The 55,000-nt window shown below is 33.6% G+C and overlaps 3 protein-coding genes across 5 annotated transcripts; all 3 read right to left on the reverse strand.

The window, feature by feature from the left end:
* Window positions 1-12,856: 12,856 nt before the first annotated feature.
* On the reverse strand, window positions 12,857-14,573 carry LOC130801111 (uncharacterized). The gene is made up of 3 exons (XM_057664871.1): window positions 13,988-14,573; window positions 13,145-13,900; window positions 12,857-13,077 (listed from the first exon to the last, which is right to left on the reverse strand). The coding sequence occupies exons 1-3, from the start codon at window positions 14,571-14,573 to the stop codon at window positions 12,857-12,859; spliced, it is 1,563 nt and encodes a 520-aa protein (XP_057520854.1).
* Window positions 14,574-14,962: 389 nt separating this feature from the next.
* Window positions 14,963-17,729, reverse strand: LOC130801159 (23 kDa jasmonate-induced protein-like). Of its 2 annotated transcripts, none has more exons than XM_057664940.1 (3): window positions 17,660-17,729; window positions 16,272-16,717; window positions 14,963-15,459 (listed from the first exon to the last, which is right to left on the reverse strand). In XM_057664940.1, exons 2-3 carry the CDS (start codon window positions 16,695-16,697, stop codon window positions 15,235-15,237), a joined length of 651 nt encoding a protein of 216 aa, XP_057520923.1. In that variant the 5' UTR covers window positions 16,698-16,717; window positions 17,660-17,729; the 3' UTR covers window positions 14,963-15,234. The 2 variants fall into 2 exon arrangements, with proteins under 2 accessions (XP_057520923.1, XP_057520922.1); XM_057664939.1 differs by having other exon boundaries at window positions 16,272-16,714; window positions 17,660-17,709.
* Window positions 17,730-35,415: 17,686 nt separating this feature from the next.
* On the reverse strand, window positions 35,416-42,261 carry LOC130801160 (uncharacterized). Of its 2 annotated transcripts, none has more exons than XR_009039517.1 (2): window positions 42,079-42,173; window positions 35,416-35,845 (listed from the first exon to the last, which is right to left on the reverse strand). XR_009039517.1 is itself a non-coding variant. In XM_057664941.1 (2 exons), the coding sequence occupies exon 2, from the start codon at window positions 40,199-40,201 to the stop codon at window positions 39,749-39,751; it is 453 nt and encodes a 150-aa protein (XP_057520924.1). In that variant the 5' UTR covers window positions 40,202-41,155; window positions 42,079-42,261; the 3' UTR covers window positions 38,991-39,748. The 2 variants fall into 2 exon arrangements, 1 of the variants encoding a protein (XP_057520924.1); XM_057664941.1 differs by lacking the exon at window positions 35,416-35,845 and adding an exon at window positions 38,991-41,155 and having other exon boundaries at window positions 42,079-42,261.
* Between the last annotated feature and the right edge of the window lie 12,739 nt (window positions 42,262-55,000).

Here is a 55,000-nt window from a genome sequence, read left to right on the forward strand (position 1 = left end):
GTAAAAAAAATGTGTGTGTGTTTTTTTTATATTTGGTGGAAAAGTTATTTATTTTATTGGCTAATATGAGAAATTTATAATTTTGCTAGAGAAAAAAAATATATATATACAAATATGTATAAAGAAATTATTGTTGAATAATGAATTTAATCTCAAAGATGGTTCATAAGAATTATATAAATTTGGTCATTAATATTTGATAGGCAATGTACCATTTGGAATTCATTTGTTGATGAATTTTGGTGAATCCCGTAGGGTTAGGAAAATGGTAAAAAAATATGTTTTTGGAACACTTTTTGGCTTGAAAATAGGTTAAAAACATTATGAATTATGAAAATTAGTTCCCGGGGGTTTTGACGCCTTCCGGACGCAACGGTGAAGTCGGAATTTCAGTTTGGCAGTGTTAACATACTGTTCTGGACAGAATACTAAATCTGAATTTTATTTGATGTTATGTTGTGATGTAGTATGTTGTGTGATCATGAATTGTTTGCAAGTGTGGCTTGATGTTAGATGTGTGTGTGTGTGTGTGTGTGCCTTGGTTGTGGTTTAAGAAAGTGTTAATATATGCTTATTCCCTTATGTACGATTGAATCGTGTAGGAAGCCGATTCGTGACGGGAAGTTGATAGGTTCATTTAAGATTTGCTTTTGCTTTCTTAAGGTACGTACACGCAGTAAAATTTTATACAATCGTGGATTGGTTGTTATAAAGGAATAATAATAATAATAATATATTGAATAAAGTGTGAAGGTGATGTTATGCTTTCTTATTCAAGAGATATAATTTCAATAACTTGATGAGTAGAGGTAGTATGACCTCACTAACTTTAAAGTAGACGTAGTATGACGTCAATTGGTGGAAAGATTTTTACTCGCGGTTTGTGGGGGCATTATGAGCCACCGCGAGGGTATGCATACTTAACCATAGGCACCAAAGTAAGGCGTGTTGCCTATGGTTGAGACTTGCTTAGGGGTTAGCTCCCCCTAATGTATTGTCTTACTCCGGAAGTTTGGGGTTTGGTTCGGCAGTATGGCCGGAAAAGTACAGCAGTATGGCTGACTGACTCAATGAATCATTTGAAATTTATTAAAAAGTAAATATTGAACTGTAGCCGACGTATGGTAAGTTGCCATTGTGCTTTATGCTATAATGTTAATGTTATAAGAGATGTTTTTGCTGACGTGTACCTTTGATCTTAACGATCCTGCGATGATGTTTTTTTTTCCTTTCGGAGTTAATAACTAGCAGTGAGTTAAGTTGCATGCTGGGGAGTGAGGATTACATCTGAAGAATAAAAGAGATAGAGTACGGAAGGATTTTAATTTCGAACTTTATTAACTTTTTAGAAATGGATTTATTCAAGAGGCGACTTCGCTCTCGAGATGTACTCCTTGGACTTTTGGTTTCATATCTTTTAGCACAAGAACATCCAATTTTTATTGGAGTTTCGCAACAATTCAGCTCACTAAAAGCCACACTAAACTCACGGATAAGATATTTTTTCAGTCGTTCGGTTATTAAAACAATTAAACAATAAAGCTCAAAACGTAAGATAATAAACATCACCTCATGTATTGCTCCTTTTGCAGGTGTAATATGAATTGGTCTTTTTGCAGGTGTGGTATGATTGGGTTCTCCTTAGATGTACGTGATGCACATGTGTGCAGCCATTTGCAATCCGGAGAAAGATCCTTTAGCTCTTGATAAGTCAAAAGTGGATTCGTTCCTATCGAATTTAAGCTTTTTGAATCACATCCAAATATATGGCCATGTGACGAAAGTACCTTGGGCGTCTGAAAGTTTCTCAAGGCTTCATTCTAGCATTGGAACCAGGAGTGAGAAATCTTTAAACCCGTTGATAATAGTTTCTGAGGTCACACTTATATGACCACCTTTAATAGGCATGGAATGCACTGTTTGGCCTTCTTTGGTTAGCTGTGTCACCCCAATTGCAACCTCAATTACGTCGCCACCACTGGCAACACCTAACTGAGGCAGCAAAAGAGAAAAAGGAGTTGCCTCCTGAAAATTGTGTCGTCTAGTATAATTAGAATCACAATAATATTAAAATACGTTGGAATTCAAATTGATAGGTGCTTATATATTAAAAACTATGTACCTTTACCAAAAGGTTGGGGTGTTGGCTTAGGATTTTGTGTAACAGAGTTCATGGTCTCAAGTGTAGGATTTTGAGCTTCGGGGGTAATGGGCTGGGTTGCTTGATTTTGAGCTACGAGGGTAATGGGCTCGGGTGTTCGCTCGACCGAAATCTTAGGATCCCCATGTTGACTTTGCTGATCCTCGATAATGATATTTTCCAAGTCTACATGGGGTCCTCCCATTTTCTGCAAAAAGGCTACAACTTTGTCGAGTACATCCTTTGTAATTTCTCTTTTGAGGGTCGCTACTTCTTCAGGTGGTGTCTGCTTAATTAAGTAGCGACACACTCTTTGCCGAAGGCCTTCTTTAACCCCACGCAAACCCCTCCTTTTCCGACAACCCACCATTTATGGTCTTTCCCTAAGACCATATGCAATGCATCAACATTGCCTCTAGGGGTGAACTTCCCCGTTGCTTCTTTTTCCTTCTAGCCCATTTGTTCAAATAAAAAAGTGACATAACAATTAGTTTATAGTAAATCAAAGCCAAAAAATACAAAACAAATCAAGCATATAATTAGTAATTTCAAAACTTACCACAACATCAGCAACATTCTTCATTCCCGGATCAGTAATGCTAAATTTACCACATGAATCTCGGGAATGAAGTCCGCAGTACCAATCTCGCACCCGATCTCTAGCAGGAGTATTCACAGATGCAAATGTAGCCGTAGTTGAGGCCGTGGGACTCAGATTGGGGTATAAACCCGCATCCACCCATTCTTTTCGGGCCTCATCGTACGTTTTGGGGCCCAAGCGATGGTAAAACTTTCTTCTGCTTGCTGATGCTGAAGCTTTACCACGCTTTTCTAATCAATAGAAATCAAATGTCATATATTAGTTTAATGATTGAATCAAAAGAAATAAAACTAAATCAAAAGCTAATATAATGGAATACTTACAACTTCGGTGGGAGTAGTTTTTTTTGGCAACAAACGCTTCTCATTTATTCTTTGATATATAACCCCATATTTCATAGGGCATCTTTGCAGGTGCGTGGGAAACACTTGATGAGTATCCACCATCGTTTTCCGTTTTGATCTTCTTGGTCTTACGGGCACGTTTCTTAGTGATCCAACCAGTTACAAGCTTGGATGTGGTATCTTTGAATCTTTCAGCAACAGCTGAAAAAAAAACATTCTTTTTCTCTTCATCATTTTCAATGTGAAAAAGATTCTACAAAAAAATATATATATATTTTTTTGTCTTCTAAGTTCTCATATTCATTCCGATACAATACACAATCATTGGGACACACATGAATCTTCTGCTACTCTAAGTCAAAAGGACATATGAGCTTTTTGGCATAATATGTCGACTTTAGAAGTTCATTTCTATCAGGAAGCATCACACCCAACGCTTCTAATAACATTGTGAAACTAGTGTCACTCCAATTGAACTTTGACGGCTATTTTGAAGGCGTAACTTATACAATTGAAGAACTATAAAACAAACCAATTTGAATTTGAGCTTTCTAATTACTTTGAGTCTTAAGATAAAAAATGGTTGTAAACTTAGTTCTTCATAGTTCATCTAACTCTCTTTTGGTTTTAAAGTAAAAAAAACTTAGAATTTTATTTACGCCTTAAAGTTTGGAATACTTTTAAAAGTATTCATTTGTTTTCTCTTTTGTAAGATTGGGATTAGAACTTTTATTAGGGGAACACGTAAAATGATCTTCTTAGTCATCTAGGGTTCTTTAATAAAAGACGTTGAATCCTACGAGTTAGAAAAGAACCCCAAAGGCGAGGAGTGCTATTGATAGCTGAACCTCATTAACAAATTCCTTGTTCTTGTTTAAGGTCATTTTTGTATCTAGTTTTTAGATTTGTCATTCGATCTAAAACAGTTTCCGAAACCTGTTTTGAAAAGTCTCATAAGCTTTTATGCATACTTATTGTAAATTTAACTACAATACAAAAAAATGCAAATTTGCAAGAGAAAAAGATTAGATAAATTACCTACTTAGAAATTATCTGAAGGGTCAATTCTTCTCTGAAAATCTTCAAATAATATGCAAAATTCTTCAATCCTAGCTCAAAATCTTGGTGGATTTTTTTTACTGTTATGATTGTTGAATCTCAAGTAATCATGTGAATAGGAAAGAAAGAGAGAAGAAAAGAAACTTAGAAGACGAGAAGAATATTATTTTATTTTATTTTATTTTATTTTATATTATAAATTCTAATACACCCTTTTGTCCCCTTTTATACTAGAAAGACTAACACAAATACCCACTTATAACTACTAACAATCTTTCTACTAAATGTACCTATAACATACTTTTCCCCTTCAAAACACTTGTCCTCAAGTTTATGTTAAGAAATCTAAACAAATATACAAGAAAATTTTTAACTATAACTAAACACTACAAAAAAAGCCCAAAATAGTGAGAAATGAAATAAGATCAATATTTTGTATCTCTTTACCATATGACCATGTCAATATAAAACCCACATATGTTGGAACATTCTGATTCCATGACAAATGAGTTTGAGCACCTGAGTTGAAACTCATTATTAGTTGAATCTTTTTTGCCAATAAATGAGCATGCAACATCATTTGCGTTGAAAATCGTGCTATAGTACTTCCATTTTCCCCAACACTTGCTTGAATTTTAAGTGTAATATTGTGATTTTGAGAGTGGATTGTTGATAATAAGCAAATAACAAGACATCTTTATGGTATTTGTTCACCACTTCATGAATAAAACTAAAATCATACATGTAAATATTTCGCTTCTTGATTTTTAACAACTAAGGTGGATCAAACACTTCTTTTGTATATTTTGCCCAAAGGTTTCTCTGTTTCTTGTACATACCATATCTTCTTTAACATTATTGGAGCGACTGCACTCTTGATAAAGTACCAATTTTCACTACGCTCTCACATTTTATAAGTACCCATTATTGAGTTTCTCTTAGCAGATTCTTAGTTTACAGAATAGAACTTTTAATTGAATGAACTTTAAGAAGTTCTCCATATTTTGAAAACAAATTTTTAGGTTCAATTGCGACTAAACATTCATGATTTTTAATAAATCATGTTCACTCATGTCCTCAATCATGCAATTAAAAAAATCACCGTCAATATCAACAAAGCTTTTAGAACCCAACTTATTTTTGCAAACGAATTCATATGATCAATATTTAAAGATTCTTGAGTATCAATTTTTAAATCACACGTAGCTAATTTTTGATTGGTATTTACTTAAACATGCTATTGAGTATCTCTAATGTAATCACATAATCATTTCTTTCATCATTTACTACAATAAATCCCCAATTATCACTATTATGTTGGCAATTATGATCAAGAATTTGTTCATTAAACCATTCACACTATCCTTGATCCCAACTATCAAAACATTCATCTTTCAAAAGTTTTTTAAAAGATTTGATAACCTTCTTTTGTTTTCCTTTTTCAAGTTAGGGATAATTAGTTCTTCGAAGTGTATGGTTATGTAAAATTCATCATGCCTCATCTTTTTAATCACTAAAAGAAGTCTCTAGTTTGAGGAAAAACTCTAAGAACTTAAAGGAACATGGCATTGCATTTTAACAAATGAGTTGTATGCATGATTTGACGATGGCAGAATTTTTGGTATTTTTAATTAGAAGAGAAAGAGAAGAGAAAGAATATTGCTATTATTGCTAAGAAAAGAATGGCTTCGATACCAATATTATGGTTGTTGAATCTCATGCAACCATGTGAATAGGAAAGAGAGGGAGAAGAGAAGAAATTTAAAAGAGGAGAAGAATATTGTTCTATTCCATTTTTTTCATAAATTCTAATATACCCTTATGTCCCTTTTTATACTACTAAGACTAACACAAACCCACTTATAACTAATTACAATCTTACTAACAAATGTACCTATAATAGGGATGTGCTCGAAATTAAGGGGTATTCTTCTACGTATGTTGCTTAAGTGTCTAAAAACAAGTTTCTAAAAGCTTCATATTTTGTTGTTGTGGTACCGACTCAAAATACCTTTTTGGTCATCTAAACTTAATTACTTTAATTTATAGTTAATTTTAATTTATGTTTCAAATGTCATTTTTAATGGGGTGTTACACATTCAGATCAAATCTTTGAAAGTTCCTATAAGGGTAACAGTGACGCTTAATTTTTTTTAAAAAAAGTCTTTACAATGAGTAAATTGATGTAAATTATCATATTGATTTGCTTGCTGAGAAATTAAAAAATTAGTACTCTTTTCTTCCTTTTTTTTTTAAATATATGTGTCCGTTAAGGGTAATCACGTTCACTTTTTTTGAAATAAATTCCTTATAATGGTTAAAAACAATGTGAATTATATTCTCAAATTGCATTCTATGAAAAAGGCGAATAAGTACTTATTTCAATTGGATTTCGAAGAATATGTATAAAAATGTTCTCGACGCCTTTTTTTTAATAAAAACAAGAGGGGTAAAACCGTCATTAATTGATCTTTAAGATATTTTATATTTTAATTAAAGTTTTTTAGATTTATTAATATGAAAAATAGTTTTATTAACTTTAATTAGGATTAATCAACGTCAAATTAATTTAGATAAGGTCAAACTATGCCGTAACACCCAACGTAACTAACCAAGGTTCAAAATCCTTGGAGTCACTTTTTTGTTATGAAGAGAATTGTTTCATAATATTAAGAAGATTGAAATGAGTTGGGCTATCGATTTTATAGGCCTTTTTTCCTAAACTAGATTCTAAATAGATCGTTTTGCAATTGGATTAATTAGAAAAAAAATAAAGTCCATAAGCCATGACATAGATCGGCCAAGGGAAAAGGAAAGGAAGAGTCATGTAAGGTCTCCAGGAAAATTAGTAACTTTCTTTAAAAAAATGGAAACATTACTTAGAATAATCTAATTTTTAATGATTTTCCTACAATAATCCCACATATTGATTAACTATGAATAATCCCAACTTTAGGGGGTATTTGCCTAGAGTTAACTTGGATTATAGTAGGAAAATCATGACAAGGTTGGATTATTTATGTTTTTGTTTCTAATGCATTAATGCAGTCATAACTCTTGAATCATTCTAACCACTCAAGCCCCCCATCCCCCTTACATTACATCATCATCATCATCATCCTACCCAGTGTATCCCGCTCATAGAAAAACTAAGGACAGGGTCTGGGGAGGGAAGGACGGGGCCAACTCATACCCATAAAGGAGTCCCCCGGCTCGAGGAAGATAAAGAGACGTAACTACACGGGAAAGATAACTTAAATGCCTATAAAAAATATAAATAAGTAGACCAACTACAGAATATAGAAAACAAAAAGACTAATAAAAGAAAACGGGAAAAGCAAGAGGGCAAGAACACTAAAAGGTAATCTAAAGAATATCAGTAATTTAAAATATGGATATGGCGCCTCCAACTACCCCTATCCCTAGTCAGGTCCACAGAGAGGTTTATCTCATGCAAGTCAACTTTTATTTGCTCATCCCAAGTTCTCCTCGGTCTTCCTCGACTCCTCTTACCCTCTACTATAATTCTTTCTACCCTCCTCACTAGGGCGTCGAAAGTATTTCTCTGCACATGTTCAAACCACCTCAATCTATTTTCGCGCATTTTTTCAGAAAAAGGGGCTACCCCTAGTTTGTCCCTAAACTCTTGGTTCCTAATTCGATCCATCAATGTGTGCGCACACATCCATCTTAACATACGCAATTTTGTAATTCCATCTTATGTTCAAAAATCTTCTTTACAGGCCAACATTCGGTCCCATATAGTAGAACAGGTCTGATTGCCGCCCGGTTTCTTTGCCGCCCGCTTTGCTTCTTTATAGCTCACTATCTTTTCAATCGTATCCTCCTCTTCCGTGCATGCCATAAGTTCCTTAAATCTCTTGTTTTTATCTTTTATCTTTTTTTCTACCTCATCGTTCCACCATCATGAGTCTTGAACACTTTTGGTTTACCCGACGACACCCGCAAGGTCTCTTTTGTCGCTTTTCTAATGGTTTTTGTCATGTTCACCCACATTTCATTTGCATCCTCTGACTGACTTGGGAAGCCCAATAAACTTATCTTGCTTGACAGGGTTGTGACCATATCCCCTTTGAGTCTCTCCCACATGATCCTTCCCCTGGACTCGACCTTTTACTCAGCGATTTTCTTTCTCATCCTAAAACCAGTACTAAAAGCCTGTGTTGGGTGGGAATCTTTGTACCCAACACCACCTTACATTACATATAGTTAAATTCTCACTTTTCCAAGAGGAAATCTTCCACTGTTGTTCATGAAGGGTAAATTCTTAATCCTAATTAGTTTAGTTTAATTCTTGATTATCAATTTATGAATTTAATGAAGAGAATATTTTAGAAACTTTAAACTCTCAAAATTTATAAATTCATGAAATAGTTGTTTTATGAAGAGAATTTGATTATTTTTAAGTCTAGAACACATGATTAAGAATTAGCATATATAAGGGTATGTTTATGCATGTTGTAATGTTAGTTTCTTGTGTTTACAAGTCATCTAAGAAATTTGTCCCATGTGCTCAAGATTTTTAAGGTTGAGGGTTAGAAGACCAAGCTGCGTGTTAATAATCCGGGGATAGAGTGAACCGAATATAATCTCTAATGTAGAACAGTTGAACACCTACTCCGAAAATTTTTTTGGCGAAATCTTAAAGGGTGTTTGTCTCAGCTCTGAGGGTGTTCGATAGATAAAGACAATCAATCTCAAGCTTTGAAAACACGACCATGTCCACCATTTTGGGCAATGGAGGATAGGTCACCGACAACTTCTCCAGATAAAGAAGTAAAGTTCTCTTCTCGCGTTCTTCACTTATGATCTTGGAACATTCCTGTTTCGCCTTCTTATCCCATGCTGGGTCATTAAAAACTATTGAGTCACAATCAAGAATGTCCAAAAGATTGCTAAGGGGTTATTCCTTATTTTCCTGGGCCAATTCATTGAGCTTGTTAAAGTCGATCCCCAATTGAGCTGCGACTAATCATAATTTCTACACTTCGATTTGGGTACCGGCGATTACTATTTCACTTGACCAGTCATTGACAAAAGTGGACGTGTCCTCTTATGCCAACCAATCTCGGCATAAGGTTGGATTTACACCTAATAGTTTACATAAAGTCAAGAAGGATACAAGACAACCCCAAGCATTGGATACAATTCAGCAACGGTTACGTTCAAAGAGTCCAAACCTTCTCGGATGAATGGATGGAAAAGGAAATCTATGTCCTAGGTAAAACGCCGAGGTATATATATCTATACAATGAGGTGGGAACCTAACCGTGTCATAAATCCCCTGTTTCATAATGTCATAACCATCAATAAGACCTCACTTGGATATGAAAGACTCCCCTCTATGTCTAATAGGTGCATTAAAGGTATATCTACGAATTAATTCAATAGCCCCCTGTGCGGTATGTAGAAAGGATGTGGTTCCTTAGCCGTACTTTGTATTCCAAACGAACTTGAACTGGTGGTTATCTTATTAGTATCTACATACAAATATCCTAATAATTCACGGTTTATTTTTTTTAAATAATTCGAGAAGAAAGCATGGCTCATACTTTCTAAGGAAAAGGTTTTTGAATATCCGAAAAATAGATAGGGAAGGTAAAAAACTCATCCTCGTTCTTAATAGATTCATTATGTGGAGTCACATGATTTTCAAGACTATCCTCATTCAACTCATTTATTATTTATGTCCAATTTTTAGAGATACCTTATCCTTCACCCATGTCTTTTGTTATTTTGACAATTTAATAAGACAAGTCCAATTTTATGTCCTCCAATATTCCGAGCATGCCAACGGTGTTGTTATTATCATTCATAGTTCGAGAAATATAAGAATACTACACAAATTTTATGTGCGAAAATAAATAACAATTTCATTAACCGAGACAAGACCCAAACCATACCTGGTTAAAGATCCGAATTTTTAAGCCTTGTAAGAAAACTTGACTGTTACAACGCCTCTCTCTAAATTATTTCACTAAAAAAAATTAAAAAACAAAAGCTTTGAATATTAAATGAAATGAAGCCACCAAAATCCCTATTTATAGCAAAATATAAATTCTCACCTACCCATAATCTTTACAAAAGAAGTTATATCTACCCACATTTATTTACCCACGTTTAATTAAGTGTGGGTATAATATTTACGCTTATTATGCGTAGGGAAAATATCCTCACTTATAAGTGTGGGGAAAGCAAAATTATAGATAAAAACACAATTATGAAAAATTATCCACACTTATATGTGTGAACTAACCACACTTTTAAGCATGGCTATATGCCTAACTAAATATTGTTATTCAAATTACTTTATTCATACTTAGAGAAATCAGCCCCACGCTCATCCTTAGGCCTAAAAGAGGGTCCGGCTTTTGGTGATCAACATGAATAGTGATTAATTACTATTCGTGTTAGAGATCACCAAAAGCCGAACCCTCTTTTAGCCCCTAGGATGAATGTGGGGATGAATTTCTCTAAGTAAGGAATAAAGACAGAAAAAACACCAGATTGAGATATGCAAAAGTCGAACCCTATTTTTAACCTCAATAAGGAAAAAGTTTAATCACCTAAGGAAAAAAAAATCATCCCAGCACACTAGAAAAAATGTTGCCCCTACCTACGCTTAAAAAAGCATTTCAACGTGCTTATATGTAAGGCTGATTCATTTAGCCACACTTAATTAAGTGCTTCCAGCTTGTGTGGGTAAATTTTACGCAAGCTTAATAATGTGGCTAAATTTACTTTTTTTTCCATGCATATAAGCATGGCTAATAGTACCTTTTGTGGCCAAATTTACTTAATAAGTGTGGCCAAATGGTGTCATCATAGCCGATTCCTTTTCCTCTTGATTTCCCACACAAAAAACGTGGATAATGAGCATATATAACATTTTAACTAATTTTCATGGTATGTAATAATAATAATAATAATAATAATAATAATAATAATAATAATAATAATAATAATAATAATAATAATAATAATAGTAATAATAATAATAATAATAATTCATAATAATAATAATAATAATAATAATAATAATAACCAACTCACGTGATTCTTCTTTCTCCCTCTAGGCTTCGCTTTCCAATTTTGGTGGCTGTACAGCCCCCTTGCCAGCCATGGGCATGCGAGGAAGGTCAAGGAATGTCAAAGAAGCTCTGCTGAAGTAGTCTCTAGGTCCATCCACTCGTGATTCTTCCCCAGCTCTCTCGGAAGAGGATTTGTCATTTCCAATTGTTCAATCGATAAATACCCAGGTGAATTTTGAAGCAAACCACGCCTCCTCACCTCAATTGAAACTTGCTACTGGTCAGACATGGGCCACAATGGTTAAAGGCAACCTAGCAATAACTGAAATGGAAGCATCTTCAAAGGATTCAATCTATAGTCCTTTGAACACAACCTCAACAGCAACAATTACTCCCTCCCTAACTAGAAAAATTGGTAATGTTCTAAAATATATGACATTGTAGAGGAAATACATTTTAGGAAAACTCAGTAGTTTTTTATGTTCTAGTGCAAATCCCCCTTTCAAATCATTGAGGAATTTGCTAAGAGAATTTGGAAAGATCTTGTGATAGATCAAAATTGGTATGGTGCATAAAGGAGTATTCCTTATTAGGTTTAATTCCAAATCAGACCAGGAAATTGCTTGCAACATGAATGGAATTCTCTTCGATAAGAAGTCGTTCATTCTGAAACCTTGGTACCCTAAGATATCCTATGAGAAATCCAGCTTAACGACCTACCGGTTTGGGTCATGGATTTGTTGTATTGGACAGAGGAGGCACTCAAGAACATTGTAGGATACCAAGGTAAGGTTTTGAAAATTGATAATGCCACACTCAACAAAACATGAATGATGTATTATACAGTCTTGGTATATATGAATGTGGTAGAGGGTTTCCTGGAGGAACTTCTTGTATTCGAATGAGAATGATGAACTTACTAGTCAATTGGTTCAATACAACTAGGTCGCTGTATGGTGTTCCAAATGCTCTCAATTTGGCCACTTACACAATGACTATCGAATGGGAAAACGAAGATAACACAAACCCCAACTTGAGGTACATCAAAATGGATTTCAAACATTCAAGAAATCTTACTTGGGAAGGAATGGAAAGGCACAACAGAACATAGGAACGATACGAGGCAAATCACTGAAAGAGCTTATGAAATTGCTGCCCTAACAGAACAACAAATTGCTGCACCGGTAGATCACCTTTCTACTTCCGGAGCAGCCAAACATCATCAGCCTAGTCCATTAATGAACCAACACAATACCTCAACAGTGGCAAGAGCTACTGTTCGAAACTCTTTCAGTACTCTTAAACAGCATTTTGAAATTTTAAAAGCTGACCATGAAGAATTACCATTGGGAGACACAACATAGCGCTGGGGGTTGACCCCATCCAAAGTAATGATTAATCTTTTGTGCATGAAAAGTAAGAGGACTTAATGACATATTATGCCAGTGGCATTAAAAAAATCTCACAAACAATTAAATTATTTCCCGTTATCACTTTGAACAATTTTAATTGTTTGTGAAAATTGTCTATCCACCATTGCAACAAATGACATAAACATATGAAACACTTCAGTCTTATCAATGAGCAAATAAATCCAAATGGCTCACGAAAAATCATCCATTATTGCCAAAAAAAATAATGTGAACCACAAGAGGAAGCATCAGTGTATGGTACCCACAAAATCACAATAGATTTTCTCAAAAATTCGAGAGGCCTTATTGGTACTTAAAGAAATTTTGTCTCTAGAACGTTTAGCACGACAACAAACTTCACAAGCTTTATTTAAATTACCCTTAGAATTATGAGTAGAAGGAAGAAGCTTCACTACTTGTTCCGAAGAATGACCTATCCGCTTGTGCCATAACTCCAATGTAGAAGAAGCTGTAGGTGTAGACACATGATGAATTGATGAAGGCCCTTCAAAGTAGAACAATCCCTCCCGCCTAACACTCGTTCCAATCAGCCTCCGCGACAGGTGCTGGAGAACACGCTTCTAAGTTAAATTGGACAGTATAATTGCTATCGTCAATAAGACGAGATACCGAAATTAAATTACAGTTGAATTCAGGGACATAAAGCACATGAGAAAGAACGAGATAAGGGGATAAGCGAATGGAACCCTCCTCGGTGGCCATTACAGTGATACCGTTCGGCAAAACAACAGGACAATGAGATACTAGATGGATATCAAACAACCATTTATCATTACAAGTAAGATGACGATTTGCACCAGAGTTAATAATCCATAAATGGTTAGCAAACTCATCAGTTAAACGATCTTCAGAAATTATAGTGTTACCAATTATACAAGTAAGAGCATTCCATTGGTCAACGGTGAAAACAAAGGAAGAGGATTCAATAAGACTAGGAGTGGAACCACCTTGGCGATTGCTTATGGCTGTTGCGTTGACACGGTTTGAGCCACGCCCCTTTCCACTTGATTGAGTGTACTTACCTCGACTGTTACCACCAGTCTTAGACTTATTTTGCCACCATTCAGGATACCCAATTAATTCAAAACAATACTTGGTCATATGACCCATTTTCTTATAGTTAGTACAATAGAAGGTAGACTTATCAACCTTATCAACTTTATCATCCAATGCTTCTGAAGGACTCTTAGTACGTACTACAAAACCCAAAGCATTATGTCGCTGCTCGACAGAAATTGATTTGGCAAGCCGAACACGCTCCTCTTGAATCACTAACTAATAAGCTCTATCAAGAGTAGGTAAAGGATTATGAGATAAAATGTTGCTCCGAGTGTGAGCATAATATTCAGTGAATAAACCCATAAGAAAATCATGAAGCCTTTTAGTTTCACGACAATATTCATGTGCATCACCTGCTGTACAGTGAGTACAATAAAAGCAATTAATCAAAGGTTCATGATGGTTTAATTCTTCCCACAAAGTCGTTAACTTTCGGAAGTATGTGCTGACAGACATAGTGGGGGTTTGCTCACACTTGACAATAGAAGTCTTAATCTGCTGAATATGAGGTCCGTTGACTGTAGCAAACCGAGTTTGTAAAGTATCCCAGAGATGTTTGGCATCCTTGTATTTTGAAAGTGTACTTTTTACTTCTGGATCAATGGTGTTCATAATCCATGAGATTAACATAGCATGAATAGTATTCCAATTTGTCAAAGTACAAGGAGAAGAATAAGATGTTAGTGTTCCATCAAGAAAAACGAATTTTCGGCGGGCCTCTAATGTTGTTTGAATATCTCCTACCCATTCATCATAATTGTCTCCCTTCAGACGAGTAGGCGTAATGAAATCATCGGGACGATCATGAGGACCAAGGTAATAGTGAGATGTAATGTCAATTTTGGTTGGTGTAGAAGGTGGTGGCATTGAATCTTTGCCAGCCATTGTTCTAATGGTACTATGCTCTAATACCATACGAAGTTTTAGAGTTAGGGCTTAAAAGCTTGCCCTAGAAGATGATATTCAACCTCAATAAATAGAGTATACAAAGATCTCAGCAACTATGTTCAAGAATAATCAATGATATCATATCCTAGAATAAAAGAAACTACAAAAAAAAAATATATAATATTCTTAACATATTTGTAAGTATGGTTAAAGCTGTGATTAAGTACAACATTATCATTTATTAAATTGGAAACATTTTTTCCAAGAGAATTTCGGTCAGAATTTTAGTCGGAAAAAAGCAGAAAAATTTCCTGTATTTTCTAATATTAAATATTTTGTACACAAATATTCATTTAGAAATATAGAGACAAAAGGCGTAATTCTTGTCTTAAAAAAAAACTTATGTTTCAATTGTTTCATAATATTCATGAAAATACTTTGATACAAGACATAATTCCTTATATTGATACATGCATCATTAAGATTGATCAACTTAACATGAAGGGGTAAACCAAACAAATAAGAACTTTTATTGAATACAACGAAATAAAAAGGAAAGCGAATTTGCATTTTTGCATTCACGGTACAGTTGAGTTCCACAATCACATTTTTCATTGCGTTTGTATGCAATGTAACAGCCTACAGGTAATTGATGAATTCAAATGTCCTGTGAGATGATAGACAGCATTACATCCAACACCGGCCTTTTTGTGCCGCCTATACCACCGCGAGTGACAAGATAACCCGTCTTACCCTTGCTCACCTTGTTAAATAATACAAGGTTTTTTGTAAGACCTTCTTCTATTTGGTTCCAAACCTTTTCTTTCTCTTCAAAAGATTTTGCTTTTGAAAATGTAAGTGACTCACTAAAATCCGCAAAACACTGTCAATATGACAAAATATGAATATTTCATTACGAATAGTCCTGTTTGTAATGATATTTGTTGTTTTCAATTTGTGTATACAATTAAGAAAGAATAAGTGAAATAAGTAATTGAAATTGTGAGTTGATCAGTGAATTTAAATTAAGTAGAATGTGGTATTTTCATGGAACAGGCCACGACAGGACAAAAATATTGAAATAAATGAATTTAAAATTCTCAACTTTGCCTTATATAACTATAACAATTCTTATACTCTCTCTGTTTTTATTTGTTCTTCCCATTTATTTTTTTGTGAAGATTATAATATAAACTTAAAAGTCAAATAATTTTAATTATAAATAGTTAAAATTCTAAGAAAATATATATATTAAGACAAATCTAATAAGATCTCACATAAATATGTTTTTAACTATAGATCGATGAGCAATCATATTTAAAGTTTAAAATCTAAAACTCATAAATTCTATTTAAAAATAACATATGAAAAAATCCTAATTTCAAAGGTTGTACGAGTTTATAGAACCAAATAAATAAATGTTATTTTAAAAAAGGATGGACATATTTTCTAAAAAATTTTGATACAGTTTATGATAAAAAAAAATATATATAGAAGTATTGTTTACATTTGTTTGCATTTTTATTCAGTGATGTGATGGGTGTATTTTAATATGGTGATATAATAATCATAGTGATTTGATAAAAAAAAATAATTAAAACTTGATTCAGCTCTAAAAGTAAGTGTGTAATGTGAATTAAAAGGTAGGGAAGTTATAAGTAATGTTGTTGGTTAGAATGGAATTAAGAGGTTTACCGAATTTGAATCGTTTGTAATTCGCCATCCGAGTAGCCATTCGGCTTTTTCACCACTTTCATAACGGGCATCCAATACTAATGCACCCTTGGCTGTAGCTTTTGAATGCAAGAACACACCCCATTGACCATTTTCGATGGTTTCTAGGGGTATAGATATGACACCTCCTTCCCAGATTTTGTAATCAATTGATTTCATTGGAGCACCAGTGGCATTGTAAATCATACAATCTACCCCTTCAGAACCATACTTTTCATGAAGCTTCTTCAGATACTCCCTCGCATTATCATTTTCGAGATTTTCATTCATCATGTCAAGCGCATATTGAGCTAGCTCCTTCACACTGAAATCTTTAGTCCTGCCTTCATAATCTGGATGATTCTTCAGGTATTCATTCGTGATAGCCGTTCCGAATACGTTCTCCATGCTCGTCAACACCGTACCTGCTGCAAGTTACCATCTAGATCTCGTTAATTCACTGTATTTCCTTTTTTTTTTTTATTTTATTTTATTATAAAACCAACATATTTCCAATACATTTTATTGACTACAAAAGATAATATATGGTTTTTCAAACTTATGAATCTAGCACACATGTTTACATACTACCTCTATTTTTATTAAAAATGTTAAAAATTTATTTTTTTCACGCTATTCAATACACTTATTTAATACATAAAATCTTTTATTATACATAACATAATATTATAAAAAGCGGATATTAATAATATTTGTATTGAAATTAATTAAACTAGATCTTACTTGATTATGTTTTAATTTATAAATTAAGAATAAAATATAAATTAAGAGTTTTAAAAAGTAAATAGACATTTTCAGGGAGTATTTCTTTTTATCCACTTTAGATCAAAGTAGCAAAAATTAATACTCCTTTCTATTCACCTTAAGAGTTTCATTTGACTTTTCACGGATTTTAAGGAGAGGCAAAAGTGAGACCCTAAGGATAGGAAAGAGAGTGGATAATGGAGTGTATAATTGAAAATATGATAAAGCTACTAAGGGCATAAAAGTCAAAAACCCATACCAAAAATAAAAATGGGACAATTAAAGTGACTTGATCATAAAAGAAAATGGGACATATAAGCTGAATAGGAGGGAGTATGTTAATTTTATTAGAAAAACCTAAATCTATATTGGAAGTTTTTGTAACAAGATTTTTCCGGCAAAGCAAAAATATTCTCCTTTAACTTGTAGCTCCGCCGCACTAGTTACTTTCTTTGTTTTGTTAGAATTTTTGTACATAAAGTTTATCCAATTTAAAAAATAATATATAAAAAAAAAGAATTTAATTGTCTGTAGTAGTTTTTGCGAAAGTATAGAAAATAAAAAAAAATATGTTTAAATGAAGAGGGAGAAAGGGAAGAGATGACCTTTTGTAAAAAAGAAAAAGGATGAGATGAAACTAATAAAAGAGGACTTTGTTGCTTTCAATATTGAAGCAAGCTTTGAGGTGAAGCCTATTTATACTAGATGCCCAACACAAGACAACTCATTTTTTATCAATCATAAGCGGATCTCCCATGAGCTGTATTAGATTTTGCCAAATTTGTGACCAGCCCATCAATTAGGCCCATACAGTGTTTCAGTATAATAGCCTATGGGGGTTCGTCCCTTTACTCATGAGAATTAAAAATAAAAATAACTACAACTATTAATAAACTAAAAATAAGTAAAAGAAACTTAAAAAACTAATGGCTATCTAAAACTAGTTTTCATTATGATAAAAAACGATTCCTCTCAAGATGACGGAGTTCAGATTTTAAATGTCCTATTCATTTTTGCAATGTCTTTTAAAATGTGGCATTTAATATTTACCCACTACAATAAAAAAAGTTTTAGACAAAATGTATTGTAACATTATATTCTAAAATTACTTCAAACATATGATAAGTTTTCAAACAAATTAATTATAAAGTGTTGCTCAAAATCAGGTATGAATAGCACCATTTAATATTTACCCGAGAAGGGCTCAAAACCGACACTGCCTCTCAAAAAAAAAAAAAAACTGATTTACGTATTAAAACTGTCGAATTTATAGCGGCACAAAAAGTATTAAATACATGGGCATACTCAAGATTTGAATGATGGGGTTGCCTAAGTTCATCTTCTATAGTCCCGTGCAGTTGAATTTTTTCATAATTATCATTCCGTTCCATTTTTTTAGTGACCTTTTTGACCAAATTTGCGAGCATTTTTGTATTAAAAAGTCACAAACCAAAAACAGAAAACAAAGAGAGTACAATATAAACTTTCAAACAGGATTTTAAAAATTCAATAGCATTAAATTAGAAAATACCGTCTTTGTTTCTTTTTGTTTGTCACCATTTGATTTTAGCATTTAAGATATGGAGGATGTATATGCTTATCGCATTGTATTATTACAAATTCAAAAGGAGTTTTTTCAACAAAAAATGACTCCCACAAATTTAATAATAAAATAGACTACAAGGAAAAAAATAAAAATTATAAATTTAGGGAAATTAGTAAATGCTGAGGTTAGACATTTAATCATAGCAAAAGTTTAGTCAATAAGAACATTTGCATAATTAATTAGTGGAAATACACATAGTAATTAACTTATTGTGGTATTCGACTGCTTTAAATACAACATTTGTAATTAATAATAAATGGTATCAAGTGTAGATATTATCAAAGAGTTGCACATAGCTCAGTGGCCAAGCGTTTAGCAGACAGGGGACCCATCTTTGATTCTTAGAGCAAGCAAAACTTTCAAAAATTTTTACACCAGTATGTGGTTGCACATGCAACCCCATGCTCCCTTATAGTTCCGCCCCTGATTAAATACCTTAATGAATTGAAGGTGGACATTAATACAATCGTCTGAAAATGATCACCTGCAACAACAAAGACTAAATTGATAGCTGATTTTCCGGAAAGCCTCTTTAATGTTTAAGTTAGGCCGGGTATGATGATAATAAAAACGAATAGAGTATTTTTTGTAGAGAAGAATTGCTTAACTTTATTTTCTATCGTGGAGAGGAGCTATATTTATATTGATCTGCTATAGTCTGTAGGGTTTTTGAAAGTTAATTTTGGAAAATGAGAGTAAGTAAGTAATTTATTAGATAAGTAGGTGGTTTTCTAAGTAGTGGTTGAAAGGAGTGGGAATAGTTGAGGGAAGCGGATAGTTAGGATTTTGACTATTCTTAAGGATTTAAAACCTGATGGACAGTGGGAGGTTGATAACTCATGTATATGACTTAAAGAAGGGTCTACAGATTTTGTTTGACCTTAATCTTGACTTTTGAGCATGGTAGATTTGTCATTTTATATTTTAAGATATTTTATTCTCTTTGTCTAAATGCGAGATGAAACTTGACTCTTATCTTCCCCTAGTTGACTGTTATGGATCAAGCTATTATGTTGATTGCAAGGTTCAACAAAAAGAAAATAAGCGCAAGCTAGATTTTTGCAATGATGTGGATGTTGATAGAGATTGAAGACAATATTCCAAATTACCCTTTTTTGCCCATATCACATATCCGTGGATATAAATCTGGGTCCTCATGCCTATTGCCCACTGTATACAGGGTGAGATTTGTTCCCCTTTTAAAAAATGAATATGAATACAAATAGAAGTATACCTGTCATATCTGGTCCATTGTCATACTTAATCTCAATTTTATTTCCACAACCCGCATCATCAAATACAATTTAGTGTTTGTTATTTTTTGTCATTTGTTTGTTTACGTGGAATTGTCTAAGGTCATTTTTAGCCTTTATTTATATTCTATTTTTAGCTTCGTTAATTAATTTTCTTTTGTATAGTTGCAACATATGAAAAAACATTCTATTAGTTTACATCTCTTTTTTCTAGTATACTCTTCTATTATGGTTCATTGAAGGTTCTTTGTTACTGAAATGGAGAGCACTCAAATAGAATGCTTCACTATGCAACATATCAACATCGAGGAGATCAATATTATGATCATAATGAACATCGATAAAGGACTATCAACATTAGGTACATAATCACAAAGTACACTCTTAAGCAGATCATTTGAGGGTGGAGGAGGACAGTCAGTGTTTGAATTTGTAATAACCTGGTCATACGAGTCTTTGGCCAACCATTCTAATTTAGAAGTCCAAAGCTTCCTCCATTGGTTTAGACCACAACTTATAATTGTGTTTGGACTTAACGAAATCCGTAGTCTCGACATTAAGACTTCTATAAACAAAATTACACAATTCCCATGAGTCAAGACTGTAACAACCCAAAACTAACCAGTTGATTATACAAGTTTAATTTAAACTAATGCGAAAGCTTAACACTTGTATCGAGTAATAACGTTGATAATATAATCAATTACTCAACTGACTATATTATCGACTAAACATTTATCAAAGAATTTAAATAGCAGAGTTTACAACCTTTGAAAGATATAAAGAAATTACATCATAAGAATCATTTAAAACAATTTAAAATATATAAATTTTTACAAAAAAAGCCGGCAGAATTTCATTTGTAAATCGAATAACCAACAAAAATTTCTTTTGACTAAAAGTCACCATGCAAGTTAAAACCAAAATTTCAAAATAACAACCTGCAAATGGCGCAGGCACCAAACATTCCCCAAAATCACATCACCTCATAAAGTTGAATCTTTTCTCCAATAACCCAAAATAAGCATTAAAATAATTTTGAATTAAAGATTTGCTTTACTTACATTCTTTTATATGATTAGTTGAGACTATTTTATTTATTAATGATCTTTACACTGCTCGCTACCGTTGACTTCATTGTTCTCAAATTTATCCCCGACTAGGACATGTTCAAAGAACAAAACCACACAATCAACTCATGCTGAGTAAACATTTATCATAGTCTTACTCCGGTCACAACCCAATTTAAATACTAATTATACATAAAACTATAGCGGAAACACTAGTGGAAAATAATGTATCTGCTGCGTATCATTTGCTGCGGTTTTATTTGGACGTAGCATTAAATAGCAAAAAAAAAAACGAAAAAAATAATATCAAATGCTGCGATTTCACTAATGCCCGCAACAAATAAGTTGGTATATGCTGCGGTTTTTCCATTGCCCGCAGCAATTAGTTGAAGATTCATTGTATATGATGCGGTTCTTCTTAGCCCGCAGCAAATAAGCATTAAAAAATCCCGCCTTTTAACGTTATACCCTTAAACCCACACGAAGAATTTTCATAAAACACTTGAAAACGGCTGCTATTGTTTCATAAAACATCTTCTTCTTCACGCTGCTACGTACTGTGTTCTTCTTCAAGTTCCATTGTCTTCTTCAAGTGCCATTGTCTTCTTCAATTTTGCATACTGTCTTCTTGTTCAACCCACGAACACACTGCTATTGTCTTGTTCTTCAAGTTCGTTCTTCTTCTTCAAGTTCGTTCTTCTTGTTCAAGTTCTTTAAACCCACACGAAAAACCCACGAACATTTCAAAATAAACCCACCATTTTCATTCCTTCCTTCAAAAACCCACCATTGTTGCTTCCTTCAAAAACCCACGAAATAAGGGCTTATTCTTGTTCTTCGTCAAGGTATTATTTTTTCAAACTTAAATTTAAGTTCTTCAAATTTCATTATGTTTTGGGGAATTAGTTTATTTTATACTAATTTTTATTTTTTTTTTCATTGTAGGTTGCCTAATCAAATTTAAAAACAACATTATCATATCTATTTACCAAGGTATGTATTGTATATTTGAATGTGAATAATTTACTTGTGTATGTACTTGTATATTTGAATGTGAATAATTTTGATTAATTAGGATTTTTAGGGTAGATTGAATATGAATAATTTACTAATGTATGTAGTTGTATATTTGAATGTGAATAATTTACTTATGTATGTAGTTGTATATTATTAGTTTCTTAATTATTTTGATTTATGTGTATTTGGTTAAAGAAAACTGTTTTTTTTTTTTGTTATGTATGTTTTGTAATTAAAATATACATAATTTGAACACTTTAAATAATATAAATGTTATATAGGGTTAAATAGGGTTAATTTTGGTTAATTAATTTTGTTTCATGCCAAGTTTCATTAATTTTGTTTCATGGGATAAGTATATATGTTAAAAGTTGTGTATTAATATTGTTTTGAATTAATTAATCACAATAATTAGGATGACAAAAGATCGTTCTTGGATGTATGGAAGCATTGAATCATCAGAATTTATTGATAGCGTATTAGAATTTTGTAGTATTGCGGTTGAACGTCAAGTTAGGACGGGGGAAGTTGGTTTTTATTGCCCATGTGTCACTTGTGGCAATGTATCAAAGGAAGATAGTGTTGATATCCTTAGAGAGCACATACTTCGACGTGGGTTTAGGCCTCAATATCATGTTTGGGTTTGGCATGGTGAGGAGGGAGTTAACAAAGAGAAAAGTGTTGTTGAGGACGTCAATAATGTGGCTGATGTCAATGAGGATGTAGTAGATCATGTTGATGGGTATGAGACAAAAGAAGAGAATGTCGATGGGGATATAGATCGTGTTGATGAGATGATGGAGGGAGTCGAGGATAAGTTAGGAAAACGTCCTCGTGGTTTTGACTTGTTGACAGAGGCTTCTCAAAAGCCTTTGTACCCTGGATGTACAAAGTTCACCATACTAACAGAAGTGTTGACAAATTTCAACATTAAGTCAAAGTTTAATTGGAGTGACGCTAGTTTCACAATGTTATTAGAAGCGTTAGGTGAGATGCTTCCTGATAGAAATGAACTTCCAAAGTCGACATATTATGCCAAAAAGCTAATGTGTCCTTTTGGCTTAGAGAACCAGAAGATTCATGTGTGTACGAATGATTGTGTATTGTGTCGGAATGAAAATGAGAACTTAGAAGAGTGTCCTAGGTGTGGCTTATCGCGCTACAAGCGTAAAGGGGCTCGGTATGCTAAAGGGACCCCGACTAAGGTATTGTGGTATCTTCCAATAATACCTAGATTCAAGCGCTTGTTTTCCATAAAGAAAGATGCATTAAATTTGAGGTGGCATGCAGATAGGGTGAAGAAAGGTCACTTGCTCACACATCTATCTGATTCTCCGGAGTGGAAGAGTATTGATAAGTTGAATAAGACTTTTGGGGATGAGGTTCGTAATTTAAGGCTCGGACTATTTACGGATGGAATGAACCCATTCGGCAATCAAAGTTCTCAACATAGTACTTGGCCGGTACTGTTAGTGATCTATAATTTGCCACCTTGGTTGTGTATGAAGCGTAAGCACATTATGCTTTCGCTTCTTATCTCGGGTCCTAAACAACCTGGCAATGGCATAGATGTATATCTTGCACCTCTCGTTGAGGATTTGAGAAAGATGTGGGATGAAGGCGTTTCCGTGTTTGATGCATATGCTAATGAGAGATTCACCTTGCGTGCAATGCTTTTATGCACCGTTAATGATTCTCCGGCATATGGCAACTTATCGGGGTATAAGAACAAAGAGAAGAAAGCCTGCCCAATATGTATCGATGACATGGAATCCACGTGGATTCCTAAGTGCAAACACGTATTCGTGCACCATCGAAAGTTCCTCCCACGAGATCACCAATATCGTAAGAAGAATAAGATGTTCAACGGGGAGGTTGAGGACCGTGTAGCTCGTCGATCGTTGACCGGTTATGAGGTTTATGAACAGGTTAAGGGAGTTGAGACTGTATTTGGTAAAATAGGGCAGGTGCAAGGGGGTGAAGAACGATTATGGAAAAAAGAATCAATCTTTTGAAAGCGTCCATATTGGAGAGATCTACAGGTTAGGCATTGTCTTGACGTTATGCACATAGAGAAAAATGTATGCGATGCCATACTCGGCACATACCACTATTTGGTTTGTTTTGTACGAAACTTGGCACACAACACTATTTGGTATATATTATTGTGTTAAAGTGGTTAGAATTGAAAATAATAGTCATATGCTAGATATTACGTGTTAAGTTGCGATTTTATGGGTTTTTAAGCTTTTTTGGAACTTTCGCGCATAAAGTAGCTCAAACTTGGTTTGTTTTGCACGAATATTGGCACACAACACTATTTTGTATATATTATTGTGTTGAAGTGGTTAGAATTTAAAATCATAGTCATATGTTAGAAATTACGTGCTAAGTTCCGATTTTATGGGTTTTTAAGCTTTTTTGGCACTTTCGCGCATAAAGTAGCTCAAACTTGGTTTGTTTTGCATGAAACTTGGCACACAACACTATTTGGTATATATTATTGTGTTAAAGTGGTTTGAATTGAAAATGATAGTCATATGCTAAAAATTACGTGTTAAGTTGCGATTTTATGGGTTTTAAACTTTTTTAGCACTTTCGCGCATAAAGTAGCTCAAACTTGGTTTGTTTTGCACGAAACTTGGCACACAACAGTACATGGTATATATTATTGTGTTGAAGTGGTTTGAATTGAAAATCATAGTCATATGCTAGAAATTACGTGCTAAGTTGCGATTTTATGGGTTTTTAAGCTTTTTTGGCACTTTCGCGCATAAAGTAGCTCAAACTTGGTTTGTTTTGCCCAAAACTTGGCACACAACACTATTTGGTATATATTATTGTGTGGAAGTTGGTAGAATTGAAATAATAGTCATATGCTAGTAATTATGTGTTAAGTTGCGATTTTATGGGTTTTTAAGCTTTTTTGGCACTTTCGCGCATAAAGTAAAACTTGGTTTGTTTTGCACAAAAATTGGCACACAACACTATTTGGTATATATTATTGTGTTGAAGTGGTTAGAATTGAATATAATAGTCATATTCTAGAAATTACGTGTTAAGATGCGATTTTATGGGTTTTTAAGCTTTTTTGGAACTTTCGCGCATAAAGTAGCTCAAACTTAGTTTGTTTTGCACGAATCTTGGCACACAACACTATTTGGTATATATTATTGTGTTGAAGTGGTTAGAATTGAAAATCATAGTCATATGTTAGAAATTACGTGCTAAGTTGCGATTTTATGGGTTTTTAAGCTTTTTTGGAACTTTCGCGCATAAAGTAGCTCAAACTTGGTTTGTTTTGAATGAAACTTAGCACACAACACTATTTGGTATATATTATTGTGTTAAAGTGATTAGAATTGAAAATCATAGTCATATGCTAAAATTTACGTGTTAAGTTGCGATTTTTTGGGTTTTAAGCTTTTTTGGCACTTTCGCGCATAAAGTAGCTCAAACTTGGTTTGTTTTGCACGAAACTTGGCAAACAACAGTATTTGGTATATAATATTGTGTTGAAGTGGTTTGAATTGAAAATCATTGTCATATGCTAGAAATTACGTGCTAAGTTGCGATTTTATGGGGTTTTAAGATTTTTTGGCACTTTCGCGCATAAAGTAGCTCAAAATTGGTTTGTTTTGCACGAAACTTGGCACACAACAGTATATGGTATATATTATTGTGTTGAAGTGGTTTGAATTGAAAATCATAGTCATATGCTAAAATTTACGTGTTAAGTTGCGACTTTATGGGTTTTTAAGCTTTTTTGACACTTTCGCGCATAAAGTAGCTCAAACTTGGTTTGTTTTGCCCGAAACTTGGCACACAACACTATTTGGTATATATTATTGTGTTGAAGTGGTTAGAATTGAAAATAATAGTCATATGCTAGTAATTACGTGTTAAGTTGCGATTTTATGGGTTTTAAGCTTTTTTGGCACTTTCGCGCATAAAGTAAAACTTGGTTTGTTTTGCACGAAAATTGGCACACAACACTATTTGGTATATATTATTGTGTTGAAGTGGTTAGAATTGAATATAATAGTCATATGCTAGAAATTACGTGTTAAGCTGCGATTTTATGGGGTTTTAAGCTTTCTTGGCACTTTCGCGCATAAAGTAGCTCAAACTTGGTTTGTTTTACATGAAACTTGGCACACAACACTATTTGGTATACATTATTGTGTTGAAGTGGTTAGAATTGAAAATCATAGTCATATGCTAGAAATTACGTGCTAAGTTGCGATTATGGGTTTTTAAGCTTATTTGGCACTAACATATATTTTTTCTTAGTGCTTTCGACAAGCTGATAATACCGTTAATTGCGGCTACTACACTCTCAAATACATGGACGATATCTTACAATCCGTGAAAGAGGCTGGAGTCGAAAACATTGACGTCATAAGTATTTGTTACGTTCTTAAATTATAATATTATATATTTACTATTGGTTAAATCTAATGTTTATGTATCATTTAATTTAATATTATATTATAGGTTTTATACGACACTCCAAGGGAAACACGCCCTTTGAGAGATGGAGAAATGCACCAATTGAAACACAAGATTGCCGCGTATCTTGCTAATTTTTGTTCTTGGTAAATAATGTAATTAGTTTAAATTTAGGTCATTAATTTGTATATGTACATATTATTATATATACGATCGAGAGTTTACAAAGAGATTATTGGTGATAATTGGTGATTATCATTGGATTATTGGATTAATCATTGTTTACATTGTACATTATTGGATTATTTATTAGTATTAAACGAATAAAGCAAAAAAAAATATATATATATATGTGCTGCGGGCCTCCATAAAACCGCAACAGATAGTGCAAAACTATATGCTGCGGTTTTGGGGAGGCCTGCAACATATAGTCTTGCACTATATGCTGCGGTTTTAGGGAGGCCCGCAGCATATGGTTGACTTTTCTGCTGTCATTTTAAACCGCAACATTTACAATAGGCCATCTGCTACTATCACTAAGGCTTGGGGCTAAAACCGCAGCATATTATGGCCAAAAAACCGCAGCAAATGAGGTTTTTTCCACTAGTGAAAGAAAACATTTTAACTATATTTATACAAAATGAGTGGATGTTCCTCAAATGTAACAACCTCAGTCTTAATCACCTTTAATAAAATAATTTTTTTGAAAAAACGTAAGACAAAACTCTTTAATGGGTCTTCATGATTTATTTATATATTAACATAATTATAACTATGTATGTATAGGTCCATAAGTCAATTCCATTTTAATACTAAGGTTTACACAACCCTTACAACTATAACAGCTTATTTAATAAGTTTACGCCATTTTTAGCAAAACCATTTTGTACATTTGGGAACTTATGGACACATAAATAAAATTCTACATAAGATTTTGAAGAAATTCCAAATAATTTTATTCTAGACGTCGGCGAGGTCGTAACGACTGATCAAATGTCTCATTCTGAGCCCGAAAAAGGAAGAAATTGCCAAAAAGAAAGTTGGTCTTTTAAGTTGAGGCAAGAGCTCTCACAGTAGGCATAGGGTTTCACACAGTAATTGGGGTTTATATACGATAAGAACAAAGTGCTGTAAAATCCCTTAAATAGCCTTAGTTATAAGCTTGCGAAGAAACAAAAATCGCACCGAATCAGGTCCATTCAACCGAATTAGCACTTCATTTGACCGAATTGAGGGTCATTCGACCGAATGTACAAAAATTCGCTAATTCCAAAAGGTTTGAGCCCAGCAAGTGAGCAAGTGTGTTCTATTCGACCGAATGAGAAGGGGATTGAATGAGCCGTAATTTGCCCGAATGTTTAGTGATTCGCCCATTCCAAAGCCTTTGATGCAAGGTTTGTGTGTTTCTCTTCCCATTCGAACGAATGGGGCTTTGATTCGATCGAATCTGGCCCTAAATCTTGCTTTGCATCTTCGTTGAAGCATCTAATGATCTGTGAACTTGGCGGGGTTCATGGGAATGACTCAGAATGTGAGTCAAAGCTCCGATACGCGTGACTAATTTTCGGTGATAGTATCTAAGCCTCAAACTCATGCCATTTGACCTTGAAATCTTCGAAAACACCTGAAATGACCACAAAACACCTCACAAAGTAAGATCAAGTGTAATGTGCAAAAATCGACATAAAACCGCAACACTTGACAAATGGGGTTGTAAATGTGCTCTAACATGAGCACATCAGTGCCAGTCAGCTCTCTTATTGATATTACACCATTCATACTAAGAAGAAGATTAATTCTATCATCTCAATATCCTCTAGAAAACATCATTAGTGATCCCACAAAAGGTACTCAAACTCGATCTTCTCTTAAAACTTTATGTGCATTTTTTGCTTTTGTTTCAATTCTAGAACCAAAAGATGTTAAAGACTCCATAAAAGAACCGGAGTGGTTCAATGCTATGCAAAGTGCACTCTATGTGTTCAAAAGAACAAAGTATGGGATCTAGCTGAAAGACGACAACATCATACCATCATTGGAACAAGATGGTTCTTTTGAATTAAGCTAAATGAGGATGGAGAAATCATATCAATACAAAAACACATATGGTTTTTAGACAGAATAAGGCGGTGTGTTTAAAAGCTTTTTTGCATCTAAAAAATTTTTTAGATGCTTTAAAAATCGTCTAAAAATCATGTGTCACAAACCATTTAGACACTTTCTTTTAGATGCTTTTCATTGTAAAAAATAGGTTTCTTTTAGACGCTTTTTTTCATTACAAGACTTTTGCCACCTTACTTTTTTTCTTTACAACACTTTAATGCATCTAAAATAGTTGTGTTTTTTAGACAACGTAAAGCGTCTAAACAAGTTTGTGTTTTAAACATATTAAAGCGTCAAAAGCACTAAAAATCCCAACCATAATAGTTTAGATTTGTGACATCCAAAAGTTTCTAAAAGCCCTTTACCTAGTTGCTTAGTGTTTGCTTGGGTACTTTTCCATCAAAAGGCAATGTACAATTTTTTCACATCAAGCTCATGGCATATAATTTACTCATCAACCAAAAAATATATACTTAAAATAAAAGGTGATTCACAATTAATTCCATATGTATATATATAGCGCAAATTAACATGGACAATATGTTCAAATATCAAAAAATTTATATCCATTGTAACAAATTTAAAAGTGTATACCACATAGTTTGAATTGAGGTTATCTTGACAATATAAGAAGCTCGATAATAATCTGAGAGAGTAATTCAAAAGTTTGATTCTGCATTTCAAGTCTGCTAGATTAAAAGTTAAAACCTGCAAAAAAAATAGGGTTGATAATTACTTTAGTTATAAAAACAAAAGCGACATAAAGAAACAATTTAATATTGATGATCATTAATATACTAAACCCTTTATCATTAAAATTTTACTTTTTTAGAAAAATTGAGAAAAATTTGTAGAAATTTTGGCAGAGTTTCATTTGTAAAATAAACATTCCAAAATTTTCAAAATCACCTGAAAACAATAAAATAGCAAATCCGAACCCAGCCATCAACAAATTCCAACAATTAAAGCATACGACAAACACATCAAACCTCAAAAGGTGGAAATATTCACAAGGTCAAAAATAAACTATTACAACTAAATTACATATAAGCTAAATAAATCCTTTATCTTCTAAATTCACAATGGGTCGGAAATTCTTCTATTTGAGATTAACAAACAATAATAACATTCGATAAATCTTTGTCCTATCAGGTAAGACAAATTTGTCCTACATTAAACATACAAAAACAAGCATTTGATGAAAACACATAAAACACATTATGCTTCAAGTTAAAAAAAAATGTTATACATACATGAACAGTTTTAATGATCCTTTCATTGTAATGATCATCGACATGCTTCCATGTATGTGCTCCAAGTGGACAAAACAATGCATCCTTCGACAAGTCAGAAAGAAAATGAACAAGAACCAACGCTCTTTTTCTCATCGGTTGATCATACTCATTAAAATGAACAATGATCTTTCGTCTAGGTGGTAAGCACCAAACATGCTTAGCAACTAATGTCCTCTCCAGTACCCTCAATTTTGAGGTTTGTTCTCTTTTATCTCTATTTAGTAAACGAAAAATCATCAATAATTAAAACAGATTTCATAGAATGTGTAGATATGACTATTTAAGCATGCTTACCTTCTACTTCAATAACCTCGTCTAAATCCACATCTATGCTCTCAGTCCATTGAACTTTATCCCCTAGCTTCCACACTTTTTCGTTTTAGTAGGAACTTTTATCTCACTTTGCTTTGCACTGGGATCTTCTTTACCTCACACGACTTTTCAACAACATCATCAATTTGTACACCTTCATTTAATACTTGAGTATCAACATGCATTTGTGAACATGTATTTGTGAACGTGGAAGACTTTTTGGAAGGATTAATGGAAGACTTCGCGTTGGTAGATGGATCATTACTCAAATAAAGGTCTTAAAAATACCATTTGAAGACTTTGTGGATGGATTGATGGGAGTTGAAAACTTAAAAAGTTGTTGGATCATTTGTGAGAGCAGAAGACTTGAAAGGAATGGATCTTTTACCAATACCATTTGAGGACTTTTGCAATACCATTTAAGGATGTTTGGTAAAACCATGTGAGGAAATTCTAGAAGGATTAATTATTAGCTTGAGGATTGTACTCGTCTTAGAGGTATTTGATAGATAATTTGTGGGCGTTTTGAAGACTTGAAATTTGAAGACATGGAGCGATTAGGTGGATCATTTGTAGGTGTTGAAGAAACTTTTTTTCTTGGGTTCAAAAAATCCAAACTGAAGACTATGTGAATTGGGTTTGGTTGTCTTTGAAGTTCTACATAGTGGTAAGTTTGCACATGCCTCTTGTTTGATCCGAACATAATTTTCAGCATTAATTTGTAAAGCTTTACTTCGGAAGCTCATAATTTCACAATTACTATAAACCTGCACCAAAGCAACACCAATTAATGCCAAGTAAATGTACTTAGCAACACCAATTAATTCATAAAAATTCATGTATTCTTATTTTACCTCTAAGGATGGAATAAAACGCCAAGTAACGCTGAAATAGAGGCCACTAAAGAAACTTCGGTAGACCTTTCAGAACCCACCAGTTGATTCACCTGCACAAAAGAAGAAAGAATCGTAGTGCAAATGTGAAACTCATAAAGCATCCAATAAATAATTGCAACTGATGTTAAGATATGAAAAATAACTAATATCATAAAAAAATAAAAAAAAATAAAAAAATAAAGAAACCCACATCCACTATTAACAAAAAAGCTCAAAAAAACTACATCACTCCATTCAGATTAGTCACTATCATATCCAAGGTCAAACAAGTCCCTAGGCCTAATTTCATCTACATAACTCCAACCCTTTTTTGATTTATCATTTACATAAAAAACTTGTTTTCCTTCACTTGAAATAATAAATGGCTAATTTGTTAACAAACGACCCTTGTGAATTAACTTTGAAAAGTTCAATCTAGGCTAGTACCACTATTTTCTACCCGGTTCACCAAATCTACCTAATCACAACGATAAACCATAGCTTTAAATGATCCATGGTAAGAAATTTCAAGTATATCTGTTAATCTTCCATTATAGGTATTTACATCGGCTTCCATAATCACTCTACTATTTTATGTTTTGTGATTTCTTTCACTAGAGAATGTATTGAACTTGAAACCACTGATCACATGACCCTTCATTCTATTAGTATATGAGCTTGGAACACAAGCCAATGCAATCAACATTCTTCCTTCGGGACTAGATTCATCAATGTTTGGTACCTATGTGTTAAACAATTGGTTGACAAGATTAGAGTTCATATAACAATAATCATATATATTTAATTGATAAAACATGTAAAATGGTAACCTGCAATTTGAACCAATTTGGAAATTCTTCAAAATTCAATTTATTCACCAAGTCATTAGTAATACTAATTATGGGGTTTTTTCTCTGCTTTTGATATAAGAATTTTCTGTAATAAAACTATAATCATCTATATGCTATAAATTTCAAGAAATTGTAAACATATTCAATAACATTATTCATAGGTTAAGTATTTACTCTTCGAATGGATGAAGGAATTCTTGAAATTGAGTTAGCGCATAAAGATGTATTTGCATCTTACTTTTGTGAGTTAAATCAATAGCTTTCACCTCCCCAATTGGACGACCACATGAATTGAATAAATAACTTGACAAATTTAAACCATCATCATCATTGCGGCGTTGTCGATTGCAAAAGGTAATAGTTTCCTCAAGAATATAGCCTTCGGCAATAGAACCCTCTGGTTAAGCTTTATTTCTCACATATGTTTTAAGATGGGATAGGTACCTATTGAAAATTAACTTAACAAGTAAATATATAAATTGAATAATTAATAAGTGAAAAATAAGGGTGCAAAATTTAAGAATGCAAACCTATCAATTGGATACATCCATCTGTAGTGAACTGGTGCTCCTAACTTTACCTCCTTCACGAGATGAATTAACAAATGAACGCTAATAGTAAAAAGAGTGGAAGAAAGTCAATCTCCATTTGCCACAAAACTTGAACTATCTTGGATTGTAAAGCATCAAGGTGATCTGGATTGATATCTTAGGCACATAAAGACTTAAAAATGAAGAGAGACCATCGATATGATCAACCACTGTTAAAGCTTGTGATGCTTTCAACGCTATTGGGAGAATATCTTGCATCAAAATGTGGTTGTCATGGCTCTTCAGATTAATCAGTCTTTTATTTTTCATGCTCACACATCAGGAAATATTCGACCCATATCCATCTGGAAATTTGAGTTCTACCAATACATGTAAAAATGCAACGTTATCCTCTACTGACATGCAATATAGGACTATAGACATGTCGATGACTTCACCTTCATCATTACGTTCAAGCCAAAAGTGTGGTTTCACATTCTTATTCTCAACATATAAGCAGCAAATTCATCATCTATAGATTTTCCATTTCATTCATCAAAGTTCCAAGTACATTATCACACACATTTTTTTTCTATATGCATAACATCTAAATTATGACGAAGAGTATTATGCTCCCATTAAGGAAGATCGAAAAATATGCTCAACTTAGTCCAAAGAATATCAACATCATTGACATCAATATCACCCATGGATCGTCGATTCCGTTTTATTGTTGAATTTTTTATTTTTCCATGTTTATGCTTTAAATTTAGTTGCTCTCTTAAGACATCTGAACCATTTAAAAGTGAAAGGCATTTCCATGTTCCTCACTCTCATCAAACAAATTCGCTTGAAATCTCAATGGATGATCTCCAGGTAACCATTTATGATGTCCCATATAACATATCCTATTCCCTATCTGTATTGATGAAGTTGATAATTACAATCTGAGCAAGCTTTATAACCCTTTGTACTCCATGCTGATAATATGGCATATGCTGAAAAGTCATTAATTGTCCACATTAAAGCTGCTTGAAGTTTAAATTTTTCAACAGTGTGAGAATCAAATGGCTTATCAGCTTTTCATAACAATTCAACTCATGTATCAAAGGAGACATTTAAATATCAATGTCATTCCCTAGTCCTATCTTCCTCGAAATGATAATTGAAAGAATAAAAAAAGATGGCTTCATACAATACCATGGAGGCAAATTATAAGGAATCAAAATTATAGGCCATGTACTATATGTCATGTTCATGAAATGATAAGGATTGAACCCATCACTAGCAAGACCAAGCCTAACACTACAAGCATCATTGGAAAAATCCGAGTATAAGGCATAAAAATTCTTCCGTGCTAGCGCATATGCTGGATGTCTAAGATTTCCATCATTAATTCAACATTCATCGTGCCACCTTCTGTTTTTTGAAATCTTAGATGACATATACATCCTTTTACTGAAACTTTTACCCTTCTCATTTTAACTCTTACATCTTGAAGTGGAACATCTAGGGCAACAATCTTTCTCCACTATCTCACCCTAATATAATATGCAATTTTTGGGACAAACATGGATCTTTTCATACCCTAAATCCAAATCCATGATCAACTTCTTTACTTGATACTACGAGGAAGAAAATTTTTTTATTTGAGGAAATGCATCAAGTAAAAAGATTGATCAACATTGAGAAGGATTTATCGGGCCATTTAAACATGCACTTAATATGAAAAAGATGCAATATAAATGATAACTTTGAAAAGGAAGTGCAACCTTCAAAAGAAGAGTCAACATTGGGCTCTTGAGAAAGATCTTCATCAAAATCAAATTGAACATAAGACTCATCAGTTGTTTCACTGGCTCTACTATCATCGTCAATTCGCTAACCAACTCAGGAACACTTGAAATATTTACCCCTAAAGCATCTCAAAGTAACCCCGATATATCATCCTAACCTATGACTTCTGAATCATTAGAAAGTTTAAAAGGAATCCCTATTTGATTGCAAACATTTTCAGCAACACTTAGAGGTCCATGAAAAATCCACTCCTTGTATTCCTTATAAAAGCCTTTAAACAAAATGTGTCTTTCAACATCTTCTAATGGAAGGAGTTTCTTTTTATCAACTTGACACTTATTACATGAGCATATAATCTTTCCATATTGTAACCCTTTCTTTGCAAATTCTATAACGTCATAAATTTCTTTAATATAAGCTTCAGTGTTTCTTGCTTTACCTATCCAACTCTTATCTATTTGTTGAGACATCCTTGTAGAAATACAAAGAGATGGTCGAATGCAACAAGAGGGGGGGGGGGGGGGGGGGGGGGGGGGGGGGGTTGAATTGTTGTGTATCAAGTTTAAGATTTTTAACCCTAATTTTTGCGAAATTATAATAAGAAAATAAAACTTAAACATAAAATGAAAAAGATAAAAGGAGACAACGGTTTTACGTGGAAACCTTCTTGGCCTAATAAGAGGGAAAAACCACGACCCCCCGGGATTTCAAAAATCCTCTTAGTATGTTTTAGGCAATCAATTACAATTACATAAAACAATTTGCTTCACTCGAAGCTTCTCTACTCTAGGCCTACTTCTCTTTTTCTTCTTTTTCTCCTTCTCTTTCTCTTCTATTTCTCACGCTTCACTTGAAGCTTCTCTATTCCCCTAGACTTCCCTTAAGTCTAGTTACAACAAAACACTCAAATACCCTTACAAGGCCTTATTCTTAGAAAGGATAAAAATTAAATAGTTGCATAAGAAAAATATAATAAGTTAATTTGCTTTTGAATATATAAGATATTTTTCTTATTTTGATCTCACCTTTTTAGGACACTCTTGGATATATTTTGGTTCAATCAAGGAGTACTTCTGTTTATAAAGCAAGATACCGTAGCATAATGAGTAAGATAACCTCCAATTATTCCTTGTTCCTAAAATAAAGGAGAGGTTACTTAGAATACTTGAATATGCTGCCACGGTTACTATACTCTAAAAATAGAGTTGCGGTTCCATCATACTAATATTAGTATAGGAGCCAATATTGAGATCCTTATTAAGTGGAGAGTTTTTCTAAACAAAGAATAAGTCTTAGGTTATTTTTAGAAGACTAAACATAGTTTTGCCAACCAACTTATTAAAACAAATAAGCAACTAATTTAACTTTCAGCCGTTACATCAACTTTAAAACTGAAAGTAAATTATTTGCAGTTTCCAGCCGATGTCTTCTCCAGACTTGCAACATAGGAACAGTGTACTGTCTCCATCTACAACTTCCGTCATATTGTCAACTTTGGGAATAGTAGACCCCCTGTCTAGTTTTGACTTCCTAAGCAATCATCTAACTTCTTGGATATTTATGATACGTACAACTTCCACGAACCAAGTCATAGGCTTCATCAACGATTTTAACAAAATCGGATATTTACCTACAAGACAATCTCTAAAAATGTTTGTTTATTTAAAAGTGAAGTCATCATCAAAACCTAAGAGGCCAAAAAATTCCCCCTTTTTGATGAAGACAAACTTGTAAACAAACTTAAGTAAAATAGAGTAAAACAAAATTCTTAGAGCATACTAGAGATTAAAGCAACTCTAAATAACTTAGTAAATCAACTCGTTACAATATAATTTACCAAGCATTCATAGTAAGACAGTTTACTCCATATAGTATATAAAAACATAATATCAAATATATATGTTTTTAAATAATTTCCAAAAATAGTTAAGTTAACACAAATCATCAAGTATTTAAAATGTAACAACTTTGAATACGAATTCAGAACAATTGATCAAGGTATTCATAAACTCAAACACAAACAACACAGAGTTTAAACCTAGCATAAACATGATTAGTACATGATTAGAATAACAATCATTATAATCAGAGTTTTATAGCTTAAGCTCACATTAACTTCCATTATTAGAGCAATATAAATCAATCAAGATATGGAGACTGTGTATTCACAGCTTCTCTTAAGTTTGTGCATATCTTCCCCCTTTTGTCATCAATCAAAAAGAATTGGGATAGTCAAACCATAGCGCAAACCATATAGATTTTGCCTTTGAAGAAAATCAGAAACAGTAAATGAAAGCAAGCACCATGAAAAGCAAACCAAATATGCACATAGTTAACATCACAGACCAATATAAAATAAAGAAATTGTGGCAGCTGTTTTAACAAAAGAAATACAACTTTGTACCCCAGATGGTACAAAAAGAAAAATTGTTTTATAATTTTGACTGATAGATAGTAGGGCCAACAAATCATTAAATAGTGTAGGAAGAGGAATCAGGGAGCAGTCTCATCTTCATCTATGAACTCAGTCTGCACTTCAACTGTGTCCAGCTTGGCACCAAGACGGTTCTCCATCTGGATGAGCTGATCAGCAATTGAGGCAAGTGAGACACAAGTTTCGTCTTGAAAAGCAAGAAATTGAGACTGGAGGTCATTGAGCTTAGATAGGATGGAGTTTAGAGAAGCTGCAGGAACAGAATTAAAGTTAACACAGCCTATACCTGATGAAGTGTGTGATTAAAAAGGTGGTGGTGTAAACTGTATAGGTGATGGTGGTGGTGATGGAATTTGCTGTGATGGTGGTGTGGCTGGCTTGGGAGAGGGAGGTGCATTTGTTGTAGGCTCAGGGATGTTGTGAGAGGTGATGTCATCATCCATAACAACCTTACATTTAGAAGCCAACCTCCTACTTTTCCTCTGTATTAAATCAGGCTTCTTCCTCATAGCTATCACAATCTCCTCATCACTTGAGTCACTACCTAGAATGTGATAATCATCATCCTCCAAAGCTTCTCCTTTTTCTTCTGATTCCCCCTTACTTGTTGCTTCTCCCTGTTCCCAAGTTTCTGCTGTTTCAGTGGTTGCAGTGGGAACAGGCTCCTGCTCCTTTTCCTCTTTAACTAATTTTTCCCAAACTTCCTCAACCTTCTCCTCTTCTGAATCAACATCAACAACCTCTTCCATGGCATGAACCAGTATCCCTTCATCATTTAATTTTAGGTGCAGGTTGTGTAAGCATTTAGCACCTATTTTTGTATTAGGACCCATAGGGAACTGTAAGCCGTCCAGAGGTAGACCAAATTTCCTGAAGATCCATGTCATTAACCCTCCATATCCAACAAAACTTCCTTTTTCAATGCAGTCCGATAGATGAGAAATCATCAAGGAAGGAAAATTTATTTTAATGTGATTAGCCATGCAATAAATCAAAGTGGCATCACGTAGAATAACTTCACTACATTTGGAATTTCGTGGCAAAATGAATCTACGTGCAATATTGTACAACAATTTGTGCAAAGGAGACAAGATGTTGTGGCTAATCTTTCCTTTCTTTTGATCAATTCCAAAAAATTTTAGAACAGTCTTTTCATTAATTCCAAAAAACACAATTTTTGAACCAACATGATAGGTATCAAAACCAACAGCAGGAACATTGAACCATTCCCCCAACATCAAACTATTAAATTCTATTTTTATTTCCTGAACAGTGCTTGAGCATACCCCACCATCAATAGAAAAGTTTAAAATAAATTCACGCATTAGGTTAGGGAATATTGGGTTGCAACAGAAATCAGACATTAATGTTTCCCAATTTTGATTTTGTAAAATTGCGTGAAGTTGTGGGAAAGGAGTAGAATCATACAGTACTTGTCTAAGCCAAACCCTACAGACATTTCCTTAGAAACTTCTTCAGCACTGTTAGGATCAGTAAGCTTTGAACGTTTGGCTGTTCTGGACGATGAACCACCTTTTGGTGTGGTGATCTGGCGTTTGTTTCCTGCATGCACTGTGGAGGGTGTTGGGGTTTCATTTTTGGTTTCAGTAGATGAGGATGGTGGAGCATCAATCTGTGGTGAAGGATGAACCACATTAAGAGGTTGCGGTTGAGAAATTTTACAGGATTATGGTGTTTTCTTGTTCATTTTCTTGCTGGAGTTTGAGGTTTTTGGTGTCTTCATTGTGATTTTGAAAGTGTGTTGAGAGAAGGAAGGTAATCAGTGACGTTTGCTGAGGGAAATGGGTAGGCGTAAGAGTTGTGACGTGAGGAAGGGGTTAATATATGGGTGAAGGGACGGTTAACTTAAAGGTTCAACTCTTTATTGCATTAATCATTTCATGTGAAATCAAATGGTTAATGAAGAGTTGGAGGTTGAATTCATGGAATGAGTAAATAAATTCAATACACATTATTTAATTAATTTGAGTTGACCATTTATAAAAAATTTGAAAATTATAAATATGTATTAATTCTAGCGGTCTAGAGGTGGTCACAATATTCTTTGATTTAAAAGATGACCTTGTTTGTTTTTCTTTAGCACAAGGATCACAAATTTCATCCTTTAGAAATTTTATAGCTGGTAGTCCTATTACTAGGTCTTTTGATCTTAATGTGTTAATCAATGTATAGCTAGCATGACCTAGACGCTTATGCCAAAGAAGTGGGTCGTCTTCAATAACACTTAAACATGTTAGGCTGGTTTTGGGAACAATGTTTAGGTCCACAACATAAGTGTTCCCTTTTCTGATTCCCTCGAGCACAGTGTCTCCTGTGTCGTTCCTAGAAATTATGCATCATTCAAAAGTAAACTTAACAGAGTTACCTTTATCACAAAATTGAGAAATACTTAGTAGATTGTATTTTAAATTCTCGACTAAAAATACATTGTCAATGGCATGGGAACTTGACTTTCCTACTTTTCCTTTAGCTATTATTTCGCCTTTCTAATTGTCACCGAAGGTTACTGTTCCCCCATCGTAAGTTTCCAGTGAGAGAAATCTTGATTTATCGCCTGTCATGTGTTTGGAACACCCACTGTCCAGATACCATGAGTTGTTCCCCCTCACTGGAACCTGCAAAACAAACTAATGGTTAAGATCAGGAACCCAGTTATCCTTGGGTTCCCTGTCGATTATACATGAATCCTTTTTTTTAATCCATATGCGTTCGACATAGGTTTTATTTGCTTTGTTATACTGTTCCCTTTTTGTACACTGAGATTTCAGGTGTCCACTTTTTCCACAAAAGGAACAGATTTTACTATTGGGGAGATCTACATAGACCTTTTTCTTTTTATTATTCTTAACATAACCTAGGCCTTCTTTACTCTTTGTTTTAGCATCTAGAATCCATTTGGGAACTTCATTGATTTTCCCTTTTTCTCTTAAATTTAATTTATCTTTCAGTTTTTCATTCTCTATTTCACAGGATTCTAAGTTTAATTTCATCTTTTGAAATTCAGTGCTAAACACGTGAGAGGATATATCATTTACGTCCCTTTTTAATCCTAGCAATTTATATTGATTTATTTCAACATTAAGAATAATAAAGCTTCATTTTTTCCAATGTTTCTTTTAAAATAATATTCTGATCTAGCAAATTAAAAATTCTACTTTGCACATCGATCTTGAAGGAATTTAGGTAGGAGACGTGATCTTTACTTGAGTTAAGGTCTTTTTCAATTTGGAGACATTTAGTATTCTGTTCATCTAATTTCTCTTGTGTCTCCAAGAGCAACTTAATTAATTTATACTTGTTGAATTTAAATAGGTGTTTAGGAAATGAACTAGAAGACATTACCTCCTTTTCCTTAGACTCTTCATCCTTGCTGTGATGAGATACCATGAGACACAGATTTGCAGTTTCTTCTTCTACTGGAACTTCTGTTTCAGCTTCGCTTTCGGTATCACCCCATGCTGCAATCATGGCTTTGCGAAAGTCCGTTTTGAAGTTTCCTTTCTTAGGTTGTCTTCCAGTTTTTCTTGCCATTCCCTTGCCTTTATCATTCTTTCATTGAGGGCAATCCTTGATGAAGTGGTCGGTACTTCCACATTTGTGGCATTCAAAACTTGTCTTCATGTTAGCAGTTCCTCTTTCTTTATTATTTCTTCGATTTCCATATCTGATGTTCCTGAAGAACTTTTTGAATTTTCGTGTTAGCATAGCAGCTTCCTCTTCATCAGTTTCTGATTCTTCATAATCATTTGCTGCCAGAGCCAGGCCTTTATTTCGGGAACTGTCTGCTGTTCCCAAATGCAATTCGTGTGTCATGAGCGAACCAACCAGCTCTTCCAGATTAAACTTAGTGAAATCTTTAGACTCCTGCATGGCTGTAACCTTGGCTCTCCAGCGCTCATCTTGAGGAAGACTCCTAAGTATATTTTCCTGACTTGTTCATCAACGAGAATAATCTTACCAAGAGAAACAAGTTCGTTTGTTATATTTGTGAACCTGGTGAACATCTCTTGGATGTTTTCCCTAGGTTCTATGACGAACCTTTCATATTTGGACATCAGCAAGTCTATCTTGGAGCGTTTCACTTCACTTGTTCCTTCATGGGTAACTTCCAGCAGGTCCCAAATCTGCTTGACAGTTTTACAATCCATAATTCGATTATGTTCATTTGGTCTAAGACCACAGTCAAGTAATTTATAGCAAGAGCGTTCATCTCCATCTTTTGAAAATCTTCTTTCTCGTATTCAATGATTGGTTTAGGAATAGTTTCGTTATTGGAGTTGATGGTCGTCACCTCAAAGTCTCCAATTTCAATAACTCTCCAAACTTGATAATTTTCGGCCTTAATGAAGATTTCCATCCTATTTTTCCAGTAAGTATAGAATTTTCCATCAAACATGGGTGGCCTTTGTGTGGAGTACCCCTCTTCCATGCGTTCGTTCATCTTCAACATCTCTTTCGGGAACAAGATACTACTCTCAGGGTTTCCTGATCAAATGAAGAATAGGGCTCTGATACCAATTGTAGAAATACAAAGAGATGGTCGAATGCAACAAGAGGGAGGGTGAATTGTTGTGTATCAAGTTTAAGATTTTTAACCCTAATTTTTGCGGAATTATAATAAGAAAATAAAACTTAAAATTAAAATGAAAAAAGATAAAAGGAGACAACGGTTTTACATAGAAACCTTCTTGGCCTAATAAGAAGGAAAAACCACGACCCCCCGGGATTTCAAAAATTCTCTTACTATGTTTTAGGCTATCAATTACAATTACATAAAACAATTTCATTAATATAAGCTTCAGTGTTTCTTGCTTTATCTATCCAACTCTTATCTATTTGTTGAGACATCCTAATAATAACAAGAACTATATACAGTTAATATTATGCAAACAAATTCCATTACACATATTAAGTCACGCAGTACATTTACCAGAAAAACCAAGGAGATTAGTAAATTTTTGAGGTAACAATACCATGTGTAATTGCAATATTAAACTATATTCGACAATATAAGAATAATGAAAACATTGTTACCAAAATCACTGATATCACTCGACCCATATAGATTAAATTCATCAATGTTACCAAACTTACCAATCATTTAAAACAATAGTACAAATCATCAAGGCACAATATCCCAAATAATGAAAAAGGGCACTAACTACATCAAAGCTTAAATGTATACTAGTTTTTCAAATCTCCAACACAACTAAAATTACAAAAATCAATATCAATCTCAAGAACAAAAATACAATGACAGATTGACATGAACAAAAATCCAACACAAAAACATTAAAACTCTTTCTTTTTAATTAAATTAAACAACTCACAATAGTCACAAAAAATCTTATTTGTTAGCATTAACCCCTATTTAGCTTAGCTTAGATTAAGAAATTGATGAATTGTACCTGATTTTGGTAGTTGTAGATGATGAATTGCTGAAGTAGAGTAGCCCAATTATGCGTCAAGAACAATAAAAACAGAGTTGTTTATAGATGATCCTACATGAGTAATTGCAGATAACGAATTAAGCAAATTGTATTGATCGAGCAGTGGAGGTAATTCACTTTATGTACAGATGACGAAATAAAATCAGATGAAATACTTTATTTACAAATGACGAAATAAAGAGAATAACCTGATTCTGATTCTGTAAAAACAATCTGAATTTTACAAACTATAAAATTAGCGCTGTTAGGACATGTGGATTTGTACAAACTATTGTCGTAATATCAACAATTGATTACTATAAAACCAAAGCAAATTGTAATTAACAAATGATGAAATAAAGCGAATAACCTGATTTTGTCGATGATGAATTAAGAAACTCTCCTCGTTTTTACTTGAAGGCGGCGTGAAATATTAGATGAAAAATATCATATAAAATAAAACAGTTTCATTATCATCATACCCAGTGTATTCCGCTCATAGACAACTATGCTCAGAATTTGGGGAGTCAAGAGAGACGGCAGCTCATACCCATATAGAAGAGTGCGGTCAAAGAGTCCCTCGGCTCAAGAAGGGTCTTCAAAGTAAGGGGAACCTGCAACTATCCGAAAGCCTGCAACTTACACCCACGTTAACTATGAATAGTAAACAACTAACTAAATATACACAAAACAGAATACGCACAAATAACTAAAAATACGATAATAATGAGAGAGTTAGTAAAGAACGATAAGTAGAGGCAAAGAACAGTCAAACGGTGGTTAAGAGGGACAAGTCTAGTAATCTAAAACGTGGATAAGACGCCGTCAACTAGCCCTATCCCTGGTCAGGTCCTTAAAGAGGTGAAGTTCGTGCAGGTTACTTTTAATCTGCTCCTCCCACGTTCTCCTAGGCCTTCCTCGGCTTCTCTTGTCCTCCACTATGATGCATTCGATCCTTCTAACTGGGGCATCATGGTTCTTTCTCTGCACATGCCTAAATCATCTCAACCTGTTTTCCCGCATCTTTGCAGAGAGAGGTGCAACTCCTAGCTTCTCCCTGAACTCCTGGTTTCTTATCCTATCCATTATAGTTTTACCACACATCCACCTCAACATACGCATTTCTGTTACTTCCATCCTCTGTTCGAAAACCTTTTTTACGGGCCAACACTCTGTCCCGTACAACAAAGCCGGCGTAATTGTAACGCGGTAAAATTTACCCTTTAGTCTACTAGGGAATTTTTATCACAAAGTACCCCGGTTTTTTATTTTGTAATTTTTAATTGCTTGCAAATCAATTTGAGGGCGTAAAGGCAGCATGCAGATGACGATTTAAGAAGGCGTGAATTATCACTTGAAGAACAAGTGGGTTTCGTGCAGATCAAGAACAAGCAATTTCTTAATTGGGTTATTTGGTTTTGAAGGTGTGATGAAGAATAGATGAAGAACAGATTAAAAAATCCCGCTTGATGAAGAATATTCCAGACAGTTTGTAGATGTAGGCGTGAAAGTGATGAAGAACAAACTGTACCCGCTTGAATTTTGAGAGTACTTTTATTTTAATTTTTAATTTCTTAAAATATGTTGCTTTAATTTCAAACAATCTCGTTTTACTTTTCTAATTTTGCATAGCAAGTTTTTTCTCATGAATTTTAATTTCCTCATTTTAAAACTAGGCTTTTTGACGCTTAATAAGTTTATTTTATTAAATATTATATGCATCTAAAAAAAGTGTCTAACGGCTCCATATTTTTTTAACACTTTTTATTGCATCTAAAAAGACGGTCTAAAAGCTCCATGTGTTTAGTTGTAGTAATAAGGAACAAAACAAAGTTAGTAGCTCAGGGCTATAATCAAGAAGAAGGTATTGATTATGATGAAACTTTTGCGCCCGTAGTGATTAGAATCTATTTGAATCATGCTTGCTTTTGCTTCTTACATGAACATAAAATTATACCAAATGGATGTTAAATGTGCATTTTTTAATAGCTATTTACAAGAAGTCTATGTTAAACAACAACATGGTTTTGAAAATGCTAATCTGCCTAATCATGTATATAAACTAAACAAAGCATTATAAGGTTTGAAACAAGCTCCAAAGGCTTGGTATCATAGATTTAGTTCACATGTACTTGAGAATAATTTTCAAAGAGGTAAAAATTAATAAACACATTTTATTAAAACTAAACGTAAATATATTCTTGTTGTTCTAGTATATGTTGATGATATCTTGTTTGAAGCTACTAATAATTCTTTATGCAAGGAATTTTCTAAGATTATGTGCAAAGATTTTGAAATGAGCATGATGAGAGACATGACAATCATTCATGGACTTCAAACAAAGCAAAAGAAGAATGGAATATTTATTTATCAAAGTGTATTAGAGATCTTTTAAAGAAGTACAATATGAACCAATGCAAAAGTGTTAATACTCCTATGAGTGCAACGATCAACCTAGATGAAGATCTAAATGGTAAGAATGTTGATCAAACATCTTATAGAGGTATAATAGGTTCGTTATTGTATTTAATAGCTAGTCTTTCAGATATTATGTTTAGTATTCGCTTATGTACTCGTTTTCAGTTAACCCAAAAGAACTCATTTAACGGTAGTTAAAAGAATCTTTAGATATTTACATGGGACTAAAGACTTTGGTCTATCGTACCCTAGTAGGGGCGAATTTTCTTTGGATGGTTCTTCAGATGCGAATTATGCTGGATATAAAGTGGATAGGAAGATTACATCAAGATTGTGTCAACTCTTGGGATCATCTTTGATCTCGTGGAATTCAATGAAGCAAAATTCAGTAGCCGTGTCAACTACCGAAGCTGAATATATTGCAGATGGTACGTGTTGCTCTCTAATATTGTGGATTGTACTACAACTTTGAGATCTTGGATTCAATCTTAAAGGCACACCAATTAAGTGTGACAACACTAGTGCAATTTGCATAACTAAGAATTTGGTTTAATATTCATGTAGAAAAAATATTTAGATACGCCATCATTTCATACGTGATCATGTGGAGAAAGGTCATGTATAGCTTTATCTTATAATGCTACGGAAAATCAACTAGCAGATATTTTTACAATGCCTTTAAGTCCAGATCGTTTTGCATATATACGTATGGAACTTGTTATGTCAAATGAAGTTCCATGATGTTAGGGAGAGCGATTAGATATTATACATGTGTTTAAGGGGATTAATTTAGGTCATTACTCTAATATAATTTACGTCAATATTTTACATGAAAGATTTGTGTAACTAAACTACATGTAATGTTTGCATGACTATGTGTGTTAATTGTGACGGCTTAAAATGTATTTGGGAATTGAAAATTTTAATTTCAATATCTTGGTATAATATTTCAACATATAAGAATGGGGTTAAATTATTATGTGCCTTCAATTAGTAAACGATACTTGATAATCTTGGCTAAATACTTTATCGTTCTAAATACTTTCTCAGATACCGTCTAAACGTTTACAGGAAATATTTTGTATGAATTATGTTTCGCATTAAAAGTTTACTTGAACATATTTATGCATGTCAACATTTTATTAACCTTATATTAGATTTTGATGAAAGTCAACAAGGGGGAGAAATTATGATGTTGCAATTTAACTAAACATACATACATATAGTGTTTATGATGCATGATGTATATGATATCTTGATAATACCTATGTCGTCTGGTTATTCTTGATGTATATCGTGAATCACATACATACTACTAGGCATGGCCACGGTCCGGGTTGGTCCGGTTCCGTTCCGGTTCCACCCGGTTCCGGTTCCATTTGGAACCTGTCGCGATCGGTTCCGGTTCCGGGCGGTTCCAAACGGTTTCTTGGCGGTTCAAGAGGCGGTTCCGGCGGTTCCAACTCACGGGACGGGCGGGTCGGACCATCGGTTCCATTTTTATTTTTTCTTTAAATATTTATATAATAAAAAAATACTATAATATTGCGGAGTGTACCTTTGATGATTACTTGATTATTAGCGAAATTCATTGCTTGTCAAGTTGTCATCGTTAATAAAATATATACTAAAAAGAATGAAAAAAATAAATTAATAAAAAACGAATCAATGATAATGTCGATAAAGATGATTAATAAAAAAAGAGGGAGAAAATGGACTTGAACCTAGTACCCAAAGGAATACTAAGCTGCCTACGTATCCCGAAGGAATCAAAGCCCACGTAGTTCTTTGTCATACCTTTTATTTATAGTTGTTGAATGTTGATTTATCGTTGTCCGATTGATCCTATTCGTCTTCGTCATCATCATCTGGTTGGTTAGATGCTTCCGCTGACTCTCCTCCTGACGATGATGCAGATGTATCCATCATCATCCATGGATCATCATCGTCGTCTTGATCATCATCATTCCTTAGTCCTTGTGTTCGAATCTCCGCTTGATCCCAATCTTTCTTGCAAACATATATTTGAATACTATGTGGAGCAAGACGAGATCTCTTTTCGTCCAAAACTCTTCTACCTGCACTAAAAGCAGACTCCGACGCAATTGTTCACGCAGGAATTGCAAGGATATCCTTTGCAATTCTCGATAAAATGGGAAATTTTACAGATTTTTCTTTCCACCACTCTAAAATATTATAGCTACCTTGGTCTATTTCAAAGTGGTGTTTAAGATAACTATCTAATTCTAAATATAAGGTGGAGGGTGAAGAAGAAGATGATCCTACAAAACTATCATCTTGACTCATTATATTAGCTATTACCGAATTATAATAAGAGGGACGTGCCGAAATGCTAGCACGCCTAGACGTATCGCGTTTTAGGTTATATACACTAGCGTAATAATCATAGAGTTCTGCTAAATATTTTTTACATGTTCCAACATAATTATGTACATCAGTAGGCGGGCGATCTAACAATTGGTAGTAAAATCCTATTACTTTAGTAAGGACTTCAGTTTTAAAACATGGGTCTAAAATGGTTGCAATTCCATAAATATAAGGAAAATCGGTAAAATATGTCTTCCATTTTTCCATCATATCTGCAAGAATCGGCTTCAAATATGGGTTAGTATCATCATACGTATGTTTAAGGAGATGATAAAAAATAGTAATACACTCACTTATTACTAAGTGAACGTTCGGTTCATAAACATATGAAAAAATCTTAGTTGCGTGGTCATACGCTTCTAATATATTATGTACACCTATAGCTAATTCCCAAGTGTCATCAGCTATATAGCTATCTTTACACTCACTATACAGTTGTGTTATAACTGGACGATAAGCAATTGCCTTTCTTAATAAATCGTTGGTTGAGCCCCAACGTGTAGGAGTATCTAATGACCAATACACTTTTTTTAGTTGATATTGGTCACATAATTATTTATATCGTCTCTTTATCTTTCCAATCCTAAGCCACTTCACTATATCTCTAGCTAATTGGTTCTAATAAATCGCTTAATTGTTTTATACCTGCTTGGCAAGATAAGTTAACTATATGCGCACAACAACGTATGTGTAATAAGCTACCCCCAAGGGTAAAACTAAAAGCAGGTTCGTTATACAAAAGTTCTATACATTTAATGTTAGCGGTTGCATTATCAGTAGAACAACAAAATATCTTATCTAATAAGTTCCATTTTCTACATATCTCTACTAATCTATATTTTATGTTTTCACCGGTATGTCTTTCTGGCATTGTCTCAAAAGCAATTATTCTTTTTTGAATAATCCAATTTTGATCTATCCAATGTGCTGTTACACACATATAAGATTCTAAATGTGGGGGAGCAGACCAAATGTCATTTGTTATGCTAACCCTACCATTAAAAAATTTAAACATTTCAACTAATTCATAGCGCATTGATTCATATAATTTAATTGTGCATCTTTTAAGAGTGCTCCTAGGGATTGCTCTATATTGTCGTTACAAAGTTTTTCTAGCAAAACGCTCCTGTGCCCTACTTTCACCGTGGTTAAAAGGCAATTCATCACAAATTACATACTTAGAAAATTCATCAATCATATCATTACGATTATATCTAAAAGGCATACCTGTGCTGGGAATGTCCCACTGTGTCTGTCGGCTTCCACTTGTAGTCCCGCTGCCGCTTGCTGCATGAGTTTCTTTTCTGATTCCATGCTTCTTTGCCAAATGTTTGTTAAAAGATTCCTTACCACCACCAAACACGTATTCACAAAACACAATAAATAAATTTTTATAAAATATGAATGTATAATGTATGTATAAAAAACTTAAAAAGTATTTACCTCTGGCGAAACTTTATGAAACTAAGGGCTTTACTCCTTGACTTTCACAAATTTGACAAGTGCATAAGAAAATATCTGGATTGTCGGTTGGTTCTTTTGTGAAATACGACCACACATGTGAAACAGCTCTACCACTAGGAGGTGGCATTGCCGGAAAAGATTGTCTTACTGGTTCATCTTCATCTAAATAAATAATTTAAAATTATAAAACTATAATTAAATAAATAAATAATTTAAAATTTAATTAATTTGAAGAATAAAAATATAAAACTAACCGATAGTTTGGAAATTGACTCGTTTACCACGAGCTTGTCTTTGTTGTTGTTCTTGTAGTTGTTCTTCATGTGATCTTATTGATAACTGTCGAGATACATGTATCCCAATAGGGGTCGTTGGTTCCTCTTCTTGTTCTTCTTCTTCATCAATTTGTATTTCTCTTTCCACTTCTTCTGCATAATTATGTAATTCTGGGTCGTACCCTTCTGGATAATTTGGCTCATAATTATAATTACTAATCGAAGGTGTTGTTGATACCGACGGAGTAGAAGTGGCCTTTCTTTTGGAGGAGCTGGAACCTCCCAATGATTTTGCCACTTTAGTAACTTTTTTTGAGTCTTTTTTCAAAAATGAAGACATGATTGATAATATTGAAATAATAATAGAATTAAGAAATAAATAAATAATTAATAGACTAATTATGTAATTAACTAAATTAAGAAATAATTAAAAGACTAATTATGTAATTAAGAGAATAATTGCATAATTAAAGAATTAAGTAGAGAGAGTAGGAGAAGAGATGAGTTGTGAATGAAAATGATTGAAAGTGATGAGTATTTATAGGAAAAATGACAACGACTATATAACGGCTACTTTTCACGGTTCCGGTTCCATGCAACCGTTGGGCCGGTTCACCCGGACCGGTCCCGGTTTTGGTTCCGGTTCCGGTTCCATGGAACCGTTGGACCGGTTCAACCGGACCGGTTCCGTGGAACCGTTGGACCGGTTCCGGTTCCAAACCGCGGTTTTTAGATCCGGTTCATGAAGTTTTTCTCGGCGGTTTCACGGTTCCGGCAACTTTTTTTCCGGCGGTTTCACGGTTCCGCGGTTCGGGGCAGTTCGGAACCTGTCGCAAACGGTTCCGGTTCCGGATCCGGTTCCAAGCGGTTCGGGACCGGTTCGGTTCCGGGTAACCCGCCTCGTGGCCATGCCTACATACTACTATGTTATTATTTCATATGATGAATATGCGTATAATTAAATATGTTATACAATGTCTTATATATTTCGTACATTGATATGTCGCTACAAATGTAAAAGCACTTGGTGATTACTATTTTTAGAACTAACTTGACGGATTTGACCAAGTCTTGGAGAAGGCTTAAAAGTGGCTATACATGTTTAATTTGGACAAGAGGAGTGTTTAAGAACTTGTTATACAAGGCTTTGACGCTGAAGTCCAACATAACAAAGTTTAGATAAATAAGGTGATGAAGAAAATGATATACAACCGCTAGTAGGAGACGTCATATATATATGAAGCGTCATCAAACTTGAAGAATTACATCGCATACTCCTATCTATTATTTTCTCAAACTTTTAAGGTCTCAATTAAGAGTTGTAAATTGTTCTTCAATAGTTTTCTAACTCTCATCAATTGTAATAGGTCTTAGAGTTTCAAGAGAGTTAGATTAGAAATTTAATTACACCTCTAACTTAGAATACTTTTGAAATTGTTTTTCTCTTTTGTGAGATTGAAATTTGTCTTTTGTTAAAGAGAATTTGTAGACTGTTCTTTAAGGGGAAGAACATGGTAAGAGAAGATAGAGAGATATTCTTAGTGATCTAGGTTTCATTAATAAAAGAGGTTTGAATCCTAGGGGTTGACAAGGAACCCATGTGCGGGGAATAGACTATTGATAGTTCAACCTCGATACCAAATTGTTAGTAGTTTTATTTTAATACCGCAAGCGCACGGTCGTTGTAGTACGATTACTTGTCGAACCACGAGGAGGTTTTATTTCTAGAGTAATTTAGTTAATCAATCGTTATCGAACAACCAATAATAGAGAGTTTGAAATGAATTATGTTTGCAATGCTATGAAATTATCACAATTCAATATAATAAAAGACCAAGGCTTAAGGAATTCCCACTACAACACATGAATTCATGATGGCTATTCAATTAAAAGATAATTTAGATTGATAAACAATTAATCAATTACTATTAAGGCCAGATTAATTACAATCGCAACTCCCGCATCTTGATAAATAATTACCAAGGTTTTAACATAATTCATTTAGACAAAGTTGGATCTCAATCGTAGCTCCCGCATTTTGATGAAAGATCAACAAAGAATCTAACTTAATGGGTCAATTAACCAATTATTCTAATCAATCTAATAAATAAAGACAATACATTTTCCCATCAATCTAATCATGCTTCGTAGGGATCATCCCTCTACCTTAGTAAAAAGACCACGCACTAATGGAATTCATAGAGACAAATAAATCAAACAAATAAACAAAACTAATAACGATAAATATAATTAAAGAGATTGGAAAGCATTAATACTTTAACAATGGAAGATAAAAAGTAAAACCATAAACTTGATGAACAAAACTGTAAACTTCGAATTAAAATGCTAAATAAAATTAAAAGGAGATTAAAGTTGCAAAATGAAAAAAAAGTTCTAAAATAAAAAAAATAAAAAAAAAAAAAAAAGAAAAAAAAGAGCATCCCCTAAACTAAGCTAATCCTATCTAATATCTAAATAAAGATCATAACCCCTCACAAACTTAAACTAATGAAAATCAAATTAAAATGTGATAACCTTCACTAACCCTAAAACTAAAAAAAGTGATAATCATCCTAACTAGCACTACAAAAAAAAACAAGGAACATACTGAGTGACCCCACTGACTAACTATAAAATAGTCAGAAATTTCCGACTAAAATATCAATAATCGCAAAATTATTAATCGGACATTCCGACTAATCTCCTACTATTTTGCAAAATAATCGGGAATTTTCCAACTAAATTTCCGACTAAAATAGTATTAGTCGGAATTTAAGAGAATTTTAAATTAGAAAAAAGAAGGAAAATTTTCCTTTTTTCCGACTGATTTCCGACCTAAAATCAATTAGAAATTTTTTCTTCCCAAATTCGTAGTATTACTTTTTAAATATGCTTAGTATTAGGTTTGGCAGTATTAGTCTTAGTATTACTTTTTAAATATGCTTAGTATTACTTTTTAAAAATTTAAATAATGTCGACCGAAATCTTCAATGCCTAGTACTTCTATTACTTTTTAAATGATCTTTAAACTTCATATTAATACTTCAAAATGTAAACTTAGTCATATCATACTATTTTTATTAAGTAACTTACCTCAAAATATAATTTTAAAAAGTATAAAATTTTTAACTTTTATACAAATATAAATTAGAAATAATAATGGCTAAAGTTTTAAACGTTATCAAAAGATCATAACTAATTATATCGAGTAATAATGCACTAATACGAGTAATAATAAGCTAAAACGACTAATTATTATATATTGATACAACTAATAATACACTAATAGGAATAATAATATACAAATGTAACTAAGAATATACTAATACTATACAATGAATAATGATACATTACTAAGACTAATAATGGACCAATACGATATGACTAATAATATACCAATAATGCACTAATACGAGTAATATTACACTACAACTAATAATAATGATAATGATAAGGATGATGATGACGACATAATATACTAAGTGGTAAGAGTAATAAAATACGACTAATCACACTAATACAACTAATACGACTAATTACATATTAATAATATATTAGTACTACATTAATATGACCAATACTGTTGATTCAATTAGGAACGGGAACAGCAACAAGAGGGGGGGTGAATTGTTGTTGTTACTAGTTTAAGCGTTTCTGCCCTGTTTTTGCGGAATTGTATAAAATAATAAAGCTTAAACTTAGAGCAAAATAATAAAAGAGAAACACACGATTTTTACGTGGAAACCTTCTGGGCCTAAACATAAGGAAAAACCACGACCCCTTGGGATTTCTAAAAACTCCACTATGTTTAAGGCAATTAGTTACAATTACAATAAACACCTTACTTCACTCGAAGCAAATCAACTAGGCCAACTCTTCTCTCTCAAAATGCTTTACTCAAAGCAACAAACTTAGCTTCACTAAAAGCTAAACTCCACACTAGCTTCACTCAAAGCTATTAAATTCCCCCTTAGACTCACCCGAGTCTAATTACATGTACTCACAAAGACCCTTACAAAAGGAATGAAATTCTCTAAAATAAATCAATTAGTTGCACAAGAAAATATTATGAATTAATTGGCAATTTTAAAAGCAAAATATTTCTTGTAGAATTTCCAAAAATAATCGCATGAAAATTAACAAAGTTTATACGTTTTTTCTCTCAATGCATGCGCTAAGGAACAGCCGAGTTCATTAGCTATTTATAAAAAATAAAATCTCTAAATATAGAAAAATATTCCAATCCATTATTCCATGTCAAAAGATCATGGGAATGATGTGGATTAAACTACCAAACGGTTATTTCCACAAGCCTTGAATAAATCAATCATACGTTTAAAACAACAGTAACTGCTGTTCCCTAATAGTAACCTTAGGCAGCAGTTTCCTCAGCAATAGTTCCTGTTCCCATAATAACGGCTGGAACTATATAATAAATATAGAAACGGTTATACTTAATAAAAATAGACACGTTAACCCATTATCTATGATAAAGACCGGTTAAAAATAATAGCTAAGACCTATTCAGCAACCGCTAATTCTATTTTTAGCAAATCCAATATTTACTTAATATAGATCCTAAAATAAAGGATCTTTATTTGGAGACTCGCACGCAAAGAATTTTTAGAAACACTTTTTGCCAATTAACTATAATAATTAAGTGCAACAAATTAATTTAAATACATTAACTAAAAAATTAAAAATCAGAACTTATTAGTTAACGTAGGCTGACTTTAGTTTGGGAACAGTGCGCTGTCTCCAAAATCCAGTTTTGCTAGAACATCCAACCTAGGAACAGTAGACTTCTAGTCTCCATTTTACATCCCAAGTGATATACTCTTCTAACATCTCTTGAATCCTTTTGACACGTACTTTTCCATGAACTAAGCCATAGGTACTATCAACGATCACAATTACGACCGAATATTGACCTGCACACAATCTCTAAAAACAAAAACATATTTGTTTAAATAAAGTGTAGTCATCATCAAAACTCAAGAGGTCCAACAAATTCCCCCTTTTTGATGATGACAAACTTTTAAACAAACTTAAAACAAAATAGAGTAAACCAATGTTGAAGAGCATGTTAGAGATCAAAACAACTCTTCTTAACTTAGTAAATATAATTCACCAAGCATATCATGAATCAAATTACTCTAAACATAAACACAACTAAAACTCATACAATTTCAGCATAAAACATAAATAATGATGTAAAATTTTAAGTATGTAGATCAGAGCTTAAAAAAAATGTAGAGCTTAAAAACAGATACATCCAAAACAAGTTCAAAACAAGCATCATGTATAATCAGAAACCATTATGTGTAATCAATATCAGAGCTTCAATGTATAATCAGTAAGCATAGCTCAGCAATGAATCAATGAATCATAACCTTAATCCTTATGCCCAACATAATAGATTTAATCAGAGCTAAACATATTCAACCATTATTTAAGTTTGTGCCAAATATTCCCCCTTTGGACATCATTCAAAAAGAATTTGAGCAATCAAACCACAGCACTAAGCATATAAACATAGTCAAAGAGAGAATGAGGATGCATAAAGTAAAAAGCAGTAACAATGAATGCAAACAAGATCAGCTATGATTAATCGTCACAGATAGTTAGTAGCATAAAAGAAAACGTAGTTCATAGTATGAATTAGGCAAATAGTACCCCAGCTGGTACAAAACAAAAGCAAGAAAAGATTGTTTGATAATAGTGATGGTTGCAACAAATAAGAAAATATTATGAGGATCAGGAGAAATTAAGATGCAGGAGCTTCATCATCAACATATTCTGTCTCCACCTCTACTGTGTCGAGCTTGGCCCCCAAACGCGCTTCCATTTGGTCCATTTGAGCAGATAGTGAGGCTATAGAAATACGAATTTCATCTTTAAACACAAGGAAGCTGGACTGCAATTCTGTAAGTTTTAGGAGAATGGAGGATAGAGGGGCTGTAGGAACTGTAGTGTCACCTAAACCTTGATTTGGTGATGTGTGTACTGGTGGTGGTGATGGTATAGGTGACTGTAGTGGCGAAGATGGTTGAATTGGTGATTGTGGTGGTGAAGATGGTTGTATTGGCGACTGTGGTGGTGAAGAAAAATTATGGAATGACGGTGTAGCAGGTTTAGGTGAGGAAGGATGGCTTGGTTCAGCTGTTGTATATGAGGTTGAGTCATCATCAATAATAACAACAGGTTTCTTTCCTTTGGAAGCTAGCCTACGACTCTTCCTAGGGTTTGAACCAGGTAAAGAACTCTCCTCATCTTTCTCTTCTTCCTTCACAGCATCCTCCATAGGTTCCTTCTTAACTTCCCCCTTACATGAATTTTCCTCCTGTTCCTCTTCA

Source organism: Amaranthus tricolor, chromosome 15 (assembly GCF_026212465.1).
Source record: "Amaranthus tricolor cultivar Red isolate AtriRed21 chromosome 15, ASM2621246v1, whole genome shotgun sequence".
In the NCBI taxonomy this organism is placed as follows: domain Eukaryota; kingdom Viridiplantae; phylum Streptophyta; class Magnoliopsida; order Caryophyllales; family Amaranthaceae; genus Amaranthus; species Amaranthus tricolor.

Coding starts and splice junctions, on each gene's coding strand:
- LOC130801111 (XM_057664871.1), bottom strand. CDS start 14,573: ATGGCTGGCAAAGATTCAATGCCACCACCTTCTACACCAACCAAAATT. Junction 13,901..13,987: donor GCTTCATGATTTTCTTATGG/GTTTATTCACTG, acceptor CTTATTAGTTAG/TGATTCAAGAGGAGCGTGTT. Junction 13,078..13,144: donor GGAGGCTGATTGGAACGAGT/GTTAGGCGGGAG, acceptor CTACACCTACAG/CTTCTTCTACATTGGAGTTA.
- LOC130801159 (XM_057664940.1), bottom strand. CDS start 16,697: ATGGAGAACGTATTCGGAACGGCTATCACGAATGAATACCTGAAGAAT. Junction 15,460..16,271: donor TTACAAACGATTCAAATTCG/GTAAACCTCTTA, acceptor TCATATTGACAG/TGTTTTGCGGATTTTAGTGA.
- LOC130801160 (XM_057664941.1), bottom strand. CDS start 40,201: ATGGCAAGAAAAACTGGAAGACAACCTAAGAAAGGAAACTTCAAAACG.